At 42.5% G+C, this 72,089-nt stretch overlaps 4 protein-coding genes across 4 annotated transcripts in view; 2 read left to right on the plus strand and 2 right to left on the minus strand.

Moving 5' to 3' along the window:
- Nucleotides 1-4,792: 4,792 nt before the first annotated feature.
- lgalsla (lectin, galactoside-binding-like a) lies at nt 4,793-17,328 on the plus strand. Its single transcript, XM_060899168.1, has 5 exons — nt 4,793-5,440; nt 5,736-5,816; nt 13,157-13,245; nt 13,429-13,591; nt 15,035-17,328. The coding sequence occupies exons 1-5, from the start codon at nt 5,399-5,401 to the stop codon at nt 15,176-15,178; spliced, it is 519 nt and encodes a 172-aa protein (XP_060755151.1). The 5' UTR covers nt 4,793-5,398; the 3' UTR covers nt 15,179-17,328.
- Nucleotides 17,329-25,020: 7,692 nt separating this feature from the next.
- Nucleotides 25,021-38,243, plus strand: aftpha (aftiphilin a; the record flags this gene model as incomplete). Its single annotated transcript, XM_060898312.1, has 9 exons — nt 25,021-26,679; nt 27,443-27,597; nt 27,982-28,111; nt 30,272-30,328; nt 30,430-30,552; nt 32,684-32,744; nt 34,278-34,361; nt 34,614-34,737; nt 36,218-38,243. Coding segments are annotated over 9 exons (2,559 nt in total), but the record flags the coding sequence as incomplete, so codon positions are not given.
- Nucleotides 38,244-39,687: 1,444 nt separating this feature from the next.
- Nucleotides 39,688-51,195, minus strand: sertad2a (SERTA domain containing 2a). The gene is made up of 2 exons (XM_060899588.1): nt 51,054-51,195; nt 39,688-40,802 (listed from the first exon to the last, which is right to left on the minus strand). Exon 2 carries the CDS (start codon nt 40,789-40,791, stop codon nt 40,006-40,008), a length of 786 nt encoding a protein of 261 aa, XP_060755571.1. The 5' UTR covers nt 40,792-40,802; nt 51,054-51,195; the 3' UTR covers nt 39,688-40,005.
- Nucleotides 51,196-68,358: 17,163 nt separating this feature from the next.
- Nucleotides 68,359-72,089, minus strand: part of rab1aa (RAB1A, member RAS oncogene family a) — an 18,665-nt gene continuing 14,934 nt past the window's right edge. The window contains exon 6 of the mRNA XM_060899169.1: nt 68,359-71,047. Within this exon, the coding sequence (XP_060755152.1) occupies nt 70,850-71,047 (198 nt within the window). The 3' untranslated portion in view covers nt 68,359-70,849. The remainder of the gene's footprint in view (nt 71,048-72,089) is intronic.

Below are 72,089 nucleotides of genomic sequence, written 5' to 3' on the forward strand. Positions count from 1 at the left end.
CACCTTTGTGTGCTTGAGTCTGTTGTGCGCATGCTTGGGACCCATTTGTTATGGGAAACACCTGATACTGATTGGAGCACAATCAGCACATGCAGATATGGAAGCTGTTTTCACAGAGGCTTTGCGAAGTATTATCATCATCATCACTGTCATGTTTGTTTCTAGCCATGTTTATAACGCTGTTTAAATATTCTGCTTTCTGTTTTGCTTAAAAAAACACTTGGAAGACGCTCTGGACACTTATAGTAATGCATTTATGCCTGAGGACTACAGTCAAATTGCTAACTTTAGGACTTCAGTTGTCATGAACAGTTTTGCACTCAAGTTTCCATCAATGAACAGTTTATAACTTCAACAAAACAGACTTCATGTTAAAACTATAATGAATTTCCTGGTTACACAGTTATACTCTGAATATATAGGACACAGTTATAGAAGTGAGTTATTTATATTCATGCTATCTGTCATCACCCAAATGAGGATGGGTTCCCTTTTGAATCTGGTGCCTCTCAAGGTTTTTTCCTCATGTTGTCTGAGGGAGTTTTTCCTCACCACCGTCACCACAGGCTTGCTCATTGGGGATAAATTAGGGATAAAATTAGCTCATGTTTAATTCTCTGTAAAGCTGCTTTGCGACAATGTCTATTGTTAAAAGTGCTATAAGAATAAACTTGACTTAAATATCACACCTGCAAATAAACACTCTTCCTGCACTTGGATCCGTTTACTGCCGTCTACCTTGTAGTGTCCTGATCCCCAGATCTTTAACCCAGCCACATATAAAAAGTTGTTCTCCTCCATGCTCTTGCTGGTTTTCATCTGTGTGTCCGTGTAGAATGATGTCTGCAGCACCAGGTAGTTTGAGATGTCGGGGAACTCAATGGATGGATAATTTTCCAACTTGTAGAAGAAATCCTTCTTTGTTAGTGTGTAAGGATCTAATCCCATTGAGTGGTTTCTATATCCACTTCTTGTTTTAATAACTTGCTTGTTTGCTGAACACATCGTGGCAATAAGTTCTTGTGTTAATGGACTCCACTTTTGGATCATTAATCCCTTTTGACTGAGAATCACCTGCGTGCACGGGTTTGGTTTCTGGCACATCCATACAACACCTACAATTAAAACAGTTTGTTTTTATTGCATTTATTTAATTCCTGGGCTCCCATCTGTAACAGGGAGTGATGTCACATGCCATTAGTACACTTTACAATAGATTATTAAATTCTAATAGAATAGATGAGCCAAAATAATCGGAGATCTTTTTTAATGGGCCTCGACTCATTACAAGTATGAATAGGTGGGTCTTAAAGTAGAAAAGGTTGAGAACCCCTGCTCTATTATAGACATATACAATACTCTGCAAAAGTCTTAGGCACCTTATTCTTTCGTGCGAACTTTGTTACAGATTTTTATTTGATGATTTCTACATTACAAAAACATGTTAGATTTGCAAACATTATTTTCCAGGGGAAAAAAAAGTGACAGAAATATTTTAAGCACCAAAAGGGTCGTCAGACTAAATATTGACTCTTCTTCATTTATTACTCGTTACTGCCTTTTATAATTTTTTTTTTATGTAGAAGGTACATTCCACCGAATGGGTGCCATTTGCTTGTTGTACCACTCCCAAATTAAACTTAATTTGTTATATCTTTTCAACACTGATTATAATAACACACATATTTAACTATTCAAAATGTTAAAAGGCTACATTATTATTTTTTTTTTACAAGGTTTGGAAGTCAAAGATGGCTGCATTTTTTTCAGTCCTGTTACCAAAACTCAAAGTAACAGGACTGAGGTTTTAGCCTAGGATTAGCTCATCTCATCTCATCTCATCTCATTATCTCTAGCCGCTTTATCCTGTTCTACAGGGTCGCAGGCAAGCTGGAGCCTATCCCAGCTGACTACGGGCGAAAGGCGGGGTACACCCTGGACAAGTCGCCAGGTCATCACAGGGCTGACACATAGACACAGACAACCATTCACACTCACATTCACACCTACGGTCAATTTAGAGTCACCAGTTAACCTAACCTGCATGTCTTTGGACTGTGGGGGAAACCGGAGCACCCGGAGGAAACCCACGCGGACACGGGGAGAACATGCAAACTCCACACAGAAAGGCCCTCGCCGGCCACGGGGCTCGAACCCGGACCTTCTTGCTGTGAGGCGACAGCGCTAACCACACCACCGTGCCGCCCTAAACAAATATCATCTAAGAAATAATTTAAGTAACAGGACAGTATGTTGACATTGACCTTATCAATCAAAGTTTAAAAAAATCATCAAATATACAGAAAAGTAAATGAGAGAACTAACTTTTGGTCTTCCCATGGCCTTCAGAAGACACAACTGATGTAACTTCCTGTTGAGCTTGTGATTTATGGAATGTTCCAAATTTGTCAGATGGTGTAATATGTTTGGGTAACAGGACTGAGTGAAAACCCAGGGACACGACTAAAATGTGTATTTTAACTAAGATATTGTGGATTGCTTATGAAAAAAATATATTTAAACCATGGATAGGATATGGAGTCACACAACAGTGCAAAAGAAATATTGTTTCTGAAGGATTTTAATCATAATACTGTATTTCATAGTTAAGTATAAAGTTAGAGTGCGGGGACAGGTAACGCATGCTATTTTTCAGTGTTTTAGGTAGTTATTAATCCTTACAATTATATATATCTTAAATTTGAAATCAGATCAATGTGTAGGACATTCTGCGTAATAAGGAAATGTATTTTAAAGTACATTTTTATGTGCATTTATACATATACTTTTCTAGGGACGGAAATGGCAACTGCTCAGAAACATTTAATTTCATTATTTGTGAAGGCATGCTTTTTTTTGCTTTTTTTATTATTATATAAATCCTTTCATTTACAATATACAGTACATCAGACAATATTATCAAACATATGAACAGAACAAACAAACATGAAATGCGGATATACAACGCCAGGGGTTACTGTAAACAAAACACACAAACTATAAATGGTTCAAACGTGTAAAAAAAAATAAAAAATATATATGTATACACACACATATGTATAAATTACAAAAATACATGAAATTTGGAGCACATACTTAATGTTTTAATGACTTGCTTATTGGGAGAGGTTGATATTGTTTTTATGTAGAATTCAATTTCTTTTTTGAATGTACAAAAAGAGGGTCTGATTTTCAACACCTTACATTTATGGATATAAAATTTGGCCAGCAATATAATGAGATTAGCAAGAAAAAATTCACTGTCCAATTCTCTCTGATAATCTATAAATCCAAACAATACATTGTGCAAACATAATACAAAGGTCTCATGAATATGGTCCAAAATAAAACGACAAATGCCTTGCCATAGATTCCGAGTGTGTTCACAAGTCCAGAATAAGTGGAAGACAGTCTCTGGGTGCACGTTACAGAAAGTACAGGATACATCAATGTCTTTAATGGACCTCACTAAGAATGTTTTGACAGGATAGCAACGATGAATGATTTTAAAAGAAATTTCTTTAACTTTGTTAACCAGTAGGTATCTATTAGGAAGGGTCCATATTTTTCCCCAACATATGGCCCTTTTCCACTACCCTTTTTCAGCTCACTTCAGCTCGCTTCAGCTCACTTCAGCCCGACACGGCTCGCGTTTCGACTACCAAAAACCAGCACGACTCAGCTCGCTTCAGCCCTGCTTAGCCCCTAAAACTCGCACCGTTTTGGAGTGGGGCTGAAGCGAGCCAAACCGTGCCGAGTGAGGTTGGGGGCGTGAGCAGACACTCCCCTGTGCACTGATTGGTGAGGAGGCGTGTCCTCACATGCCCACACACGCCCCGCGAGCACGCTGGGATCTGTAAACACCGCAAATCCGGAAGAAGAATAATTACGAACTACGAGAATTTCTGAAGCCTTATGCGCCTCGCCTCATCTATACGCTCTTGCCAGTATCTGTTGGCGTTGTCGGTGACAACAAGCCACAGCACCAAGACCAGCAACACTAACGACTCCATGTCCTCCATGTTTATTGTTTACTCTCCGGGTCGTGAGACTACCGCTTAAAAGATCACTGAATCAGTGACATACAGAGCATCGTGGACGAGTTCGCGGAGCGCAAGGCTCGTCGTATGCCCTTCAAATAATGCGCGCAGTAGGCTATTGATGTTTTATTATGAGCCATGTACAGTATGTCGCCTAATGTTTGTTTGTTTCTGAGTTACATGTTCGTTTGAAGGACTTAATGTACAAAATAACATAGTTGCACCCCGTAGTGTTGAAATTGGTAAACACAGTGCATTCAGTGAGGTTTGCACCGCCCTCCTTTTATTTCTGACTCTTCCTGTCACCGTTGCAACCTCTGAGCGCTCATTCGTATGCCCTTCAAATAATGTGCGCAGTATAGGCTATTGATGTTTTATTATGAGCCATGTACAGTATCCTAATGTTTTTTGTTTCTGAGTTACATGTTCGTTTGAAGGACTTGATGTACTAAATAACATAGTTGCACCCGGTAGTGTTGAAATTGGTAAACACCGCAGTTGCGGACATTTTGTAGCCTAAAATGATGTTATGATAAGCTTTAATAAAGGGCCCGGTCATTTGCCCCGCCCCCGGCCCGGCTCTGACTTGTTCCGCCACTGTCACTGATGTCACTGTTTGCGCTGCTTAACGACATCACGTGACGTCCACCCACTTTCGCTAACTCCACCCAATGTGTCCACCCACTTCCAGCCAGCACGGTTCAGCGCGGTTGTAGTCGAAATGCAACTCCAACAGCCCCGCTCAGCCCGACTCAGCACGGCACGGCTCGGCTCAGCCGCGTTTGTAGTGGAAAAGCGGCAATAGGTTCTGAACATGTGTATTCCAGGTGGTAATTACATATGGGACAGAGACACAATCAGCTAAAAATAAGGAGCGAATTTTTTTGTTGTTTTTACGAGATGCTGGCAGAAAACATAATTTCCCTATGGGTGTGTCCACTGGATCAGGCAAAGGAGCCACAGTGGAAGGTGGAGTGGTGTAAGTGAAGGCATGCTTTCCAGCCTTTATTTACATGTGCCTCATTGTCATTGAAGCAGAAATGTCGTTACAGGAAAGGCACGATTCCAAATAGCCGCCCTTTAAATATCTAGTGCACTATATGGTGCCATTTCCCACTCTGTGTAGTGTACTAATATAGTGCATAAGTAGCCGTTTGGGATTCAACCGCTACGTCAACGCCAACATTCCTAATCCCCGCCCAAGCGCTGTCACGTGTTTCAGCTGGGAGTATATGATTGGACGGTTTTCTCAACTCGCTCGCTCGTGCTGTGGAAATGCCTTCAAACTCTTCGACAGTCACGTGATCATGCCGTGCGCGTGCTCCAGCCGCTGTCAGAGAGATTCCAGCAGTGTGTAAATGTTTCCCAAGATGGCGGACCTGAAAGCGCCGGAGGAGCTGGTGAGCGGTCTGAGGAGTGTGGCTGCACGTTTAAGCTCCTTTTTCTCCAAGGATAACTCTTTTGATCTATGAATATATGTTTGTTATTAGGTTTACAGATGTAGATTTGATTAAACCGTGTTGAAATAACTGCGTTTGATGTTATTTAATCTGAAGTTTAGTGCTACTGGAAGTAAACAGATTAAAACAGAGTACTCTCAGTCCTGTTAGAGCATCTCATCATGGTCCAGAATGTGCACAGGTAAAGAAATGACGACATAAATAACTATTATTATTTTTTGTGATCTGCTTTCAGAGGTCAGGAACCCCTAACAGGAAGCTGAACAGCTCTTTTGGAGAACCTGCATTTGGTTCCCCCAGGAAAGATGAGCTCCTGGTAATAAACTGACTTCCTGTTGTGGCTGACAGTAGTTACCTTGTGGTTAGGACGGGGAACATTTAATTTACATAGCATTTTAATATTGTAATACAAGCCTGAAGTGATTTACAAAATAGAAATATGAAAAGTGAGTTTTGTGGTGGTAAATCTTTAATAATTTAGAAAATATATGCCATCCTTGGGCGGCACGGTGGTGTAGTGGTTAGCGCTGTCGCCTCACAGCAAGAAGGTCCGGGTTCGAGCCCCGTGGCCGGCGAGGGCCTTTCTGTGTGGAGTTTGCATGTTCTCCCCATGTCCACGTGGGTTTCCTCCGGGTGCTCCGATTTCCCCCACAGTCCAAAGACATGCAGGTTAGGTTAACTGGTGACTCTAAATTGACCGTAGGTGTGAATGAAGAAGAAGAAGAAGCAGCTTTGTCATTGTACAAGAATACAACGAAATTCCGTTTGGCAGCATCTTTCTTATAGCAGTTACATGTCACAGTCACAAGAAAATATTCATTCATTCATTCATTATCTGTAGCCGCTTTATCCTTCTACAGGGTCGCAGGCAAGCTGGAGCCTATCCCAGCTGACTATGGGCGAAAGGCGGGGTACACCCTGGACAAGTCGCCAGGTCATCACAGGGCTGACACATAGACACAGACAACCATTCACACTCACATTCACACCTACGCTCAATTTAGAGTCACCAGTTAACCTAACCTGCATGTCTTTGGACTGTGGGGGAAACCGGAGCACCCGGAGGAAACCCACGCGGACACGGGGAGAACATGCAAACTCCGCACAGAAAGGCCCTCGCCGGCCCCGGGGCTCGAACCCAGGACCTTCTTGCTGTGAGGCGACAGCGCTAACCACTACACCACCGTGCCGCCCCACAAGAAAATATCTCATCTCATTATCTCTAGCCGCTTTATCCTTCTACAGGGTCGCAGGCAAGCTGGAGCCTATCCCAGCTGACTACGGGCGAAAGGCGGGGTACACCCTGGACAAGTCGCCAGGTCATCACAGGGCTGACACATAGACACAGACAACCATTCACACTCACATTCACACCTACGCTCAATTTAGAGTCACCAGTTAACCTAACCTGCATGTCTTTGGACTGTGGGGGAAACCGGAGCACCCGGAGGAAACCCACGCGGACACGGGGAGAACATGCAAACTCCACACAGAAAGGCCCTCGCCAGCCCCGGGGCTCGAACCCAGGACCTTCTTGCTGTGAGGCGACAGCGCTAACCACTACACCACCGTGCCGCCCACAAGAAAATATATTAAACATAAATAGTAAAAACAGTGGGGCGGCACGGTGGTGTAGTGGTTAGCGCTGTCGCCTCACAGCAAGAAGGTCCGGGTTCGAGCCCCGTGGCCGGCAAGGGCCTTTCTGTGCAGAGTTTGCATGTTCTCCCCGTGTCCGCGTGGGTTTCCTCCGGGTGCTCCGGTTTCCCCCACAGTCCAAAGACATGCAGGTTAGGTTAACTGGTGACTCTAAATTGACCGTAGGTGTGAATGTGAGTGTGAATGGGTGTCTGTGTCAGCCCTGTGATGACCTGGCGACTTGTCCAGGGTGTACCCCGCCTTTCGCCCGTAGTCAGCTGGGATAGGCTCCAGCTTGCCTGCGACCCTGTAGAACAGGATAAAGCGGCTAGAGATAATGAGATGAGTAAAAACAGTAAAGTGCAGATAAAATGTTATATATAAATAGTATGTATTAAAGGTGCAGTCTATATTTGAGGTCCATTGACTGGGAGGTAGTAGTGTGTGCATGCTCGTGCGTTGGGGAGGGGTCATGATTCCTGCAGCAGTCTCTTCACAGCCATGGGGAAGAAGCTGTTCTTCATACGTAGTGGATGTTCATTATGTCTGACTATTACAAATATTTTAAGTTCGTTTCTTAGACAAGTATATTTTTTAAGCTTGTTACCTCGTTAACAGTTTCGGCGAGAATCTCCCGCCTTCTTCAGAAACAGTCACCAGATGTCGAGTGGTGACGTGCCTTATCAGCTGATGTTGCGTTACGGAGGCGTGAACGTCCCGCCCAATTTGACAGGTAGTTCACGCCTCCTGCTGTCAGGTCGCTCCTCCAGGACGGCACTCCAGGTGTGCGACAGTGCATACGCTCCCTCATCCCGGTTCATCGTCCTCTGCGCCCGCTTGCGTATCTCCACTGCCTCTAAAATCCAACGCTGGAATCTATTTTCTTCAGCGCGAATGACTCTGGCCTCTTCCCAATTCATTATGTGATTTTGCCGTTTGCAGTGGTCTGAAATGGCTGATTTTAGGTTTTCTTGGTTTGCTTTTTCTTTTTCGGATCTTGTGAGTCTTCTTGTTGTTTCTTTTTCACATTCTAATTGGTGTTCTTTCCTTCGAGTATGGAAGCATCTGCCCGTTTCACCAATATAGACTTTATTACATGAACGGCAAGGGATTTCATAGATGACGTTGCATTTATTGTCCAGTTGTATTTTGTCTTTGGGGTGAACTAGCAGCTGTCGGAGGTTCTTGTATGGTTTGACCGGGGTGTTGATGTGGTATTTCCTCATGGATCGTTGGATGCGTTCTGTGACTCCTTTTATGTACGGTAGTGTGACAAAGCCCCGGTTTGTTTTTTCGGTGTTTTTTCTTGTTTGTTTATTTTCTTTTATTTGTGTCTGTAATTTCCCTTTCCGAATTGCCCACGGTGGATATTGGCAGTTTTTTAATGCCTGTTGGATGTGGTGTTCCTCCTCCTGTCTGTCTTTCTCCTCCGTGATGCTCTGTGTTCGGTCGTATAGTGTTCTGATTACTGACATTTTGTGTGCGATGGGATGTTCAGATGTCCAGAGAAGATATTGGTCAGTATGTGTAGGTTTTCTGTATGTTGCAATTCTAATGTTCCCTTCTTCTGTGTGGTGTATTTTTAAGTCCAAAAAAGCTGTTGTCTTGTCCGTTTCCTCTTCGTGTGTGAATTTTATGTTGCCTGTCTTGTCTATGGAGTTTAACTGTTAACAAGGTAACAAGCTTAAAAAAATATCCTTGTCTAAGAAACGAACTTAAAATAAAAGCTGTTCTTCAGTCTGTTGGTGAGGGCTCTCATGACTCTGAGTCTTCCAGAGGGGAGGTTGGAAAATAGAGAGTGTCCTGGGTGGGCGAGGTCATCCTGGATCTTTATGGCCCGTCGGAGGAGCCGGCTCGAGTAGATCTCCTCTAGGCATAGGAGTGGGGAGCCGATGATCCGCTGCAGTTGTTTCTTCTCGGACGCACTGCAGCTGGCATACCACACCGTACATCCGTAGGTCAGGACACTCTCTATTGTGCAGTGATAAAAGTTTTTCAGCAGAGCTGGAGGGAGTTTGTTCCTCTTCAGCGTTCTCAGGAAAAAGAGACACTGCTGGGCCTTTTTAATAATGTGGGTGGTGTTCACAGTCCAGCCCAGGTCCTCTGAGATGTGCACTCCGAGAAATTAGAAGTTTTTGAAGAAGCTCCACTTCTTCCCCATTGATGCTCAGGCCTGAGTGTAGTGTGGTCCTTGTCTTCTGGCGTGTGAGTGGTTGTTTGTCTCTTTGTGTCAGCCCTGTGATGACCTGGTGACTTGTCCAGGGTGTACCCAGCCTCTCACCCATAGTCAGCTGGGATAGGTTCCAACTTGCCTGCGACCCTGTAGAACAGGATAAGCAGCTACAGATGATGGATGGATGTGGTCCTTGTCTTCATGGAGCTCCTGTGCTTTGTGCACAGGTGCATTGTCATGCTGGAACAGGTTTAGGCTTTTTAGTTCTAGCGAAGGGAAATTGTAAGGCTACTGCATTCCATACACTGCAAAAAAATATATTGTTTGAGAAAATATCTTTAGTATGGATGAATTTATCCAATATTTCTTATTAGAACATTATTAGAACTCAAATATACGATTATTTAGCTTACTTTTAGACACTTTTACTCATTTCAAGCTTTAAAGGTCATGGGCAACGTTTTTAATTTTATGCACATTTGAAACGTTTATATGTTAAACCCTCTGTAATTTTCTTCTGGTCCCTAGAAGTATTGTTAATAAGTAATAATTAAAATAAGTTAGCGTGGATCGCAGGGAATTTCTGTTCGGCTATTTTCGTGACCACTTGGCGCGTGACGTCATTTAAGCCAAACAAACCGCTTGAGTTGAGTCCACTTCCGTTTACTTAACATTACTGTTCAGCTTGAGTACAGACGTGCGTTCAGGAATTTCCAAAGAAAAATCCCCACGCCTTATAGTTGTGCAGTGAACTGTAACAACGGGACCGGTTCAGGAAGAAGTTTTTACCTTTTTCCGAGAGAGGAGAAGAGGCAGAGAGAGTGGATTGGCTTTTTCCGGAAGAGGCGGAGCGAAAGGATTGGCTTTTTCCGGAAGAGGAGAAGAGGCGGAGCGAGAGGGTTGGCTTTTTCCGAAAGAGGAGACTAGGCAGAGAGAGTGGATTGAGCACTTGAAGCCAGAGGGTTGTTGAGGTCCGGGGTCACCACGATCAGAGTCGGCCGAGTCGCTGTCCGATTCCGAGGCCGCACGGTCAAACCAGTGAGCCGCATTCACCGATTGCTTCGCAACGGCCATAGGTTCATGCATGTATGGTTTCATCTCTCGATATTTAATTTGGAGAGTTCCTACTTCAAAATCACTATCAGACATTTTACACAACCTCTCACGACCAAAGTCCGTACACGTGTGCTCGGTTCGCAAGTAAACACAGAGCTGCTCCCGGTCTGTTTGGCTTAAATGACGTCACGACGACGGTCCCCTGGCAGTAAAAGTGCGCATAAGTGAGATGTAAACAAATCTTCGGAAATTGGGCAAAACAGTATATTTTAACCGTTTTATTCAATTTTAGGCTGCAAATTAGACACCAGGAAGATTGAGTTCGCTTTTTGGGTCGTTCTTCTAGACAATAAAGTTGATATTCTACGTTTCACCTCCGACGTTTGCCTATGACCTTTTAAATTTTCTTATTCTGATTTTATTGGCAGATAATTTTGCTAATTTTAAACATTTAATTCTACAAAGAAGCAAGATTACCTGCTGATAGAATAAGAATAAGAAAATTAAAGCTTGAAATGAGTAAAAGTGTCTAAAAGTAAGCTAAATAATCTTATATTTCAGTTTGAATCATGTTCTAATAAGAAATATTAGATAAATTCACCCATGTTAAAGATATTTTCTCTTAACAAGATATCATTTTTTGCAGTGTAGATAGGAAAGTCATGGTCTAATTGTTAGAGAAGCAGCTTTGGGACCAAAAGGTTGCTGGTTCAATTCCCTGAACCAACAGGAATGGCTATAATAATAATTTCAACTTGTATAGCGCCTTTCTCACACTCAAGATCGCTTTACAATTACAAAAAAAAAAAGTCCACCAAAGAGGTTCAGGATGTAATTCCTTGAGCAAGGCACCAAACCCCCAAATCCAGGTATGTCAGGGTCCTGTTGTACGTCCTTCTGGATAAGAGTGTTTGCTTAAATACCTGTAATATAATATACAGTTGTGAGCTTCCAGTGGCGTGGAACCAGTATGAGGAGGAACCACATCATGCAGGTGATGGTCAGAGGTGCACATACTTTTGGCCATATGGTGTACAACCCCGATTCCAAAAAAGTTGGGACAAAGTACAAATTGTAAATAAAAAAGGAATGCAATAATTTACAAATCTCAAAAACTGATATTGTATTCACAATAGAACATAGACAACATATCAAATGTCGAAAGTGAGACATTTTGAAATTTCATGCCAAATATTGGCTCATTTGAAATTTCATGACAGCAACACATCTCAAAAAAGTTGGGACAGGGGCAATAAGAGGCTGGAAAAGTTAAAGGTACAAAAAAGGAACAGCTGGAGGACCAAATTGCAACTCATTAGGTCAATTGGCAATAGGTCATTAACATGACTGGGTATAAAAAGAGCATCTTGGAGTGGCAGCAGCTCTCAGAAGTAAAGATGGGAAGAGGATCACCAATCCCCCTAATTCTGCGCTGACAAATAGTGGAGCAATATCAGAAAGGAGTTCGACAGTGTAAAATTGCAAAGAGTTTGAACATATCATCATCTACAGTGCATAATATCATCAAAAGATTCAGGGAATCTGGAAGAATCTCTGTGCGTAAGGGTCAAGGCCGGAAAACCATACTGGGTGCCCGTGATCTTCGGGCCCTTAGACGGCACTGCATCACATACAGGCATGCTTCTGTATTGGAAATCACAAAATGGGCTCAGGAATATTTCCAGAGAACATTATCTGTGAACACAATTCACTGTGCCATCCGCTGTTGCCAGCTAAAACTCTATAGTTCAAAGAAGAAGCCGTATCTAAACATGATCCAGAAGCGCAGACGTCTTCTCTGGGCCAAAGCTCATTTAAAATGGACTGTGCCAAAGTGGAAAACTGTTCTGTGGTCAGACGAATCAAAATTTGAAGTTCTTTATGGAAATCAGGGACGCCGTGTCATTCAGACTAAAGAGGAGAAGGACGACCCAAGTTGTTATCAGCGCTCAGTTCAGAAGCCTGCATCTCTGATGGTATGGGGTTGCATTAGTGCGTGTGGCATGGGCAGCTTACACATCTGGAAAGACACCATCAATGCTGAAAGGTATATCCAGGTTCTAGAGCAACATATGCTCCCATCCAGACGACGTCTCTTTCAGGGAAGACCTTGCATTTTCCAACATGACAATGCCAAACCACATACTGCATCAATTACAGCATCATGGCTGCATAGAAGAAGGGTCCGGGTACTGAACTGGCCAGCCTGCAGTCCAGATCTTTCACCCATAGAAAACATTTGGCGCATCATAAAACGGAAGATAGGACAAAAAAGACCTAAGACAGTTGAGCAACTAGAATCCTACATTAGACAAGAACGGGTTAACATTCCTATCCCTAAACTTGAGCAACTTGTCTCCTCAGTCCCCAGACGTTTACAGACTGTTGTAAAGAGAAAAGGGGATGTCTCACAGTGGTAAACATGGCCTTGTCCCAACTTTTTTGAGATGTGTTGTTGTCATGAAATTTAAAATCACCTAATTTTTCTCTTTAAATGATACATTTTCTCAGTTTAAACATTTGATATGCCATCTATGTTCTATTCTGAATAAAAAATGGAATTTTGAAACTTCCACATCATTGCATTCCGTTTTTATTTACAATTTGTACTTTGTCCCAACTTTTTTGGAATCGGGGTTGTAGAATTTACTTGTGAATGTTCTGAAGGTAGCTAGAACTTGTCTCGACAACAGTAATTCCTGCTTTAAGTACCGGAAATCTTTTGGGAATGCCTCGGAATTAAAGAATTAACATTAAACAAAGTCATGTGATGTGTTTGTGTTTTTATATAGGCAGTGCCATTTTGTGGAAGTATTCGAGGTGGGATGCGACCTGGGAAGAAAATCACCATCATGGGTATCGTGGATCCAGAACCGGATGGGTGAGAACATAAGCACCAGCACACACACACACACACACACACACACACACACACGGGTACACCTGTGTGAATTGGTACACCATGGAAAGACAAAGCTATTTGGACTTTCCTTGTTCCTTTGAATCTTTGATGATGAGCGTTCTACTGAACAAGATTGCGACTGTGTGCGATGTGATCCATCAGTTTTGACATCAGCCTGACGTGTGGGTGTGACGACGTGGCCCTGGAGATCAGCGCGAGGTTTGAGGATCGTCAGTTGCTGAGGAACGCACACGTGTCTGGCTCGTGGGGGGAGGAGGAGACGGCCATCGCCTTCTTTCCGTTCCTCGCAGGACAGCCGTTCAGGGTATACGATCAGTATTGTCACGATGTTCACTAGATACCATGTTTGATGCTTTTCCAGCATGATACCACATGATGTAGTGTACAGTGTATTCCCAAAATGCACAGTTCTTATATTTTCCCAAACTATGGCCATCCTTAAAAAAAATCCGTTTCCTGTCCACCGGGTGAGCAAAAAAATTTTCACTCGGGAGGGAGGGATTTATTTTATTTATTTATTTATTTATTTATTTTTAATATATGGATGGATAAGAAATCGCAATGCTGTGTTTGCTTTTTCTTTCAGTACTTTTTTATTATAAAAGCAGACACATTTAATACAATATGACAGTTTAATCAACTGAAACTTGTACAAAAACTTGAAGTTAGCATTTTAAATGCTGACTGCAACATTTGCAAAACTTTTATAAAGGTACTTAAAATGTCCGACACACGGACTTTTTGTAGTTCTAAATCGAGCGTTAGGCCTAGTTCGGATGAAATTACACTATTAAAATGATCACTGAATGATTTGTTTTTCTGAATCTTTACTATTTTGTTGTTCGCTAGAATACCATTTTGCGATTTCACACTTAAGCAAATGTTTGAAAACTCCGGATCTCCTTCCTTCATGGTGGCTGCCGTTCTTTTGTGCCGCACGGCGCATGCGCAGAGCTGATTCAGTTCAGAGTGCGCGCGCACTCGGCGGAGGCAGTAGTGTGTCGGGGCCGTCGGAGGGAACAGAAGCAGAGATGACGCTTATTTTGTCTCCGGTAAACCAGTCTTCTCTCGTTCAATTACGTGCTGGCATCAAAAGACACCGTTGGTTGTAAATGAAGCCAAACTGAGTGGTTGGAGTGTATTTTCATACACAAATGGAGAAATGTTGGCTGAGTGTGTAATTGTGTAGCCCCACTGCAGACCGTTGTCGTTGTTAATTCATAGCATGCTCAGCTGCGTGAATGTGTCATGCACCGAAAATAAGAGATTTACAAGCCAGGAACACCTCATGATGCAATACGCAAAAAAAGAAAAGATTTACTGCCATTTTACTTTGTATTTGAGTAAAGTGAAATAAATAAATGGTCTGTGGAAAATACATTTAACCCTGGGAGCTACGTGCACAGGAGTTTATTTTGTGCTACTTATTTGTCATGGCTGGCTAGTATGAGCCTTAGTGGAAAGCCCTGGGAATGCGTAAATGTCAAGTTCGATTTTAGATTTACGAACCCGAAAAAAATGTAGAAAAACTGGCGTTTAAAAAAAAAATTTCAACCTCACAAACGGCACTCACCCGGCTGGTGGACCGGAAACAGAACATTTTTTAATAATGGCCCATGTACAGAAGGAATCCGTGTCGACGTCACTGCTGTGTAAGTGGCATTAATGGAACAGGTATTTGTTTAAACAGAGTGTGTGACCTGTATTCTGAAGCGCGTAGCACTGCATCGTTGTGTTATTTTTCCAGATGGAGATTCATTGCGAGCACCAGAGGTTCCGCATGTTTGTGGATGGTCAGCCGCTGTTCGATTTCTATCACCGCGTCCACTCACTAATGTCCATCGACACCATCCAGATCAACGGCAGCCTGAGCATCACCAAACTGAACTGAGCTGGAGACGATCAGCCGGACTCTGTGCGTCTCTGACGCGGAGTCAAACTGCACCTCTGCTTTATAAGAACGTTTCTGCAAACAGAAATGGAGTGTAAAGAGACCGTTTTCAGTCTTAATGCCACATGAAAGGACTGGAATTTTCAGTGTCGGTTCATCGTTTGAACTTTCGAAGTTGCAGCTGTTAATATGAATCGCTTGCACATGCCAGCACGGGTAACTGTAATTAATCTAGCTTTTTATGTCTGTTTTTTAATAAATATATTTTAGAATACTTACTGCTCATGACTGATACTGATGAGAATAGGATGTGGGTGTTGGCATGGTGGAGAAAACTTTGGTTCTGGGTATTTACACTACGTTCAGACTGCAACCTGAAACGACCCATATCCGATTTGTTGTGAAATCCGATTTTTTTGTTAGGCCGTTCACATTACCAATTATATGAGACTTGTATGCGATCTCCAATATGAACGGAAAACGACCCAAAAGTGTCCCGCATGCGCAAATTGACACGTAATAAGCACATCTACGTAATACCTAAACCAAAAAAAAAGCGCACTCTTCAAATTTGCAAGTAAAGCATGGAGATGAGGCGAGACCTGGTGATGTGGTTTTTGTGGCGGCGGCGGAACTCGCACAATAATCTGATTAATGTGGGCAGCAGACTAATGAGACCAAAGGTGTCAAATTACTGGAAATTTCCAGAACAATCTTATACTCTTGTAATACAGGATGGTTTAACATCCAGGTCCCTACCAAATCCACCATTAGCTTGATCAATTCTATAAAAGTCTATTTAAATTCTGAAAACTCTACAAATGTTGTTGTTTTCCACCAAAGAGGCGGGATTAGCCAACGCAGAATAGTGACGTTTGTCTCTTGTTGATGACGTGTAGGTCGCATGAATGCGACCTGTCCGGTCAGACTGCAGTCGCATGTGAAAATAACGGATATGCATCGGAATTAGGACCACATATCCAAGCGGCCTGGGTCGCATGTGAAAAAATCGGATCTGTGTCGTTCAGATTGTCAATAACAAATCAGATACAGGTCGCATATGGGCAAAAAAATCGGATATGGGTCGTTTCAGGGTGCAGTCTGAACGTAGTCTTCATGTATCGTTCTCTGGACGACTCTTAACTCACCGCTAACATAATGTCGTAAAGCCCATGGATGTGCTTGTGGAATTTAGCATCGTCATGGCTACAATGAAACAAAAGCTCTTTCTAAAGCGAATATTTCTTTAAGCTTGACCGAAGGATTAAGATCAGTGCTGTTGTGTTGAACTACAGTACACCAGCAGGGGGCGCAGTTTGTAACATTTACAAAAGGCCAGTTGCAATGGGAGCAAAGCATTGATGGGGTTTTTTTTTTCCGCTATTTTGGCATTAGTTCACCCTATCCTCTTTGTTAAAAAAGTAAATATTCCTTGTGTATGTTTTTTTTTAAGGAAAATGGGTGGGGCTGAGCTCATTTCTGGTCCAGAAAAGTGTCAAGAAAACCCTGAAACGAAGAAACACTAGCAAATAGCACTGCATGGTAATATGTGGCAACACGCACGCGTTTTTTTTTTTTTTTTTTTTTTTCTAAAGTGCCTTTAAAGATTTACGGCTGTTTCAATGTCACAAACTGCACCTTTAAAAGAGTAATTTGTCCAGAACTAAAATCGACACCAGTTTTATTCCTTTACCCTAAATGTAGTTGATCAGCCAAGGCGTGTTTAGGACTAGAATTTTTTTTTTTTTAATTTGCACTCAAGCTATGAGGCTAATGTTGATTTAAGTATGGTCACCGGTTTATCATCATAAACAAAGTTGCACATGGCCGCTTTAAAACAGTCTGCTTAGTGTCTTAAACGTCTGTTCTGATGGGCAGGTCAGTGAATCTTAACGGTGATGAAACAGTGAGCCTGAAATCAATACTACAGGTTTATAGTAATGTGAGTAGAAGCTCAGGAACGCAGCAGAGACTGATTATAAAGTGTAACGAAGACATTCCAAATACAGAGAAGTGTATATGAGGAAAATATTGATCAAATGAAGGCATTTCATTGTAAAGCATTTTGGTTTTTTTTTTTTTCTTAAAATACTTCTGTTGTAATTTTTGTTTATTTCATAATCACTAATAAATTAAAACCTTTTCATCAATGCCGTGGTCTTATTGGTCAAATTTGAAGTGATGCTTTTCAGTCACAAGTTCTGACTCAGCTCTCACACACACACTGATAAACTCAGGTCCTGGACATAGAGGTTATTATGTCTGTTATGTCCATAGAGGTTATAGGTATTTGTCTTGTTCCCCCCCAACATCAAATCCAGTCCACGAAGACTTCAATAACTTTTCTTTGCTGAATTTCCACTGGATTTTGGAGACACTGTTGTCTTGTTCCACTTCCTGTTTTCACGTCATCCATCTTATCTTTCTGCTCCTGGCTCCTTCCGCATGTCTTTCTTAAGCAACTGATATTCACCCAGCTGTCACTTTATTAAGCTAAACACATTTGGGGGTAAACAAGTACAATACAAGAAGTTACATTATTATATATTAATAAAGATTTTCAATAATAACCTCAGATATAAGACTCAACATCAAAAAGCTAAGTATTTTAATTCAGTATACGTATGTGAATAAAAATTAAATTAAGAAAACGGCTGAACATGAGTTGATGCTGCTTGTTAATGGCAAAAAAAAAATCATAACACCAACCAAACACACAATAATGTAATTAAACAGGATAAGATAATCGCTAGAAAAATAAAGCAGTCACAATATTGTTCACTATAAGTCTGTTAGTTTAAGTGGAAAAGAATTACAGTAATTTTTAAAAATTCAATATATTATAATTTTATTACAGTTTTGTAATTTATGTAATGGGGGGGGGGGGGGGGGGTTAAAGTTATTTTCTCATTCTCACGCCTTACTGAGCCATGGCCATGACCTAATTATTTCATTCTCATTACCAAATTATCTTGTTCTCATGGCTTCATTATTTTGGTCCCACAACTTAATGATCTCATTCTCGTGCCTTAATTATCTTATTCCATGGCCTTTGTTCTCATTCTCATGCCTTCATGATATCGTTCCCAGACTTTACTTATCTCATTCCCATGCCTTAGTTACTGTATCTCATTCCCATGCCTTAGTTATCTCATTCCTGTGCCTGAGTTATTTAATTCCTGTGCCTTTATTATCTCATTCCCATGCCTTAGTTATCTCATTCCCATAGCTTAATCATCTCATTCCCATACCTTAGTTATCTCATTCCCATGCCTTAGTTGTCTCATTCCCGTGCCTTAGTTACCTCATTCCTGGACCTTAATTATCTCATTCCTGTACCGTAGTTATCTCATTCCTGTACCTTAATTATCTCATTCCCATGCCTTAGTTAACTCATTCCAGTACCTTAATTATCTCATTCCTGTGCCTTAGTTATCTCACTCCCATACTTTAGTTCTCATTCCTGTGCCTTAGTTATCTCATTCCCATGCCTTAGTTATCTCATTCCCGTGCCTTAGTTATCTCATTCCCATAATTTAGTTATTTCATTCCCGTGCCTGAGTTATCTCATTCCTGTGCCTTAGTTATCTCATTCCCGTGCCTTAGTTATCTCATTCCCATGCCTTAGTTAACTCATTCCCGTGCCTTAGTTATCTCATTACCACAATTTAGTTTTTTCATTCCTGTGCCTGAGTTATCTCATTCCCATGCCTTAGTTATCTCATTCTTGTGCCTTAGTCATCTCATTCCCATGCCTTAGTTATCTCATTCCCCTACTTTAGTGATCTCATTACCATGCATTCGTTATCTAATTCCCGTGCTTTAGTTATCTCATTCCTGTACCTTAATTCTCATTCCCATGCCTTAGTTATCTCATTCTTGTGCCTTAGAGATCTCATTCCCATACTTTAGTTACAGTATCTCATTCCCATACTTTAGTGATCTCATTCCCATGCATTCGTTATCTAATTCCCGTGCCTTAGTTATCTCATTCCCGTACCTTAATTCTCTCATTCCCATGCCTTATTTATCTCATTCCCGTGCTTGAGTTATCTCATTCCTGTACTTTATCTTATTCCCGTACCTTAGTTATCTCATTCCCGTGCCTTAGTTATCTCATTCCCGTGCCTTATCTCATTCCCATACCTTAATTATCTCATTCCCATGCCTTAGTTATCTCATTCCCATACCTAAGTTATCTCATTCCCGTGCCTTAGTTACCTCATTCCCATACCTTAATTATCTCATTCCAGTACCTTAATTATCTCATTCCTGTGCCTGAGTTATCTCATTCCCATACTTTAGTCATCTCATTCCCATACTTTAGTCATATCATTCCCATGCCTTTGTTATCTCATTCCCATGCCTTAGTTATCTCATTCCCATACCTTAATTATCTCATTCCCATGCCTTATTTACCTCTTTCCCGTGCCTTAGTTATCTCATTCCCATACCTTAATTATCTCATTCCTGTACCTTAATTATCTCATTCCCATGCCTTAGTTATCTCATTCCCATACCTTAATTATCTCATTCCCATGCCTTATTTACCTCTTTCCCATGCCTTAGTTATTTCATTCCTGTACCTAAGTTCTCATTCCCGTACCTTAATTATCTCATTCCCATGCCTTAGTTATCTCATTCCCATACCTAAGTTATCTCATTCCCGTGCCTTAGTTACCTCATTCCCATACCTTAATTATCTCATTCCCATGCCTTATTTACCTCTTTCCCATGCCTTAGTTATCTCATTCCCATACTTTAGTTATCTCATTTCCCGTGCCTTAGTAATCTCATTCCCATACTTTATCTCATTCCTGTGCCTTAGTTATCTCATTCCTGTACCTTAATTATCTCATTCCCATGCCTTAGTTATCTCATTCCCATACCTTAATTATCTCATTCCCATGCCTTAGTTCTCATTCTCATACCTTAATTATCTCATTCCTGTGCCTTAGTTCTCATTCCCATACTTTAGTCATCTAATTCCCCGTAGTTTAGTTATCTCATTCCCATACCTTAATTATCTCATTCCCATGCCTTATTTATCATCAGTCCCGTGCCTTAGTTATCTCATTCCCGTACCTTAATTATCTCATTCCCATGCCTTAGTTATCTCATTCCCATACTTTAGTTCTCTGATTCTCACTCGTACCTTACTAAGTCGTCTCTGTTAATTATCTCATTCTCTTGCGTTACCACGTTATTACTTTTTATTAAGAATGGATGCGGAAACAATCAGACATTCTGTCTGTTTCAAAAACATCTGCATTTATTTCAAAATGTCATTTAAAGAAAGTTTTAACCCCCGCGCGCTCACCTGGTCGTGGTGCGCATGCGCAGGAAGACGTGTGCTTCCCCAAACACTTCCTGGTGCGCGTTGTTTAGCAGTAAATTCGGAGCTGGGTTATCTCTGAGACTGAGCCCCGCTGCTCTCGGACTCGGCGTGTGTGTGTGAGCGGTGTGGAGCGTGCAGGCGGCCCGGACACCTCAGCGGGCTTTAGTTATTAATGTCAGCCTGATGGCTCATCCAGTGTGGGCTTCATCATTCTCGGACTGAGAGGAGCGTTAGCTTAGCCTGAGTGACGTTAGCCAAACAGCCGGCTGTGTCTCAAATCTCTAACACTTTTTTTCTGTTAAAAAAACGAGAATTTTTTTTTATCCTGAAATATGGAAGTGTGGAGGCGAGATCCGTGAGGTATGTTGATGTCTGATTTGTTTCTCATTGTAGCTAAAACTGGCTCGGAGGAGAATGAGAAGTGATGCCGAGCCTGCTAATGCTAATGGCTTTTAGTTAGCTAGCATTAGCATTATCCGGGAGGTCCATGGTAACAAAAGGAACCGTTTGGATGTCTCACTTGTGTAAACACACGTTCCAAGTAAAGACACCCAAATATTTCTGTGATTTCAACCCGTCATTCTGAGCTTTTCGCCACATGCCACTGAAGCGCTAAGCTAAGCTAATCCTGTTGAACTGGGTTGGGCCCTTTAGCAAACGCAGGCAGGTTGTTTGTCAGGTGCTGCTTTAATCCAGTTCCCCAAACAACACTGAAAGCTCAATTTTACCACAGGGCCTTTAAAAAACAAACAACAAAAAAAAAACCTTGTTTCCAAGAACTTTAACAGGCCAGGAGTAGCGTTAGTAATATTAATTTCAGGAGAAAGCTGCTAAAGGAAGCTTTGGGAAGGGGGAAAAAAAAATTGTGATGTCACATGCTAACGGTAGCTTTTAAATTTTGTGACGTCACAAATTCATTTGCAAACTAGTTGTTCATTGATCAGTTGCATATCAAAGTGAGCGCATGAAGAAGGAAGATGGTTAGTTAAAATATAAGCATTTTATCAGGACTGCAAATCACATTTTTATTTCTTAGCTCATCTTTGATTATGGTGCTATGAGTGAAACTTTTACGCCTTTACAGGATACTGAACTTTTCCATTAAGAACCCAGTGACTGAGAAGATATTTACTCGCTTTTAAGGCTTATAAAATATCAATGCTGAAGTTATGGTCCATCCCGTACCAGGACCTGATCTTCCCTGGTAATCTTCAAGTCAAGTTTATTTGTAAAGCACTTTTAACATTAAACATTGTCGCAAAGCAGCTTTACAGAATTTGATCGACTTAAAACGTGAGCTAATTTTATCCCTAATCTATCCCCAATGAGCGCGACGGTGGCAAGGAAAAACTCCCTCAGACGACATGAGGAAGAAACCTCGAGAGGAACCAGACTCAAAAGGGAACCCATCCTCATTTGGGCAACAACAGACAGCATGACTATAATATTAACAGTTTAACATGAAGTCAGTTTCGTTGATGTTATAAACTCTTCATTGATGGAAACTTGAGTGCAAAACTGTTCATGACAACTGCAGTCCTAAAGTTAGCAAGTCAATTGTAGTCCTCAGCCATAAAAGCGTTACTGTAAGAGTCCAGAGCATCTTCCAGGTGTGACCCTCAACTGTCCTCATGGGGCCGTCCTTCACAGGAGCGATGCGATAAAACTCAGACCAGACACAGGGCACCAACCAGGTACTGACCAGGGCCCTAAAGGTGCATTGGGTGGTGCTGATCTCTGGTTCTAAAGCACTTGGGGTCTCGACTGTTACATAGCCAGGGTTACAGTGAGGGGCTGGTTCTGTGGTAACCATAAGAGTTTGACTCCCTTCTCACATCTGTATGGCGGCGCTTCACCAGATACCGTTTTTATGATGGTCTTTGGTATGACCAAAGACTGGATGCTTTATAATACATTTCCAAAAAGAGAGTTTAAATGAAAAACAAATTGGTGAGAGGATGAGACAAACAGTGGTGATCAGTGATTGGTCACAAGCACAACACAGTTAGGTGTTCGACACTGATGGTGAATCGAGCGAACATGCTTTCTAAACTCTAATGGCAGCTGTGATGTGGGTCGGAGAGCCATATCGAGTTCAGGACGCTCAAAAAGTGCTGCCTGAAGGTTAGAGAAGCAGTCTTGCGCCTAAAGGGTTGCTGGTTTGATTCCCATGACCAGCAGGAAAAACGTGAAAGGAGTTGAGTGAATGAACAGCACTTTTCTGAGCAATGAACGCGTGCGCACACACCCAGAGCAGTGGGCGGCCATGCTAACAGCGCCCGGGGAGCAGTTTAGTGCCTCGCTCAAGGCTGTCCAATATTAACCTAACCGCATGTCTTTGGACTGTGGGGGAAACCGGAGCACCCAGAGGACATGGGGAGAACATGCAAACTCCACACAGAAATGCCTCCACCGGCTGCTGGACTCGAACCCAGAACCTTCTTGCTGTGAGGCGACCGTGCTAACCACTTGCACCACCGTGCCACCAGTATAATCCCCAACTGCTTCCCAGGCACTGTAGCATCACTGCCCACTGCTCTGGGCATTTGTATGTGCTCATTGCTCAAGTGTGCGTTTTTGTGTGACAAAAATAAATGTGGCGGCGGGTTTTTTTTTTTATTAAAGTCACTAAAGCGGTGTGTAAAGTCTAGCGATAAATTCTCCAAGTTGGCAACACCATGTTAGTGTTGAATTGTGGATTTTGATTGGTCGGAAGGTGTTGATTGATTTTCTATAACCGTAGCTCTGACAGTAGTTCCGGATTGCTATAGTAACAGATGTTTATGTTCCGCAAGTGAAAGTGTTTGATCAGTTGAAGTTTTCTTACAGTAAGGAGTCTCCAGTGTCGGCACTTTGCAACAGTCACAGGTAAAACTTTTTTTAAAGGTACGGACAGGTTTAAAACATTTCATGTCATGCTGTTAGAGGAAAATAATCCACCGTGGATTTGTCTGATCAAGCAGAGGTACTTTTCCCAGCCTGGAGTTAAGTTAATCATTTCTCTGTACCAACCCGTCCTTTTATATACAAGTTATTTGCTCATTTTACACCACAGCAATTTGTCAACTATTACAATTTTATATTTATTACAGAACGCAGAACACGATGTCACTTTTTATCCGTGTATAGTTATGTTTAATTGTGCGGAATGTCCGTGAAAATTCACTGCTCTCGCCGTGAACCAGCCTCTCCTTTATTTTTCCCCTCTCCTGATGCTCGTCATGTTGAGAAACCAAGCATGAACTCTTCTGTCTTGAAGATTCTGGAAAACTTAAACTGGAGACTCCTTTCTGTAAATTAAAAAATAAGCATCTCCCTGACAAAAAATCGTCTCGTTTGAACGATTACTCGTGTTTGTGCCGTATCGTTACTATAGAAATGGTAACGAGTGTTAATATAAACCCTGACTTGCAGCTGCAGTCCTGTCGGAGCTGCTGTTCTAGAAAGTTAATCAACACTGAGCACGCTGACAAAGTCCATATATCATGCCATTGATTACTGATGCATGTTTAACCTCCTAGGGCTTTGCGGTCACATGCGTGGACAGCACTTTATGGAAATTCGGAACAAGAATCCACATATGTGGACATACTTTTTCTCTAAAAGTACATCTTATCAAAAGATGATGCTTAGTTTTTATTCTAATCAGGTTCTAATAAGCCCAAATAGCAAAGAGAAATAAAAAAAATGCATGTAAAAAAACAGCTTGGGCCTTAGGAGGTTAATGCAGGAATTTTTTTTTAAATCAGTCTCGTTTTGTTAAAGCTTCAACCAGAGGTGTAAAAACTCCTTCACAGCTCAAGGTCACCCGGTTGAAGTGGCCGCTGGTTAAATAAGTACAGTGGTAGTTTCTTTGTTCCGCTCGCCTGCTTTAGAATAAATACCGGCTGTAGGCACTTCAGTTACAGTAAGAGTTCCTTGTTTTATTTGTCTTGGCTCTCTGCTTGCCTTTCCTGTGTAAAATAAGTGTCGTGCTCTTCACTTGCTCGAATTGTTCTCCGGATTGAGTGTGTGTTTTTTGTTTTTCCCCTTCCCTCTTCAGATTCTCGCTTTCACTCATCACAATTACTGTCGCTCTGAAAACAGTCTGCGCTCCGTGAAAGGTTCCGGTGATCTAATTTAAGCTCAAGAGCAAGACAGGAGTTGATAAACAGGCTCCAGAGCGCTGTAGAACACCACTCTGGTGTCAGCAGGACTTCAGGAGATCTTAATTGAACACTGCAACTGAGTGAAACGATGTTACTAAGCTACGATTAATTAGTGTCTGTGTCAGAAAACAAGATGGCGAATGAGGCCCAACCCCAGGCTACCGATGTTCTTTCGCGTTCTACAGCCCCAGAGAACGCGAGAAAAAATGAAACTGCATTTATGGTCACGTCCTACGATGATGTGACGTCTCCGTTGGTTCCTGTATATTATTTTTAAGTTGAAAGTCAGTGTTGTGTTCAGTGTGTTTCTGCACTATTAAACGTTTGTCATCATTTAATTAGTGCATCCTTTCGTAGGCACAAAGTCTCTTCTGCTTGATCGCTGTGGAGACGCCACGGAGCCAGACGTGATCCAGATGTACTCGTCCTCTCCTCCGCCCTTGGAGGACGGCGCCGACGAGGACGACGACGAGTTCAGTGACTTCACCGGCGTTCCCAACAGCGTCAGCTTCACGGAATTCGAGACGCTCACCACTTTCGATCAGCTGCAGGCGCTGAACGCCACGTCGCCGCCGGAGCTAACCTGCCGAGTTGTTGGACTTAACGGACCAGCGATGCCGAACCGCAGCCCGGGGGATGCTCCAGCTTATAGGACTGTTAGTGTGGAGGATCTGAAAAAGGTTACAGAGCATCCGCATGGGGCTTACACAAACTTTCCGGCAAATACCTGGACTGGTAATGATGCTGTTGACTGCAACAGAGGGGGTAACGAAGTTCTCACGAACGGCTTTGCAAAGTTTGGCACAGAGGGAACTCCTCCCTCACACCATAAACGCAGGGAAACGGGTCCCTCGGTGGGTCTCGGTCCCGATGTGATCCCCAGTGACGATGAGGATTTTGCGGATTTTGCTGCTTTTTCTAATGCTGAAGTTTCCAGTCACGTTGACAGTCATGTGAACTGGGAGAATTCAAACCATGATGCGAGACTGGCACAGGACAGCCAACCACTAAGTGAGGAAAATCATGGAGCTAGCATAACTGGCAAAGCAGTGGACAATGATGATGATCACATAACTGAATTTGCCTCGTTTGCAGAGGCTTCGGATCACCTTAGCAACGGAGACGGGGGTTTCCATGCAGGGACGAGTAACGGACAAAGAGATCAGGGCACTGACCATGCACATCAGGACTCAAATACTACTGATTCTGTTAGCACAGAGCAACAAATATCGCAGAATGGTGTGGCACAGGATGGTTTGGAGGTTAAGGAAACGATGGATAACAGGGTGTCCCCCGTCTCCATAGATGACCGAGGTAGCAGCAGCGAGCCGACGGAAGAGAAGGGATCCGGGAATGACACGGAAACAGAGACCGAAACGGAGACCTCTTTCGGTCGCCCACTGTCCACAGAAGCGCTCGAGGAATTCGGGGATTTCAGTACGACAGGTTCAGTACCTTCGCCTCCACTACAGGAAGAGACGGCCACTCCTGCTGATCATAGCCAGCTGGCTGAGGATGATGATGATGATGAGGACTTTGGAGATTTTGGTGACTTCGGAAATGCAAGCTCCTTTGGAGGTGCCGGCTTTGCTGACTTTGACCAGCAGGGGGCAGCGTTGCACTGTGCATCTTCAGAATCGATCGCACCTTCACAGTCTGTCGGGAAGAACAATCCGGAAATAATGTGCACTGAGAAGGTCGAATTCGGCGGCTTCGATGCGCATGGACAATCCGGCAAGACAGCACAAGAAGGCGAGGAGGGAACGGAGACCGTCGAGCTTCCGGGTAGTGACAGTTTTGCGGACTTTACATCAGCACCTGTTGATGGCGGTGTTGATGTGGGATGGCAGGCGTTTGGCGAGTCGAACGAGGAAGCGGGGGAATCGTGGGCTGCATTCGATCAGAGCCAGGCCTCAACTGTTTCAGAGGCGAAAGAAGACGATTGGCACGGAAGCCGAGCTGGTACAGCAGCCCCTACTGGCAGTGAAGAAGAGTGCAGGAAAGACAGCATAGTGGTATGTTGAGACGAATCCGATGTTATCTCCCTGTTTTTGAAGTGCATCTACACCAGCATGGTGATCAGAAATGTGCTTGCGTCCTGCAAGACACTTGACCCGGGTAGTGGGTCGCAATTTTTGCTTTCAGGAATGTGACCAGACAGGCTTATCCACTGATCAGGTTGGAAACAAGATCTTGCAAGTCTTTCTAAATTCTGCAAATTCATTTTTCTTGTGTAGATATTATATTTTCATGTAACAATTAGTGCAGACGTTTTGAGCATGAAGATTATTAGTACGAGAACAATTAATTTGTTAATACAGCACTGATATCCTGGTGCCCTATACATCATATTTGCATATTGTTTCTTCGTTAAGCCTAGGTCACAACCGGACGTACAATTTTTTTTTTTTTTTTTTGGCCGTGCGATTTTTGGCGTTTCCCAAATCGCTGCGTTTTTTTTGTTTGTGGAGAAAGACACACGTTGGCCGCAAGTTTGTCTTGCAACCTGAAAAAAACGTAAGCGCCCATAAAGTTTGTTTGACATGACAAAGAATCTGCGGCCAGTCTACGGCTCGAAAATCAGCACGTCACACATGCGCCCTCCGTGCGTTTTTTGCACGTAGACCAGCCGTAGGAGCACGTACGGCCGGTTGTGACCGAGGCTTTAGAGAACCCCCCATCCAGGCATCCAGTCTCTCTGACCCTCATCTACATGTGGTGGTTTTTTTTTTTGTTTGTTTTTTCCCTTTTTTTTTTTTTCTCTCCTTCCTTCTGCAGGTGTCACTCGTCAGCCGGTTGGAGAAGGTCTTCCTGGCCAATTTTCACGAGGTCTCCATGCCTCTTATAGATGAGGACATGCCCCCTCTTAAATCCTTCCTCGAGCCATGTGAAAGATCAGAAAAAGAAGAGAACGAGTCAGCACCAGTCAGCGGGTAAGAACACCACCCACACACGACATCATTTCCTGTAGCTGTACAGGACACGGTGTGTCACTGCTCCCAGCGGGCGCTGGTCTCTGAGGTTTTCTCACTAAGCTCAGATGTGGGTCAGCACGTTGGATTGCGGCTCGAGAGCTGAACCACATCGTTACCAGATGTTCAGTTCTACAAAAGCACCGTGTAAAAATAAAAACAGCTGTGTAGGTTGTACTTTTGTTGATCTGAGAACACGTCGTACCACCAAGTCAAATCCTTTCTGCGGCACGGCATCGCCATGGTGATGTTTATGCACAAGATAATGAATGCGTGTGTGTTTTTGCTTTGAGGTGCAATAAATGTAGTGCTGTAGTAATTTCTCTCTCTCTCTCTCTCGTGTAGAGGAGGAGTGCAGGGCGTGTGGCTGCAGCTGCAGGACATCCACAATGCGTTTGGTTTGAGGTATCAGTGGGGCGGCTCGCACAGTAACAAAACTCTGCTCTGCTCACTGGGCATCGACACGCGGAACATAGTGAGTGTGTTTTTCCTACATGATGTTCACATGTTAACACAGTCATCATGCAGCACTATGGAATCAATTTTGTGCCAAAATGTTCATACAATACTTTTGAAATATCAAACAAAAACGACAAATCAAAATACAAAAAAAAAGTCAATTTTTTTAGACTGGCAAACAAATTATTCGTGTAATCGTGCAAAATATCAGTCTATTACTCTTCAGAAACCTTTTATTTTTGTTCCGCGTCTTTCTCGGTTTTGTTTGGCGTAATTTATTTTGGTTGCAGGGATGGCAATTTTCCGCCGAACGGCGGAAATCCGCCGTTTTGAATTTCAATTTTATCATTTTTGTGGAACGTCTAAATCCGTAGAGAAAGTTTTAGGGGGGGTTAGGTACCTAACTTTTATTGCTGCTACCGAGATTAGTGTCAAATCGTATCGAAACCACATGTCTCGCGAACAACGGAAGCTTCTATATTGAGTGTAACAATGAACAAGAGGGCTCTGATTGGTCCACTCTACATCCGCTGTACATGCACTTCCGCTTCCCTACTTTCCCGGTTTGGTTTGTTTTCACGACCGGCATTTTTAAAAACACGAGCGAAGATGGAGCAGCATGAAGAGCGGTTGATTGAGGAAGTACGGACATCTATACGACTCCTGTTCTAGTCATTATAAAAAAAAAAAAAGTTCTAGTCATTATAAGTAGCCGGAGGATAAACACTCCACTAACCACACCCACCAACTACTCCTAGCGACTTCGCGCCCCCTTGCGTTGTGCCGGTGAATAACTTTAGATACTTACTTATTTTTATCATGTATTTTTCACACAATATACATGTAAAATGGCTAGAAAATAGGTAGAAGAGGCTAAAAAGGCTAAAGCTTCAGGGGGGCTCTGCCCCCCCGAACCCCCCATTCGGAGTTTCAGCTGAAATAAAATTTTCCTGTTGCCATCCCTGTGGTTGCGATTCCAGCTTTCTCGTTTGCGCTCCCTGACTTTTTGCTTGCGGTTTTGGCACAAACTTCCCGTGTGGGTGGGCTGTCCAGGAATGCATTCCCATTGGCTAACTTGTGTTTGACTGACAGCTACGCTCAGCCGTTCCCTGCTCGGATTCTGGCGGACTGTTTGACGAGTGACGGATCCATTGACGGTAAACAAGGGTCGAGTGGACTTCAGTGGCGACTATGATATTGAATTTACACTTTGTTGAATTAATTCAATATCATAGTCGCCACTGAAGTCCACTCCATCCTTATTTACCGTCAATGGATCGCTCACTCGTCAAACAGTCCGCCAGAATCCGAGTAGGGAACGGCTGAGCGGAGCTGTCAGTCAAACACAAGTTAGCCAATGGGAATGCATTCCTGGACAGCCCACCCACACGGGAAGTTTGTGCCAAAACTGCAAGCAAAAAGTCAGGGAGCGCAAACGAGAAAGCTGGAATCGCAACCAAAATAAATTACGCCAAACAAAACTGAGAAAGACGTGGAACAAAAATAAAAGGTTTCTGAAGAGTAATAGACTGATATTTTGCACGATTACACGAATAATTTGTTTGCCAGTCTAAAAAAATTTATTTGATTTGTCGTTTTTGTTTGATATATTTCAAAAGTATTGTATGAACATTTTGGCACAAAATTGATTTCCATACAGCACTGGTGTATTTAACCTCACAAACATTTCATACGTGAACTAAATGTTTGTACAAATGCACCCTGCATGCGGAAGCTGAATCAGTAATGATGCCGATATTTACTTTAACACCAGCAGAATCTTCCCCTTTCGGTGGAAATTGGGCAGAGCTACATATGGTTAAGCTTGCGTAATTCCTCCTTCTCCTTCTAACACGGGTTTTATCAAAACTCATGTCTGAGCAACTTAATGATAACATAGTGAGGGAGCACTGAGATTGTAGTCGCCATAGCGACACTGTGTAACTCTATAATTGTTTGTTCAACCTCCATGTAGCAGCCAATCCAGAATGTGCCTTTTTGTTTTTAGTTGTTTGAGCAGCATTGCAGACTGGGAGTCTTACACAGAGCTGTCAATCAAGTCTGCTCATTAGAATATTAGACCACACCCACCCAGACAGTTTGAGACTTTCGTCACATTTTTGTCTTAACTTTGTTTTTAATTAACATTCAATTTCTTTTTCTCTCTCTCACACAGCTGTTCACAGGTCAGAAGAAGCAGCCTGTTATCGTACCCATGTATGCAGCCAGTCTGGTGAGAGATGCTTCTTGAATCCAAATACTGACTTTCCTTCAGATATCTTCTGCCTTTTTTCCCTCATCTCCTCCCTTCTCTCTCGCTCTGTGTGTTTGTAGGGAATGCTGGAACCCACTAAAGAGCCGGTGAAGCCCGTCTCAGCTGCTGAGATGATCGCCTCCATAGCGCAGTCTCCATCTGTTGCCACGGAGATGAGCTCCTGCCCCACTGATGCAGCACAGGTGTGTGCTGTATTGCTTTACAGGACCGTTTTTCATCGACACCTTTTCAGCTTTGCACTGGAGCGCGGAGTCTGAGGGGCTAACAAGGAGATTTTACAATTTACAAAAAAAAAAAAATACCTCAGTTCTTCAGTGACCCGCTGATCACTGGCAGGTTATAGAAGCGGCCATCTTGTAAAACCAGAATATCCCCCCATAGCTCATTTCTCATTAGCGGGTAATATAAAACGAGGTCCGACCTAATGGCAGAGCTTCCATTCAAATGAAAACAAACATGCAACAGATGATGTACTTTGATGTGTTTTTAAATTTTATCACGAGAAGATAAATTTCTCCAAACTCACATGTAGATTATTCTTTTTATTACTATAAACTACAGTGTGCTTTAGGGATTTATAGCAAAATGTTTTGAAAACAAAAGCTACACGGTTCATGAAAACACTGAGTGGATTCGGGTCAACTCGTCAGATCCCGAAGGGTTTCGCAGTCATTTCAAAATCAACTTCACTCTTTAGAATTAAATTCCTACAACTCCATTTCTATTCATTCGGGGTTTTTTATACGTTTTCTTTCTCTTTCAACTTGTCACTTTTTTTTTTCTTGTGAAAGATTTCTTCACCTTTCTCTTGCTCTTTCACGGCTGCTTTTCTTTTCTCTCACTTCCCGGTTTTGACTTCATCTTTCTGTCCTTGGTTAACTTGTTCTGACATCTTTTTAAAGTTTGTATTAAAGTTTGTAAAAATGATTGTTGTTGCACTGTTTGAGTTGTTCTCGGTGGAAAAAACCCGAGAAATATGAAATTATCTGTAGACAAAAATAAGTTAAAGTGCCATTCCACCATTGGATGTATTCTTTGGCATAAAATACAATATATTTTATGACAACATGACTAGACAGAGAAATCTTTTAGCTTCAAAATGATATATCAAACATAATTTTTTGACAACGACAAGTATATTAATTTTGCAACCAAAGTCACCTACCCTTTTAATTTCCGCGCGGTAGTGAAACGTGATGTCATCGGCAGGTTCCCCTTCTTGTGTACGCACAGATTATCAGCAATGGCGGATAGAATGCGATTTCCACTTGTTGATTGCTGTGCCGATATTCACCATTGACCGTCTCCTTTGGGCATCACTTGCTATTTTCCTTCGCTTCTTTTCCGAAGCTGACAACCGCGTTCTATCCGCCATTGCTGATAATCTGTGCCACGTCACGCGTGACATGGTACACAAGAAGGGGAACCTGCCGATGACATCACGTTTCACTACCGCGCGGAAATTAAAAGGGTAGGTGACTTTGGTCGCAAAATTAATATACTTGTCGTTGTCAAAAAATTATGTTTGATATATCATTTTGAAGCTAAAAGATTTCTCTGTCTAGTCATGTTGTCATAAAATATATTTTATGCCAAAAAAATACATCCAATGGTGGAATGGCACTTTAAGCCTCGGTCACAACCGGCCGTACGTGCTCCTATGGCCGGTCTACATGCAAAAAACGCAAGAAACGCACGGAGGGCGCGCGTGTGAGTGACGTGCTGATTTTCGAGCCGTAGACTGGCCGCAGACCGGCCGCAGAGGTTCTTTGTCATGTCAAACTCTACGGGCGCTTACGTTTTTTTCAGGTTGCAAGACAAACTTACGGCCAACGTGCGTCTTTCTCCACGAACAAAAAAAACGCAGCGATTTGGGAAACACCAAAAATCGCACGGCCAAAAAATCGTACGTCCGGTTGTGACCTAGGCTTTATGTAGGCGCGCTCGCGCTTCTAGTTCCTGCCAAAATCAAACAGCCAATCGGAATCGCGAGGGGCACGGACGAACGCGGCTGGGATCCCTGCGTGTCCGTGAAAAATCGACTCAATGGGTTGCCATGTTTTCTTAAGTATGGAGCTCCGCTATGACTCCACCCACTTAAGTAACGTGAATACAAGTAAAATGCAGATCATCTGTGTGTTACACAGTAAAATTGATGACAGTTTGGTCCTGTTTGTGCTGAAAAGGATTTATTAAAACCACCTCCAGTGCAAAATGTCTGATTGTCCTGCTCTTGTTTGTGCTATGATGCTTATATAAGAAACATGGATTGATTTTTTTTGTTTGTTTTTCTTCCCCTCCATTCCTCTGAAGGAGTCCCTCCCACCAGTGCAGTTTGACTGGAGCAGTAGTGGCCTTACAAACCCCCTGGATGGTACGTTCCATAACATTGATGATATTTGTTGCATCGGTAGACGCCGGTTTCTGTCCTCCTCTGATGGCGTCCTGTGTGAACCTCATTCTCAGACTCTCCGGTGCTTAGAATGAGCTTGTGAAGAGGCATTTATCAGCCACAAACAAGGCCTTAGACTCAAAGTATGAGAACTGCAGGTTGAGAGAATGCTGTACAGCTTAAGTCAGCCTTCACTGTTCCTAACCTTCTAAGGCCAAGTTTACATTAGACCGTATCTGTGTCGTTTTCTTCGCGGATGCACTGTCCGTTTACATTAAAACGCCTGGAAACGCCGGGAAACGGGAATCCACCAGGGTCCACGTATTCAATCCAGATCGTGTCTGGTCCGGTGCTGTGTAAACATTGAGAATACGCGGATACGCTGTGCTGAGCTCTAGCTGGCGTCTCATTGGACAACGTCACTGTGACATCCACCTTCCTGATTCACTGGCGTTGGTCATGTGACGCGACTACTGAAAAACGGCGCGGACTTCCGCCTTGTATCACCTTTCATTAAAGAGTATAAAAGTATGAAAATACTGATGCAAATACTGCCCATTGTGTAGTTATGATGGTCTTTAGGCTTGCCATCCTTCCACTTGCAAGTGGTAAGTGACTTGCGCACAGCGGCTCAGTCCCGAATCACTGTTCGTGCGCTTCACTCGCGCGCTCTGTGAGCTGCGCACCCTCCAGAGGGCACTCGCTGTTCAGGGCGGAGTGATTTGGAGCGCAGCCGCTGAGGAGGAAGCGATGAGCCGCACTGACGCATTTCAACTTGCGTGCCGAATTAGTCATGTGATTAGCGTATCCGTGTATTGGCGTTGCCGTGTGCACGCGGATCGTGTATTGGCGTTGCCGTGTGCACGCGGATCGTGTATTGGCGTTGCCGTGTGCACGCGGATCGTGTATTGGCGTTGCCGTGTGCACGCAGATCGTGTATTGGCGTTGCCGTGTGCACGCGGGTCGTGTATTGGCGTTGCCGTGTGCACGCGGGTCGTGTATTGGCGTTGCCGTGTGCACGCGGATTTGGCGTTAATCTGATGATCCGCTGATACGGTCTAATGTAAACCCCACCTAACACGGCAAGCATTAACTATCTTTAAAGTCACCCTAAACTTATAAACAAGCCAGTGTCAGTTATGTCATAAAACGTAACAGCCAATCATGTGCTCATATGCAAATAAAGCTGGATTACCAGAGGGGGGGGTGTAGCATTAGAGTTGGGGGCGTGTCTTTAATTTGCATGTTTGTAGCATGTGGAGTCTAGAGAATGGCCATTTATTCTTGCAGATGAATAAAGTTTTGGGTGACTTTATATTCTCAGCTGTTTGTTGTTAACATTAACACTGGGTTTTGTTTTGTTTGTTTTTTTTCCCACCATAATACTAACAACGTGCATGTGTATATCTTCTCTCTGTGTCGGTCTTTGTCTCTCTCACTCTGTTGCTCTCTCTGTTTCTCTTCCACTCTGTTGCACTCTTTCGTCCCTTTCTCCCTCTCCCCTGCTCACTGAAGCGAGTGGAGGTTCATCTCTGCTGAATCTGGACTTTTTCGGCCCGGTGGACGAGTCGCCTTCCAGCTCCACCACCTCCATACCAGGTCAGCTGAGGTCAAAGGTCACAGTGTATGGTCAGGGCTCTCGTTGCATAACTACACCTCCTCTAGCTGTTTTTTCCTTCTTTAATTTTTTTCCCCCTCCTTCGTCTCATTTGTGCATGATCAGCATTAACGTTCAGCTCCGCAGTAGTGTGTGTGTGTGTGTGTGTGTGTGTGTGTGTGTGTGTGTGTGCGCGTGTGTGTTTAATAGTGTTTGTGCATGTGCTAGTGTTCACACTACATGCGTGTGTGTAGGTGTGGACCCGGAGCTGTATGAGCTGACCCAGGCGAAGCTGGACGTGAGCGGAGGCAGCAGCCGAGTGGTGGACGCGTTCGCTCGCCTCATGTCCACTGTGGAGAAAACCAACACGTCCACCAGGTCCCCCCCCCACACACACACACACACACACACACACACACACACACACACACCTGCATTAACACTGTTCAGACAGCAGGGGGCAGCACAATCTCCGACACACTCTGAGTCAAAGGCAACCAGTTTGTGGTTAAAGTTTACCTCTGACTAGGGCTGCGTGTACCATGAAAATCGATTCGGTACAGGTCCAAAATACCGGATCATGAAGTACCGGTACTGTACCGATATAAATTTACACCAAGTATCTGCTTATTTTGTGACTGAAGATGCGTAAATCCTACCACAAAGACGAAAATTTAGCACTGGAAAAGACGTAAAATGCCGCGCTGAAACTTGAAATCAAGGCCATCTTTGATTTGAGATCCTCTTGCCACAGTCTCACGAGACATTGCGAGAGCTTGGCTGATCCAGCGTTCTGATTGGTCAAAAAGACTCAAAAGCAGGTCAGCCATTTTTCCTTTACTGGCATTGGCGGCCTTTGTTGCTTTGTGTAATTTTGCCGCGTAAGTTAAAGGCCGCGGACTGCACGTAGTCTGTAGTACTCTAGTGTACTCCTTTTCCACCAAATCAGTTCCAGGGCTGGTTCGGAGCCAGTGCTGGTTCACAACTCGTTCAACTTGCGGGCCAGCTGAGAACCAGCTTGCTTTTCCATAGCTCGCGGTGCTAAGAGAAGACATGTCAGTTACGTCGCTGTATACGTCAGTTACGTCGCTACGTTTGCATAAACCTTGGCGCAAATGTCGAAGCAAAAACAACACGGAAGAAGCAGCAGCAGCAGCAACAACAACAGTAATAATAATGGATGACTTCGCGTTTGTACAGCTGCTGCTTCTCGTCGCTTAAAAATGGCGATCTTTCGCGGTCTTGTTATTGTTGTTGGTCTTAACAACTCCCCCCCCCCCGCTAACGTAAGCGGTTCTTTCCTCTGGCCCAGCAGAGAGTTGGTGCTAGCCTGGAACCGGTTTTTCTGGTCCCAGAGCCAGTTCTTTGTCAGTGGAAACAGAAAACCCGGTTCCAAACTAAGCCCCGAACCAGCCCTGGAACTGCTTTGGTGGAAAAGGGGCATAGTCACTTCTCGCTGTGAGACAACTTTATGGCTTTTTGTCCCAAGTTAACTATAGTGTGAGACTGAGAGGGTGACTGAGAAGTGAGGTAGGAAACCTAGTTATGTTCGGTTTGCTTTGAATGAAGATACTGACAAGTTGTCAACAGTTTGTTAATGTTTCTGTCATTAATGAAGAAGTTCAGAAGAATTTGTCAAATTGTACAGGTCGGGACCTGTACGTGAACCTCTGTACCGGTACCTGTACCTGATGTTACGTTTAGGTACGCAGCCCTACCTCTGACTGTTTCACAGCACTGATGCTGGAGACGTCTTCCATAAATGTTTACGTGGAGTTTTTGCTGTATAATTACCCATGAATGAGGTGTTCCTATTAATGAAGTGATGGTTTATTTTGACGTGTGTGTGTGTGTGCAGGCGGGTGCAGACACAGAAGGAGGAGAATCTGAGCGAAGAGGCTCGGCGTGTCATCTCCGCACTGCCTGATCTCTCCTTCATGCAGGCCAAAGTGCTGATGTTCCCCTCCACGCTCACCCCGCTTCCTCCCTCGTCCTGTTCCTCTTCATCTCCTGTCCCGGACTGATTCTCTCTCGCTCTCGCACCTCTCTATTCTCACTGTCTTTTTGTTTTTGGTTCACTTTCGCTCAGCTTGTTGGAGTCAGTTGGAGAGGCGGAGCAGAGCTGAGGAAGCGTTTTCATTAGGGATGCACCCATCCTGTTAAATCACTCCCCTATAAACCTAATCATGTGCCCTCAGCACTATAGTTAGTTAGCTTTCTGTCAAACCTGGCTGTTGGTTTTAATCTGTGTCACAAACAAACAAACTCCACCTACAACCCGACTCTGAAACGTCCTGAATTACAAATCCAAATTCCTTTTCATGGGATTCGGTCACGTAACATTTGCAGATCATTCTCATGTTTTTAACTCGTACTATACGTCTCGCTTTGAGGTTAGACATCAGTTTGTAGCCACAGTTTGTGTAGCTTTTTTTTTTGCCCTGCCCTATCTCGTCAGTACCCTCAAGTCATCTCCCTGACCCCACCCACTCACCTCTTTAGAATCTTCAGCAGGTCCATCTCCATCAGCTTTCCTTAGCTTGGGCCATTTATCTGACCCCGCCCCCTTCAGCTATGTGGATCCATCCACCTGGCTCCGCCTTCTTAACTATCTGGAGCTTTGCACCTGACCAGCCGTCTTCATGTTCTTGAGCGGTTCTCTGGGCACTCTGCCCTCAGCTCTGAAGCCCTTCAGTTGGCCCCGCCCCCTCCGCTCTTTAAAGCCATCCACTTGGCTCCACCCTGAATCTATTTTAATTTAGAAATGTATGTTGCAATCATGTCATGGGTGGGAGGAGGGTTTATAACTGGAGCATGAAAGTTGTAAGGTTTGAATATTTTTTTAATTTGTAAATTATTTTCTCAACATCAGATCGGTGCATCCCTAATCGTTCTAGCCGAGTTTTCTTCTTTAATAGAGATGCAGCGTGTATATAATCAGGGATAAGACTTCTTTTCCATTCTAGATTATGTTTATGGTTCAGTATGATTCCGTGTGTGTTTAAATATCATTTTGCTGAGGAAACACTGGTTAAAAAATAGACTTGAAACCATACTGCCTGCAAAATTCTGCTGGTTGATTTTTTTTTTTTTCCCTTTTAATTAAATGATTTGTTTAAAAGGTCTTAGGTTTTAATCATTTTAGTTAATATAGTTATGCGGATAATTAATGTTAGAGTTATATTTTGTAGGGGTTTAACATGTTTATTCACTGTAAAAAAGCGCTTTATTCTCATAACGGATGATTAGCAGAATGGCAACGTGGCTGCGTTCTGTTTTTATTCTTGCTGTTTTAAATCGTTAAAAGTGAAACCACTGTAATGTGACCCATGTGATGAAGGAATCGTTGTGATTTGACTTGAAGTACTTTAGCCAATAAGGGACCAATAATACACATTTACCTTCTAAATTCTTTTACTTTAGCGTCTTAAACATACTTTTCTGGCCGTGCATCATGGGACGTGTCCAAAATCAGTCTGTTTTTTTTTTTTTTTGGTCTGTTTTTTTTTAAAGCTGTTTTCCTAATTTCATTCTTGTTTTGTTTCCCCTGCTGCGTATTGTCCTGTCTGTCTGTCTGTCTGTCTGTCTGTGTCTCTCTGTGAGGAATTTTGCACATTGTAAAGCTGTAATGGAAGTACTACTAAAACCACGTAGGTGACTGTGTACAGTAAGACTGTGGAAAATGTACAAAAATGTGATTGTTATGGGGAAATTCCTATGGAAAAACAATCTTACTGGTGTGTGTGAGTGAGTGTGAGTGGAATAAAGAGCCCCGCCCCCCTCCAGGTTGGAACGAGCATGCTCGGGCTCTTTTGGACAAAAAAAATTTAAGTGTGTAAATTTTCTTTTAGTGTACACAAAGAATTAAAAATAATTTAAGAGAAGTGTGTGTGTGTCAGCCTGAGATGTGTTTAAGTGTCTAAAGTTTAAAGTAGAACTGCTCATGGGCACTTCACTGAACCTGAACCAATTAAAAAATGGCTTCAGTGAGGCTGGAGCTCATAGCAGCCACTGTTGTGTGAGAGTTTGAAATCTGATCAATCCTGTAGGAGGAGGAGCGATTTTTGTGAAATTGCATATGACCCCTGTGTAGAGGCATCCATGGCAGGTGGCGCCACCTGGTGAGCAATTCTTGTTGGAATGTCTTTAGAGTCTTCTGGGTGAATTTCCGTGAAAATGTCCCAGCAGTTTGCGAAGAGTAATGTTTAATGTGACGAGTCACCTAAAAATTTCAAACGCCCATAAAATTGTAAATATAATGGGTGGTGCCACCATCTTGACAACTTTTATGCACTCCCACCTGGAGAATGTTGTATGTGAATTTGATCGAAATCCGATCAATCCTGTAGCGAATTTTTATTTTTTTAAATCCCCTTGGCATATAATGCAGGGGGACATAGCTACAGTATCTGTCTGTAAACATTTTAGCTTCCGAAGCATACTCAAACTATTAGGATATTTTTCACAAAACCTGACAGTTATGTTAAGTGACTAGAGTTGTTGTGCCTTTTGACATTTTGGGATTTCTGTGAATATTTTTTCCCTTATTTCTATGGTAACCAATTCAACTTAGGGAAAATTTGGAGTGGGTTTTCATGTGGGGGCCGGGGGGATATGTCATCTCCTGATGACTCTTCTTGTAAATTGTAGACAGACAACGACGGCAGACAACCCTTGAACGCGTAAGCTCCTCTGGCTTGGCCTATGGCTGGATGAGCTGCTAATAAAATTGTTACTTTCTTCCCAATACAAAATTAACTCTCATTGAATTCAGTGTGAAGTAATTGACTGTGCTAAGAATGGAATAAATATCTGGTCACTCAGTGTTTAAAACATGCCCTTTATCTTCTACAGGAGCGAAGCAAAAGTTCCTCTGCCGTGTCATCAGATTTGGAGTTTGTGCAGTGGAGATGAGTCAAAGTATGTACAGTTAGCATAAGAAATAGGCGAACTAGCCAGGATTGTTTACTGGTTTGAGTGGGTGTGGTCTGTAAAGTAAGTCCTGTACATAAGACCTGATTTGACAAATCAGGAAGTAGATACTCAAACCTGTTTTTGTTTTTTTTTTGGGGGGGGGGAATTTTATTTTTAAAGTGTGTGAATCCTATTGAATTTGTAGCATAAAATATTTGCCAAGTTGACATCAGCACATTCTGGCTTTTCCGCTATGTTGGGCGTGGTGATGTGATTTCAGTCCTTGTGGAATTTGCCTTGAGGAATCATTCAGGCTTAAAGAAATCAAATTTAAGTTCAGTAGAACAACTGTGAAACGATATTACATTTGAGAGGAAAGAAACGAGCCATATATCTACAAAACCATCACCTTTATTTCATAGTCATTTCAGTAGCAAAATAGTGTGCCTTCATATTTATAAAAGTGTAAAATCTCTTAAAACAAAAATAGAGCTGAAAAAATCTCATATATTACATCCCTGTTTTAACTGCCATATAATAAATACAAGCGAAAATAAATATACAATCGTTTCCATGGCGACTGGGTTGGACCACAGCCCATAATTCACAACACTGCAGTAATTCAATTTGCCTTATGTTTTTAGCGGTGTTTAATCTGACTTATTTTGAACAATTATTTTTTTAAAATCGCAATTTAAATATACAAGTCCAATTCTTTAATAAATTCTGGTCTTACGATCCAACCAGCACCTCCATAATGTGTTCCAGTTCATTGAGGTCCGTTTTGAGTGGCTGGTTTGTCAAACTCCTCATGAGGTCATCCGTTGCCATGGAGACAACCTTTGACTGTGAACCCTGACCAGGACTCAGGTTCAAGGTGCAAGGGTTCAACTCGCACAGGAAGTTGTCAAGGTCTGAGAAGAGGAAATCGTCCAGCGAGAGGTCAGGAAGGATTGCTGGGCATGGGGAGGGGTGTATTGGTGAGGAGGTGTGGTTTAAGGTGGGCTGCACAAAGTCAAAGTGAGGCTCAAGGCAGATGGTCTGCATTGGAGTTTCTTTTTCGATTCCATTTGTACCCGGTTCAGAGAGAGAGGATGATGAGGTGTTTGGCTCATTGAGTTCTGGTAATGTTGAGGCGAACCCATCCTTGGGTGAAATGGAAGCGTCTGGAGAGAAATCTGGCTCACCGTCCTGCTCTAGAACCCATGCCGGAGTCAAACTGACTTCAAGTGCTTGATGCTGTGGAAATTTCTGGTTCTGTTCGGCCGGGGGTCTCGGACACGGCGCCCCCTGGTGGCTGATTTCCTCCTGAATGAGCCGGAGCGTGTTAGTAATGAGGACGCGGCGGCCCAGAGATGGAACATGGCACAGTTTCTGAAGCGAGAGCTGCAGAACTGTCTGCCTCTGCCATGAGTACGCCATGGAAGACTCTGCCCATACGGCTGCCATCTTGGGCTGGGTATTGGGCTCGTCCTTATCCTCTGGCTCCAGTGTTCGTTTCAGACCTGTACACGACATGGGGCAGGTATCTGTGAGAAGGGGAAGAGATAAAATAAAAATTAAAAAAAGGTTTAAATTTTCAGGAAATTAAGTTTTTGCTACGTGCATGAAGTTCACTCCAGTGGTGGAGCATCTGAATGGGCATGTACAGTGTTGTCTATTTGATAAATCAACAATTATGACATTTTAGCATACACTGGTTCTCAGTGCCAGTGACCCCTTTCCCAGTGAATACATTTATTTCATTAACATTCTTTAAAATTTGTCATTTTTTTGGAGCCTTGAAATGTTCTATGACTGAACATTCCACTGATGGAATAAGGTCTGGCTTGACTTCGGTGCCTGGACCCCTGAATATAACTGATAATGTTGGTTGTGATTTCTACAACTGTGAAAATTAAAAAAAAAGTGTATGTACAGTGGTGCTTGAAAGTTTGTGAACCCTTTTGAATTTTCTATATTTCTGCATAAATATGACCCAAAACATCAGATTTTCACACAACTCCTAAAAGTAGATAAAGAGAACCCAGTTAAACAAATGAGACAAAAATGTTATACTTGGTCATTTATTTATTGAGGAAAATTATGCAATATTACATATCTGTGAGTGGCAAAAGTATGTGAACCTTTGCTTTCAGTATCTGGTGTGACCCCCTTGTGCAGCAATAACTGCAACTAAGCATTTCCGGTAACTGTTGATCAGTCCTGCACACCGGCTTGGAGGAATTTTAGCCCGTTCCTCCGTACAGAACAGCTTCAACTCTGGGATGTTGGTGGGTTTCCTCACATGAACTGCTCGCTTCAGGTCCTTCCACAACTTTTCCATTGGATTAAGGTCAGGACTTTGACTTGGCCATTCCAAAACATTCACTTTATTCTTCTTTAACCATTCTTTGGTAGAATGACTTGTGTGCTTAGGGTCGTTGTCTTGCTGCATGACCCACCTTCTCTTGAGATTCAGTTCATGGACAGATGTCCTGACATTTTCCTGTAGAATTCGCTGGTATAATTCAGAATTCATTGTTCCATCAATGATGGCAAGTCGTCCTGGCCCAGATACAGCAAAACAGGCCCAAACCATAATACTACCACCACCATGTTTCACAGATGGGATAAGGTTCTTATGCTGCAATGCAGTGTTTTCCTTTCTCCAAATAGAACGCTTCTCATTTGAACCAAAAAGTTCTATTTTGGTCTCATCCGTCCACAAAACACTTCCAATAGCCTTCTGGCTTGTTCACGTGATCTTTAGCAAACTGCAGACGAGCAGCAATGTTCTTTTTGGAGAGCAGTGGCTTTCTCCTTGCAACCCTGCAATGCACACCATTGTTGTTCAGTGTTCTCCTAATGGTGGACTCATGAACATTAAAAAACCTTTATTTGTCACATGCACACTTCAAGTACCGTGAAACTCATCCTCTGCATTTAACCCATCTGAAGCAGTGAACACGCGCGCGCACACTCAGAGCAGTGGGCAGCCACACCAGAGCACCTAGGGAGCAGTCAGGGGTTCGGTACCTTGCTCAAGGGCACCTCAGCCCAAGGCCGCCCCACATCAACCTAACTGCATGTCTTTGGATTGTGGGGGAAACCGGAGCACCCGGAGGAAATCCACGCAGACATGGGGAGAACATGCAAACTCCACACAGAAAGGCCCTCGCCGGCCGCTGGGTTCGAAACCAGAACCTTCTTGCTGTGAGGTGACCGTGCTAACCACTACACCACCGTGCCGCCCATTAACATTAACCAATGTGAGAGAGGCCTTCAGTTGCTTAGAAATTACCCTGGTGTCCCTTGTGACCTCACAGATTATTACACGCCTTGCTCTTGGAGTGATCTTTGTTGGTCGACCACTCCTGGCGAGGGTAACAATGGTCTTGAATTTCCTCCTTTTGTACACAATCTGTCTGACTGTGGATTGGTGGAGTCCAAACTCTTTAGAGATGGTTTTGTAACCTTTTCCAGCCTGATGCGCATCAACAGCGCTTTTTCTGAGGTCCTCAGAAATCTTTCTTCGTGCCATGATACACTTCCACAAACGTGTTGTGAAGATCAGACTTTGATAGATCCCTGTTCTTTAAATAAAACAGGGTGCCCACTCACACCTGATTGTCATCCCATTGATTGAAACACCTGACTCTAATTTCACCTTCAAATTAACTGCTAATCCTAGAGGTTCACATACTTTTGCCACTCACAGATATGTAATATTGGATCATTTTCCTCAATAAATAAATGACCAAGTATAATATTTTTGTCTCGTTTGTTTAACTGGGTTCTCTTTATCTACTTTTAGGACTTGTGTGAAAATCTGATGATGTTTTAGGTCATATTTATGCAGAAATATAGAAAATTCTAAAGGGTTCACAAACTTTCAAGCACCACTCTGTGTGTGTGTGTGTGTGTGTGTGTGTATACACACACACACTCCACCTACTGTTTTCTGCAGTTCTCTAATCAGCCAAGCCAGTGCATACAAGCACACACATACAAATCAAGAGCTTCAGTTAATGTTCACAATGTTCAAACATCAGAATGGGAAAAATTGTGATCTCACAGTGAAGTGTGCCTTTCTTTCACTGTGGTATGGGTGTTGGTTTGAGCCAGATGGACTGGTTTGAGTATTTCAGAAACTGCTGATCTCCTGGGGTTTTCACACGCAACAGTCTCTCGAGTTTACACAGAATGGTGCAGAAAAAAAAAACATCGAGTGAGTGAATGAAAGTTCTGTGGGTGGAAATAAACGCCTTGTTGATAAGAGAGGGTCAGAGGGAAATGGACGGATTCGTGATTTGAGCTTTTTTGCCAGGAAGGATATAGTAACTCATGTAATCATTCTTTACAACCGTGGTGAGCAGAAAAGCATCTCAGCATGCAACAGCAGAACAGAAGAACACACTGGGTTCCACTCCTGCAGCCAAGAACAGGGATCTTAGGATCAACAACAAGTTCCTATTAAAGTGGCCGGGGAGTGTGTGTGTGTAGGCTACAGTGTTGGTGGAAAAGTAAGTATGGACTCTACTCAACTCATTTAACATTATCGTGGTGAGTGTAGAAGATTTGTTTTGAGATGCTTATTAAATCATTTGAATCATTAAATCAAGTGTTTCTGTTGCTTGGTAAAACTTCTTTATCGAGCCTCTATGCTCAGACCTGAGAGCACTCACTCAGACAGCATCCTTTAATTAAAGCGAGACGGCCTTTCGATTTCATAAAACTGGTGAAATTTAGTTCCCTCTGAAATGCGGTCATTGTGATATGTATATTTCTGTAATAGGCAGCACAGTGGTGTAGTGGTTAGCGCTGTCGCCTCACAGCAAGAAGGTCCGGGTTCGAGCCCCGTGGCTGGCGAGGGCCTTTCTGTGTGGAGTTTGCATGTTCTCCCCGTGTCCGCGTGGGTTTCCTCCGGGTGCTCCGGTTTCCCCCACAGTCCAAAGACATGCAGGTTAGGTTAACTGGTGACTCTAAATTGACCGTAGGTGTGAATGTGAGTGTGAATGGTTGTCTGTGTCTATGTGTCAGCCCTGTGATGACCTGGCGACTTGTCCAGGGTGTACCCCGCCTTTCGCCCGTAGTCAGCTGGGATAGGCTCCAGCTTGCCTGCGACCCTGTAGAACAGGATAAAGCGGCTAGAGATAATGAGATGAGATGAGATCTCTCAAAATATCAGGCCATTCTGTGGCTGGGAAGTTATTTAATTTGAGGGGATTAAAGCAAATAATGTGCATGAAATCGCTCGCTTCGCGCAGTCAAGCAGACAGAGGAAGTCCGTGTGCGCATGCGCAGGTTTACCTTCTTCTTCTTTTGGGTTTTACGGCAGCTGGCATCCACAGTGTTGCATTACTGCCATCTACAGGTTTCCCTTTGAGCGTGCACTGACAGTTCCATCATTCTGTCGCTAAATGAACAGCTGATCACACCGAGGTGCTCGCTGAGCGCCAATATTTATTAGTTTGGTCCTGTGTTTCCTTTCCTTCGTATATAACATAACGTCTTTTCTTCTCGCTTTCTTTCCGTTACTGTAGTCGGTCTTTCACGCTTCATTCGCACACTCACGTCCTCCATTTTTCTCTCCTGTTTCAAATTTGTTTCCCACAGTGCTTTGCGTGAACGGGGAAAGCCCACCATGTGATGCATGACGTAGTATCTTGAACTGGGTCATGGTGAAGCAGGAAAAAATAGCGGAGAGTTTAGGGACACGTGGAGATAAATTCATTAATTGTTCTCATCTCATTATCTCTAGCCGCTTTATCCTGTTCTACAGGGTCGCAGGCAAGCTGGAGCCTATCCCAGCTGACTACGGGCGAAAGGCGGGGTACACCCTGGACAAGTCGCCAGGTCATCACAGGGCTGACACATAGACACAGACAACCATTCACACTCACATTCACACCTACGCTCAATTTAGAGTCACCAGTTAACCTAACCTGCATGTCTTTGGACTGTGGGGGAAACCGGAGCACCCGGAGGAAACCCACGCGGACATGGGGAGAACATGCAAACTCCACACAGAAAAGCCCTCGCCAGCCACGGGGCTCGAACCCGGACCTTCTTGCTGTGAGGCGACAGCGCTAACCACTACACCACTGTGCCGCCCCATTAATTGTTCTATTTAAAAAAAAAAAAACTAAAAATTGGAAGTCTGTGATTTAAATTCAGTAGCTTTCGGTCAACTGAACAAAAATAACTGGGTGTCAGGGGGAAATTCTTTTTATGACCATTTGAACTAGATAGAACTTGACGCCAACGGCGTCGATGGGGATGCCTCGGCCCGGTAAACTACACGCCTTATTAAGTTGTGATTTGGGGATGGACATTTGACCTCACAGTAATCTTGACCTGGTGAAATTACTTGTATCAGCCTTGGAAATATTGTGTTCACAAGGTTTTTGGACAGATATTTGACCTCACAGTGACCTTGACCTTAGACCTTTTGATCTCAAAATCTAATCAGTTCATGTTTGTCCCAAAGTGCACAAATGGTGAAAGTTTGGTGAAATTCCTTTCATTAGCCTTTGAGTTATCGTGTTCACAAGGTTTCGGGATGCACACATGGACGGACGGACAGACGGACAACCCGAAAACATAATGCCTCCTGTACCTTAAGGTGGCGGAGGCATAAAAATCTGAAAGGCAGTCTAGCTTTAATTGCAAAACAGCTGATTCAGCCCATGTTTACATTAGACCGTATCAGCGGATCATCAGATTAACGTTTTTAAAACGATTTGCGTGCACACAGCAACACCAATACACGGATACGCTCGGCTCCGCAGGCATCCTGCGCTCCAAATCACTCCGCCCTGAACAGCGAGTGCCCTCTGGAGGGTGCACACTCCGGCCCTGCGCAGCTCACAGAGCGCGCGAGTGAAGTGCACAAGCAGTGATTCGGGACTGAGCCGCTGTGTGTGTGATCCCAGCGCATATCACTTACCACTTGCAAGTGGAAGGATGTCAAGCCTAAAGACAATCATAACTACACAATGGGCAGTATTTGCATCAGTATTTGCAGTATTTTCATACTTTTATACTCTTTAATGAAAGGTGATGCAAGGTGGAAGTCCGTGCCGTTTTTCAGCAGTCGTGTCACATGACCAACGCCAGCGAATCAGGAAGGTGGATGTCACAGTGACGTTGTCCGATGACGACGCCAGCTAGAGCTCAGCACAGCGTATCCACGTATTCTCAATGTTTACACAGCACCGGAGCTGACACGATCTGGATTGAATACGTGGACCCTGGCGGATTCCCGTTTCCCGGCGTTTCCAGGTGGTTTAATGTAAACGGACAGTGCATCCGCGAAGAAAACGAGACAGATACGGTCTAATGTAAACGTAGCCTCAGTTAAAGGCCGACGAAGGCAGCAATATTTTACGAGAGCTCACTAATGAGGTATAGTACTGTACCATTCTGACAAACAACTTGTCAGTCCAGACTCAATAATAATAAAGTTGCTCATCCAGTTACTTCTTGTCACAGAAACAAAAAAAAAAAAGGAAGGAAGGCTGAGGTTTGTGGGTTCTTAAAAAATAAGTCAATAAACCATCAACAAAAGTTAATCTGAGAAAAATGAACCATAGGATGAATGCGTGTGACAGTTAGTCGAATTAATGGAACTGAATTCCAGATTTTTATTTTAGTCGTGTGTTATGAGTCTCTTCCACCCTCAACAATGCCACTGTGGGATTTGATCCATGCACTGGAGACCCACCGTTATGTGTTTGGACATCACTGGAACACAGACTCGTTGGCGTGTATGGTGTCACATGACCGTGTGTCATACAGGCTGTGTGTCACTCAGCAAAAAAACATTTTAAAAAAGCCCTCGAGTTGTTTCACTATGAGCACTGAACCTGTCTGAGTGACTTCCTGGAAGTGTTGCTTTATGGGAACTGAACACTTTACAAGAAAACGAGAATCACACCTTAAAAAATGACACTGGTTTTTTGCGTCTGAGGTTTAAGTGCTGAGTGATGATGAGGTGGGTTTTTTTTTGTTTTTGCTTGTGAATGAAAAGGTAAAGCTAAAAGGAAATAAAGTGAGCTGAATTTTCAAAATCTGTAACTTAAAAGTACAACCAACAAAGAAACCAAACCGTTAAAGCTATACTTAGTCCAAGTCTTATCGGTTCTGAAAATATCTTTAAAGCCGTTAGTTCACCATTAAAAGTCCTAAAATGTCAGCGGTGTTATGGACGTGCAGTGAGGGCGGTAAAACATGATGATAAGAATCACGAGCCAGTCAACTTTTGACTCATTTACACCCACGGACGACCTTTTACAACTAAATCAAGTAGTGTTTGGTTACTGAGTGAAAACTCAGTTTTTATACTGTGCAAAAGTCTTAGACCCTCACAAACTTGATCGATTTCTATTTTATGATTTCTACATTATCAAGTCACATTACCAAAACATTTTAGAGTTCCAAACATTTGTTTGTTTTTTCCAGCACAAAATTAAATGTTACAGAAGAAAAAGTTTCTCTCTGAGCAGCATATTCCATAAGAGCGCACTTTTCAGATAAAAAAAGAAAACGTAACGAAGGCTGCTGGGTTTCGGTGCAAAATGAAGAAGCGAGTGCGACAGTCAAAGTGTCCAGAAGAACTGCGGCTGGTTCTGGAAGATGCTCAGGAAAACCTACAGATCATTTCCACATAAAACTGACCTCACTGGACCTCATCTCATCTCATTATCTGTAGCCGCTTTATCCTGTTCTACAGGGTCGCAGGCGAGCTGGAGCCTATCCCAGCTGACTACGGGCGAAAGGCGGGGTACACCCTGGACAAGTCGCCAGGTCATCACAGGGCTGACACATAGACACAGACAACCATTCACACTCACATTCACACCTACGCTCAATTTAGAGTCACCAGTTAACCTAACCTGCATGTCTTTGGACTGTGGGGGAAACCGGAGCACCCGGAGGAAACCCACGCGGACACGGGGAGAACATGCAAACTCCACACAGAAAGGCCCTCGCCGGCCACGGGGCTCGAACCCACCCGGACCTTCTTGCTGTGAGGCGACAGCGCTAACCACTACACCACCGTGCCACCCACTTTTGTATGTATGTGTGTGTACCGTATACCGTATATAGTTTTCATACTAGACATTTGGATGTTTCTTATGCAGTTTCATCATTTTATTAAGAATGTTTCCAAGTCACATGTTCAGTTTTACTGTTATTTATGATCATGTCTGTGATAAACCAAAAACTTTTTCGAACCTAGCTATTGAAATTGTTATTCCGCTGCGTGAAGTTGCATGTACAGGGTGTGTGAGGGTTAGATTTCATGTTTCAAGGGCTTGTTTTCGGGCTCCTTTTGATTAGCCGACAGGCTTTTTTAAAAAATACAGACCAAGCAATTGGGATTCTGGGTAAAAAAAAAAAAAAAAAAAAAAAAGAGTCGTACCTCGCAGGTGACAAGCTTAAGAACCCAAGTCACTCACTAGTTTTTGTTTCGTTGTACAGATTAAGCTCAGCAGCACAAAGTAAAACTTTATAGCCAGTTTGTAAACAACCATCACTGTGTTTGCGATGTCTCATGACTGTCAGGTTGTGTCCCAGGCAGAGTAAAACGTGACTGAAGTGACTGTCATTTTAGTAAAATGAAACTGAGAGTACGTTCTGGGAGTGTGTCTGCCTCGATATTTAAAGGTGTAGGTGTGTGTGTTTTCCAGCGTAAACACACCTATACCCTCTTAGTTTCATTTCTTCTCACTTGCCCATCAACATTCTTATGTATTTCTTCCTGAACCCTAACTTAACTGAGTGCACAGGCCCAGAATTTTAAAATGTGCTCCTGAAACACAAACACTGAACCCCAATCCCACCCTTCAGAACTCCCAGAACCATTATCTGGGTCACATTTTAAAACACATACTACTGTTGCTTAGACAACAGGCCACACTCCTTGACAGCAACACCGTCTGGACCCCAGCGAGGCGGACCGAAGTTACTTTTGTAAACACTGGGTCATTACTTTGTGGTATATTATCTATTATTTCACTACTTCTCTGGTTCATGGACGCAAATGAACCCGATTCAGGTAAGACATTATTTCAAGATAACCAATGTAAACATCCATCCATCCATTATCTGTAGCCGCTTTATCCTGTTCTACAGGGTCGCAGGCAAGCTGGAGCCTATCCCAGCTGACTACGGGCGAAAGGCGGGGTACACCCACCCTGGACAAGTTGCCAGGTTATTGCAGGGGCCGATGTAAACAAACAAACAAAAACTAGACACAGACTGTGACTAAAGTCACATTAATTTGTGCTAGCTGTTACAAACTGGGACGTCTGGTTACCGTACCCTATAGATCCGAAATGGTGAGAGATAGAGAATGACGCTTAATGAGGAAAAGTTGTGCCCTGCTGCCCTGAACAAAATAATAATAATAAAAAACTTATTGAAAAAAATCATGAAAATTGACAGTGTTATAATTGATTGAAAAAAAATCCCATTTTTCATGGATCTGGATCAGCGATCCAGATCAGCACCAAAAGCCATAGCCCAGAGGTATTCTTCATGTGCAATTTAGTGATGGTTGAAAACTGAGGGAGAAATAGCATCCTAAAAAACGTTAGGAGAATAATAATAAGAACACAGAAAGATCCTGCGTGAGAGTAACAATTTGCGCTGGTAGTGCAAATTAATTATCACTATAAACAAACTTTTACGATATTTCAGTGTCTCATCTCATTATCTCTAGCCGCTTTATCCTGTTCTACAGGGTCGCAGGCAAGCTGGAGCCTATCCCAGCTGACTACGGGCGAAAGGTGGGGTACACCTTTCACAGGGTTGACACATAGACACAGACAACCATTCACACTCACGGTCAATTTAGAGTCACCAGTTAACCTAACCTGCATGTCTTTGGACTGTGGGGGAAACCGGAGCACCCGGAGGAAACCCACGCGGACACGGGGAGAACATGCAAACTCCACACAGAAAGGCCCTCGCCGGCCACGGGGCTCGAACCCGCCTGGACCTTCTTGCTGTGAGGCGACAGCGATAACCACTACACCACCGTGCCGCGATATTTCAGTATAAAATTCAAACAGAACGCAGATCAAATCAGAATTTCATCATCTGGTTTGGAAGTTGCGATATCTTGAAAAGCCCCATGAGGCTGTAAACGTTGCTGATATAATATTTAGTCGCAGGAGTAACTTTAAAGTGAGAGCGCATTCAAAATGATACACGGTTTAAAAACACACAGGATGTTAGAGGGAATTGTTGTAAAGGGGTGAACTCTGGATGCCAGTTCCTGAGCCCTGCTGGTTGGGCAGTGCACTGGGCTTCAGGGTCTCTCTGTCCATCAGTGGCGCTGTGCTGCAGTTCTGAACTCTGACCACTAGAGGCGCTGCTCTTCCTGATTAATGATCACCGACGGACAGCTGAAACACGCAAAAACTTCCAGCGCGAGACTCATTTACAACATCTGGATTAAATATATTATAGATATGATGTAAAAAAAATTAAATAAATATATATGTATATACATTAATGATGAAATAAAAGTCCTCGGTTAGATTTGGTGTACAGACCTGTAGACATTTATCCAGAGTCCTAGTTCTCGTTTTGCTGTAAAGGTTATTCCCCCCACTATACAAACCCAGTGCTGATTAACTTCATCTTTAAAACGGAAGTGTTTTTAAACATGTATTTGGACTAAATGTGGATAAACACCGTCTGGTTCACCGACTCTACACGGAGCTGGTGAGGTTCGATACTTCACTAACATTTATAAACACACACACACACACACACACACTCACCGCTGGACACACTGATCCTCCGGACACTTTAATCCCACCGCGGCGGAGTCATGGCCGAGTTCACTGAGTTAGAGGAGAGAGAGAGAGAGAGGGAGAGAGGGAGGTGTTCTCACTCCATCAGCGCTGATGGGAATGGAACTGATCTCAGAGCGGCCAACAAACACCGACTGGGTTCTGCTTGTGCGCGAGCGCCTCCTCTCACACGACACCCACACAGTGACGTCACACTCAGTGACTGACTCGGAGGTGAGCGCGCTCACAGGCACGTTCCCCGCGAGCACGCGCCTCTCTCAGTGTGAGCGCTCAGCCCACAGCACTGCAGGAACAATGGCCTTAAAGTTCCTGGAATTAAAAAAAAAAAAAAAGACCTAGAGCCCAAATCACTTGACTGACAATGGCTTTAATGTTCCCAAAATGTGGAAATTCTAGAGCCCGAATAACTTCACAAACAGTGGCTTAAAAATTTCAGAAATGTGAACATTCTGGAACCCAAATCACATAGCTAGCAATGGCTTCAATGTTCCACGAGTGAAATTCCTAGAGCCCAAATCACTTAACTAGCAACTGCTTTACTGTTCCAGAAACAGCAACGTTCTAGAGCCCAAATCACTTGACTGACAATGGCTTTAATGTTCTCAAAATCTGAAAATTCTACACCCCAAATCACTCAACTAGCAATGACTTTAATGTTCCCAATATGTGAAAGTTCTAGAGCCCAAATCACTTGACTGACAATGGCTTTAATGTTCCCGAAATGTGGAAATTCTAGAGCCCGAATAACTTCACAAACAGTGGCTTTAAAATTTCAGAAATGTGAACATTCTGGAACCCAAATCACATAGCTAGCAATGGCTTCAATGTTCCACGAGTGAAATTCCTAGAGCCCAAATCACTTGACTAGCAACTGCTTTACTGTTCCAGAAACAGCAACGTTCTAGAGCCCAAATCACTTGACTGACAATGGCTTTAATGTTCCTGAAATGTGGAAATTCTAGAGCCCGGATAACTTCACAAACAGTGGCTTTAAAATTTCAGAAATGTGAACATTCTGGAACCCAAATCATATAGCTAGCAATGGCTTCAATGTTCCACAAGTGAAATTCCTAGAGCCCAAATCACTTGACTGACAATGGCTTTAATGTTCCCAAAATGTGGAAATTCTAGAGCCCGAATAACTTCACAAACAGTGGCTTAAAAATTTCAGAAATGTGAACATTCTGGAACCCAAATCACATAGCTAGCAATGGCTTCAATGTTCCACGAGTGAAATTCCTAGAGCCCAAATCACTTAACTAGCAACTGCTTTACTGTTCCAGAAACAGCAACGTTCTAGAGCCCAAATCACTTGACTGACAATGGCTTTAATGTTCTCAAAATCTGAAAATTCTACACCCCAAATCACTCAACTAGCAATGACTTTAATGTTCCCAATATGTGACAGTTCTAGAGCCCAAATCACTTGACTGACAATGGCTTTGATGTTCCCGAAATGTGGAAATTCTAGAGCCCGAATAACTTCACAAACAGTGGCTTTAAAATTTCAGAAATGTGAACATTCTAGAACCCAAATCACGTAGCTAGCAATGGCTTCAATGTTCCACAAGTGAAATTCCTAGAGCCCAAATCACTTGACTGACAATGGCCTTAAAGTTCCTGGAATTTAAAAAAAAAAAAAGACCTAGAGCCCAAATCACTTGACTGACAATGGCTTTAATGTTCCCGAAATGTGCAAATTCTAGAGCCCGAATAACTTCACAAACAGTGGCTTAAAAATTTCAGAAATGTGAACATTCTGGAACCCAAATCACATAGCTAGCAATGGCTTCAATGTTCCACGAGTGAAATTCCTAGAGCCCAAATCACTTAACTAGCAACTGCTTTACTGTTCCAGAAACAGCAACGTTCTAGAGCCCAAATCACTTGACTGACAATGGCTTTAATGTTCTCAAAATCTGAAAATTCTACACCCCAAATCACTCAACTAGCAATGACTTTAATGTTCCCAATATGTGACAGTTCTAGAGCCCAAATCACTTGACTGACAATGGCTTTGATGTTCCCGAAATGTGGAAATTCTAGAGCCCGAATAACTTCACAAACAGTGGCTTTAAAATTTCAGAAATGTGAACATTCTAGAACCCAAATCACGTAGCTAGCAATGGCTTCAATGTTCCACAAGTGAAATTCCTAGAGCCCAAATCACTTGACTGACAATGGCTTTAATGTTCCCGAAATGTGCAAATTCTAGAGCCCGAATAACTTCACAAACAGTGGCTTAAAAATTTCAGAAATGTGAACATTCTGGAACCCAAATCACATGGCTAGCAATGGCTTCAATGTTCCACGAGTGAAATTCCTAGAGCCCAAATCACTTAACTAGCAACTGCTTTACTGTTCCAGAAACAGCAACGTTCTAGAGCCCAAATCACTTGACTGACAATGGCTTTAATGTTCTCAAAATCTGAAAATTCTACACCCCAAATCACTCAACTAGCAATGACTTTAATGTTCCCAATATGTGACAGTTCTAGAGCCCAAATCACTTGACTGACAATGGCTTTGATGTTCCCGAAATGTGGAAATTCTAGAGCCCGAATAACTTCACAAACAGTGGCTTTAAAATTTCAGAAATGTGAACATTCTAGAACCCAAATCACGTAGCTAGCAATGGCTTCAATGTTCCACAAGTGAAATTCCTAGAGCCCAAATCACTTGACTGACAATGGCTTTAATGTTCCCGAAATGTGCAAATTCTAGAGCCCGAATAACTTCACAAACAGTGGCTTAAAAATTTCAGAAATGTGAACATTCTGGAACCCAAATCACATGGCTAGCAATGGCTTCAATGTTCCACGAGTGAAATTCCTAGAGCCCAAATCACTTAACTAGCAACTGCTTTACTGTTCCAGAAACAGCAACGTTCTAGAGCCCAAATCACTTGACTGACAATGGCTTTAATGTTCTCAAAATCTGAAAATTCTAGACCCCAAATCACTCAACTAGCAATGACTTTAATGTTCCCAATATGTGAAAGTTCTAGAGCCCAAATCACTTGACTGACAATGGCTTTAATGTTCCCGAAATGTGCAAATTCTAGAGCCCGAATAACTTCACAAACAGTGGCTTAAAAATTTCAGAAATGTGAACATTCTGGAACCCAAATCACATGGCTAGCAATGGCTTCAATGTTCCACGAGTGAAATTCCTAGAGCCCAAATCACTTAACTAGCAACTGCTTTACTGTTCCAGAAACAGCAACGTTCTAGAGCCCAAATCACTTGACTGACAATGGCTTTAATGTTCTCAAAATCTGAAAATTCTACACCCCAAATCACTCAACTAGCAATGACTTTAATGTTCCCAATATGTGAAAGTTCTAGAGCCCAAATCACTTGACTGACAATGGCTTTGATGTTCCCGAAATGTGGAAATTCTAGAGCCCGAATAACTTCACAAACAGTGGCTTTAAAATTTCAGAAATGTGAACATTCTAGAACCCAAATCACGTAGCTAGCAATGGCTTCAATGTTCCACAAGTGAAATTCCTAGAGCCCAAATCACTTGACTGACAATGGCTTTAATGTTCCCGAAATGTGCAAATTCTAGAGCCCGAATAACTTCACAAACAGTGGCTCAAAAATTTCAGAAATGTGAACATTCTGGAACCCAAATCACATGGCTAGCAATGGCTTCAATGTTCCACGAGTGAAATTCCTAGAGCCCAAATCACTTAACTAGCAACTGCTTTACTGTTCCAGAAACAGCAACGTTCTAGAGCCCAAATCACTTGACTGACAATGGCTTTAATGTTCTCAAAATCTGAAAATTCTACACCCCAAATCACTCAACTAGCAATGACTTTAATGTTCCCAATATGTGACAGTTCTAGAGCCCAAATCACTTGACTGACAATGGCTTTGATGTTCCCGAAATGTGGAAATTCTAGAGCCCGAATAACTTCACAAACAGTGGCTTTAAAATTTCAGAAATGTGAACATTCTAGAACCCAAATCACGTAGCTAGCAATGGCTTCAATGTTCCACAAGTGAAATTCCTAGAGCCCAAATCACTTGACTGACAATGGCTTTAATGTTCCCGAAATGTGCAAATTCTAGAGCCCGAATAACTTCACAAACAGTGGCTTAAAAATTTCAGAAATGTGAACATTCTGGAACCCAAATCACATGGCTAGCAATGGCTTCAATGTTCCACGAGTGAAATTCCTAGAGCCCAAATCACTTAACTAGCAACTGCTTTACTGTTCCAGAAACAGCAACGTTCTAGAGCCCAAATCACTTGACTGACAATGGCTTTAATGTTCTCAAAATCTGAAAATTCTAGACCCCAAATCACTCAACTAGCAATGACTTTAATGTTCCCAATATGTGACAGTTCTAGAGCCCAAATCACTTGACTGACAATGGCTTTAATGTTCCCGAAATGTGGAAATTCTAGAGCCCGAATAACTTCACAAACAGTGGCTTTAAAATTTCAGAAATGTGAACATTCTGGAACCCAAATCACATAGTTAGCAATGGCTTCAATGTTCCACGAGTGAAATTCCTAGAGCCCAAATCACTTAACTAGCAACTGCTTTACTGTTCCAGAAACAGCAACGTTCTAGAGCCCAAATCACTTGACTGACAATGGCTTTAATGTTCTCAAAATCTGAAAATTCTACACCCCAAATCACTCAACTAGCAATGACTTTAATGCTCCCAATATGTGAAAGTTCTAGAGCCCAAATCACTTGACTTACAATGGCTTTAATGTTCCCGAAATGTGGAAATTCTAGAGCCCGAATAACTTCACAAACAGTGGCTTTAAAATTTCAGAAATGTGAACATTCTGGAACCCAAATCACATGGCTAGCAATGGCTTCAATGTTCCACGAGTGAAATTCCTAGAGCCCAAATCACTTAACTAGCAACTGCTTTACTGTTCCAGAAACAGCAACGTTCTAGAGCCCAAATCACTTGACTGACAATGGCTTTAATGTTCTCAAAATCTGAAAATTCTACACCCCAAATCACTCAACTAGCAATGACTTTAATGCTCCCAATATGTGAAAGTTCTAGAGCCCAAATCACTTGACTGACAATGGCTTTAATGTTCCCAATATGTGAAAGTTCTAGAGCCCAAATCACTTGACTGACAATGGCTTTGATGTTCCCGAAATGTGGAAATTCTAGAGCCCGAATAACTTCACAAACAGTGGCTTTAAAATTTCAGAAATGTGAACATTCTAGAACCCAAATCACGTAGCTAGCAATGGCTTCAATGTTCCACAAGTGAAATTCCTAGAGCCCAAATCACTTGACTGACAATGGCTTTAATGTTCCCGAAATGTGCAAATTCTAGAGCCCGAATAACTTCACAAACAGTGGCTTTAAAATTTCAGAAATGTGAACATTCTGGAACCCAAATCACATAGCTAGCAATGGCTTCAATGTTCCACGAGTGAAATTCCTAGAGCCCAAATCACTTGACTAGCAACTGCTTTACTGTTCCAGAAACAGCAACGTTCTAGAGCCCAAATCACTTGACTGACAATGGCTTTAATGTTCCTGAAATGTGGAAATTCTAGAGCCCGGATAACTTCACAAACAGTGGCTTTAAAATTTCAGAAATGTGAACATTCTGGAACCCAAATCATATAGCTAGCAATGGCTTCAATGTTCCACAAGTGAAATTCCTAGAGCCCAAATCACTTGACTGACAATGGCTTTAATGTTCCCAAAATGTGGAAATTCTAGAGCCCGAATAACTTCACAAACAGTGGCTTAAAAATTTCAGAAATGTGAACATTCTGGAACCCAAATCACATGGCTAGCAATGGCTTCAATGTTCCACGAGTGAAATTCCTAGAGCCCAAATCACTTAACTAGCAACTGCTTTACTGTTCCAGAAACAGCAACGTTCTAGAGCCCAAATCACTTGACTGACAATGGCTTTAATGTTCTCAAAATCTGAAAATTCTACACCCCAAATCACTCAACTAGCAATGACTTTAATGTTCCCAATATGTGACAGTTCTAGAGCCCAAATCACTTGACTGACAATGGCTTTGATGTTCCCGAAATGTGGAAATTCTAGAGCCCGAATAACTTCACAAACAGTGGCTTTAAAATTTCAGAAATGTGAACATTCTAGAACCCAAATCACGTAGCTAGCAATGGCTTCAATGTTCCACAAGTGAAATTCCTAGAGCCCAAATCACTTGACTGACAATGGCCTTAAAGTTCCTGGAATTTAAAAAAAAAAAAAGACCTAGAGCCCAAATCACTTGACTGACAATGGCTTTAATGTTCCCGAAATGTGCAAATTCTAGAGCCCGAATAACTTCACAAACAGTGGCTTAAAAATTTCAGAAATGTGAACATTCTGGAACCCAAATCACATAGCTAGCAATGGCTTCAATGTTCCACGAGTGAAATTCCTAGAGCCCAAATCACTTAACTAGCAACTGCTTTACTGTTCCAGAAACAGCAACGTTCTAGAGCCCAAATCACTTGACTGACAATGGCTTTAATGTTCTCAAAATCTGAAAATTCTACACCCCAAATCACTCAACTAGCAATGACTTTAATGTTCCCAATATGTGACAGTTCTAGAGCCCAAATCACTTGACTGACAATGGCTTTGATGTTCCCGAAATGTGGAAATTCTAGAGCCCGAATAACTTCACAAACAGTGGCTTTAAAATTTCAGAAATGTGAACATTCTAGAACCCAAATCACGTAGCTAGCAATGGCTTCAATGTTCCACAAGTGAAATTCCTAGAGCCCAAATCACTTGACTGACAATGGCTTTAATGTTCCCGAAATGTGCAAATTCTAGAGCCCGAATAACTTCACAAACAGTGGCTTAAAAATTTCAGAAATGTGAACATTCTGGAACCCAAATCACATGGCTAGCAATGGCTTCAATGTTCCACGAGTGAAATTCCTAGAGCCCAAATCACTTAACTAGCAACTGCTTTACTGTTCCAGAAACAGCAACGTTCTAGAGCCCAAATCACTTGACTGACAATGGCTTTAATGTTCTCAAAATCTGAAAATTCTACACCCCAAATCACTCAACTAGCAATGACTTTAATGTTCCCAATATGTGACAGTTCTAGAGCCCAAATCACTTGACTGACAATGGCTTTGATGTTCCCGAAATGTGGAAATTCTAGAGCCCGAATAACTTCACAAACAGTGGCTTTAAAATTTCAGAAATGTGAACATTCTAGAACCCAAATCACGTAGCTAGCAATGGCTTCAATGTTCCACAAGTGAAATTCCTAGAGCCCAAATCACTTGACTGACAATGGCTTTAATGTTCCCGAAATGTGCAAATTCTAGAGCCCGAATAACTTCACAAACAGTGGCTTAAAAATTTCAGAAATGTGAACATTCTGGAACCCAAATCACATGGCTAGCAATGGCTTCAATGTTCCACGAGTGAAATTCCTAGAGCCCAAATCACTTAACTAGCAACTGCTTTACTGTTCCAGAAACAGCAACGTTCTAGAGCCCAAATCACTTGACTGACAATGGCTTTAATGATCTCAAAATCTGAAAATTCTAGACCCCAAATCACTCAACTAGCAATGACTTTAATGTTCCCAATATGTGACAGTTCTAGAGCCCAAATCACTTGACTGACAATGGCTTTAATGTTCCCGAAATGTGGAAATTCTAGAGCCCGAATAACTTCACAAACAGTGGCTTTAAAATTTCAGAAATGTGAACATTCTGGAACCCAAATCACATAGTTAGCAATGGCTTCAATGTTCCACGAGTGAAATTCCTAGAGCCCAAATCACTTAACTAGCAACTGCTTTACTGTTCCAGAAACAGCAACGTTCTAGAGCCCAAATCACTTGACTGACAATGGCTTTAATGTTCTCAAAATCTGAAAATTCTACACCCCAAATCACTCAACTAGCAATGACTTTAATGCTCCCAATATGTGAAAGTTCTAGAGCCCAAATCACTTGACTTACAATGGCTTTAATGTTCCCGAAATGTGGAAATTCTAGAGCCCGAATAACTTCACAAACAGTGGCTTTAAAATTTCAGAAATGTGAACATTCTGGAACCCAAATCACATGGCTAGCAATGGCTTCAATGTTCCACGAGTGAAATTCCTAGAGCCCAAATCACTTAACTAGCAACTGCTTTACTGTTCCAGAAACAGCAACGTTCTAGAGCCCAAATCACTTGACTGACAATGGCTTTAATGTTCTCAAAATCTGAAAATTCTACACCCCAAATCACTCAACTAGCAATGACTTTAATGCTCCCAATATGTGAAAGTTCTAGAGCCCAAATCACTTGACTGACAATGGCTTTAATGTTCCCAATATGTGAAAGTTCTAGAGCCCAAATCACTTGACTGACAATGGCTTTGATGTTCCCGAAATGTGGAAATTCTAGAGCCCGAATAACTTCACAAACAGTGGCTTTAAAATTTCAGAAATGTGAACATTCTAGAACCCAAATCACGTAGCTAGCAATGGCTTCAATGTTCCACAAGTGAAATTCCTAGAGCCCAAATCACTTGACTGACAATGGCTTTAATGTTCCCGAAATGTGCAAATTCTAGAGCCCGAATAACTTCACAAACAGTGGCTCAAAAATTTCAGAAATGTGAACATTCTGGAACCCAAATCACATGGCTAGCAATGGCTTCAATGTTCCACGAGTGAAATTCCTAGAGCCCAAATCACTTAACTAGCAACTGCTTTACTGTTCCAGAAACAGCAACGTTCTAGAGCCCAAATCACTTGACTGACAATGGCTTTAATGTTCTCAAAATCTGAAAATTCTACACCCCAAATCACTCAACTAGCAATGACTTTAATGTTCCCAATATGTGACAGTTCTAGAGCCCAAATCACTTGACTGACAATGGCTTTGATGTTCCCGAAATGTGGAAATTCTAGAGCCCGAATAACTTCACAAACAGTGGCTTTAAAATTTCAGAAATGTGAACATTCTAGAACCCAAATCACGTAGCTAGCAATGGCTTCAATGTTCCACAAGTGAAATTCCTAGAGCCCAAATCACTTGACTGACAATGGCTTTAATGTTCCAGAAATGTGCAAATTCTAGAGCCCGAATAACTTCACAAACAGTGGCTCAAAAATTTCAGAAATGTGAACATTCTGGAACCCAAATCACATGGCTAGCAATGGCTTCAATGTTCCACGAGTGAAATTCCTAGAGCCCAAATCACTTAACTAGCAACTGCTTTACTGTTCCAGAAACAGCAACGTTCTAGAGCCCAAATCACTTGACTGACAATGGCTTTAATGTTCTCAAAATCTGAAAATTCTACACCCCAAATCACTCAACTAGCAATGACTTTAATGCTCCCAATATGTGAAAGTTCTTGAGCCCAAATCACTTGACTGACAATGGCTTTAATGTTCCCGAAATGTGGAAATTCTAGAGCCCGAATAACTTCACAAACAGTGGCTTTAAAATTTCAGAAATGTGAACATTCTGGAACCCAAATCACATGGCTAGCAATGGCTTCAATGTTCCACGAGTGAAATTCCTAGAGCCCAAATCACTTAACTAGCAACTGCTTTACTGTTCCAGAAACAGCAACGTTCTAGAGCCCAAATCACTTGACTGACAATGGCTTTAATGTTCTCAAAATCTGAAAATTCTAGACCCCAAATCACTCAACTAGCAATGACTTTAATGCTCCCAATATGTGAAAGTTCTAGAGCCCAAATCACTTGACTGACAATGGCTTTAATGTTCCCGAAATGTGGAAATTCTAGAGCCCGAATAACTTCACAAACAGCGGCTTTAAAATTTCAGAAATGTGAACATTCTAGAACCCAAATCACATAGCTAGCAATGGCTTCAATGTTCCACAAGTGAAATTCCTAGAGCCCAAATCACTTGACTGGCAATGGCTTTAATGTTCCCGAAATGTGCAAATTCTAGAGCCCGAATAACTTCACAAACAGTGGCTTAAAAATTTCAGAAATGTGAACATTCTGGAACCCAAATCACATAGCTAGCAATGGCTTCAATGTTCCACGAGTGAAATTCCTAGAGCCCAAATCACTTAACTAGCAACTGCTTTACTGTTCCAGAAACAGCAACGTTCTAGAGCCCAAATCACTTGACTGACAATGGCTTTAATGTTCCCGAAATGTGAAAATTCTACACCCCAAATCACTCGACTAGCAATGACTTTAATGTTCCCAATATGTGAAAGTTCTAGAGCCCAAATCATTTGACTAACAATGGCTTTAATGTTCCCAAAACGTGAAAATTCTCGACCCCAAATAATTTCACAAACAATGGCTTTAAAATTCCTCATTATCTGTAGCTGCTTTATCCTGTTCTACAGGGTCGCAGGCAAGCTGGAGCCTATCCCAGCTGACTACGGGCGAAAGGCGGGGTACACCCTGGACAAGTCGCCAGATCATCACAGGGCTGACACATAGACACGGACAACCATTCACACTCACATTCACACTTACGGTCAATTTAGAGTCACCAGTTAACCTAACCTGCATGTCTTTGGACTGTGGGGGAAACCGGAGCACCCGGAGGAAACCCACGCAGACACGGGGAGAACATGCAAACTCCGCACAGAAAGGCCCTCGCCGGCCATGGGGCTCGAACCTGGACCTCCTTGCTGTGAGGTGCCGCCCCTTTGTTCTCAAAATGTAGAAATTCTAGACCCCAAATCACTTGACGTTCTCAAAATGTGGAAATTCTAGAGCCCAAATCACTTGACTAACAACGGCTTTAATGTTCCCGAAACGTGAAAATTCTAGAGCCCAAATAACTTAACAAACAATGGCTTTAAAATTTCAGAAATGTGAACATTCTAGAACCCAAATCACATGACTAGCAATGGCTTCAATATTCCAGAAGAGTGAGATTTCTAGAGCCCAAATCACTTGACTAGCAATTGCTTTACTGTTCCAGAAACGACAAAGTTCTAGAACCCAAATCACTTGACTAGCAATGACTTTAATGTTCCCAATATGTGAAAGTTCTAGAGCCCAAATCACTTGACTAACAATGACTTTAATGTTCCCAAAACATGAAAATTCTAGACCCCAATTAACTTCGCAAACGATGGCTTTAAAATTCCTGAAATGTGAAAATTCTATAGCCCAAATCACATGACTAGCAATGGCTTCAGTTTTCCAGAAATGTGAAAGTCCTAGACCACTTGAATAGCAATTGCTTTGATGTTAAAGATAAAAATTCTAGAACCAAAATCACTCATATAGCAATGGCTTTACTTTTCCAGAAAGGTCAAAACTCTAGAGCTCAAATCACTTGACTAACAATGGCTTTAATATTCCTGAAACGTGAAAATTCTAGACCCCAAATCACTTGATACTGGCTTTAAAGTTCTAGAAAGTGAAAGCTCTTTAATCCAAAGCACTTAGCTAGCAATTGCTTTAGTGTTAGAGAAAGGTCAAAATTCTAGAACCCAAATCACTTGATACTAACTTTAATGTTCCAGAAATGTGAACATTCAAGAGCCCAAATCACTTGGCTAACAATGGATTTAAACTTCCTAGAATTAAAAAAAATTCTAGAACTCATAACACTATACTGACAATGGTTTTAAAGTCCTTTCAAATTTCAGAATTCAGAAACTCTAGAACCCATAAGCCATTGTTACTCATTATTATGGGTTCTAGGATTTTCAAATTTTCAAAAGAATGACAGTGTAGCTCCATGCAGTTCAAGTGATGGGTCATTTAAACTTATAATAACTAAGTAATAAAATACTTACTAATAAATATCTGTTGTATTATTCTATTTTTATTTATTGCATTGCCTGTTTGCACCGTGGGTCAGAGAGGACTGAAATTTCATCTGTGCTGTATGTCGAGCATGTATAGCATATTTGACAATAAAGTTGACTTGACTTGACTTGACCGAATAAAAAACATAATAAAAGCGAAGAAATTTACCTTGAACTTGATCTTGATGCCTGTAAACATTTTCTTCATTTTCTTTTGTGTGAAGAAATCCTCCACATGAAAAGGGTGAGTGTTTTCTACCGATATTTGTGTGTACTGTATTTAATCCAATCGTGGTCTTTTAAAAATCCTTGTGTCCTTCATTAGAATGCCAGTCACCATCTGTGAGCACCGTATGACACGAGCTTTTTAAATCTCTCTCTCTCTCCCTTTCACTCTCTCATGCCTGAGCATGACATCATGTGCTCCAGATGGTGGGATGAACAAAGAAAAAGAGGAGACATTACTGATGAGTGACCAACACGCAACTCATCTGGAGCGAGTGCAGAAGTGGAGGACAGATTTACAGCATGACAGTGAATGGAATATTCACCTTCCACTGATTCATCGTTCATATTCACTGTTATTCTCACTGACGTCACCTGAAAATCCTCACACGCTTAAATAAGTATTACAACATAATGAAGCATGTGTGGAAGTAGTGTAGAACCTAAGAGCGTTCAGTCAGATGCAGAATTATTGGCACTCTTGGTAAAGATGAATAAGGGGGAAAAGTGTCTGTGGTTAATTCGCTTAATCTCATATGGAAGATATGAGAGAAATCTAGTCTGTAATTGAAGATAATTTATAAGAATATAAAACACATCAAAAAATGTATATTTTCTAATAAAAAAAAGCATAATTATTGCTACCCCTGCATTTACGACTTAGTGTAACCTCCTCTTACGATCATAACCATCATGCTTGAGGTACACTTTATGGTCAGAGTTTGTGTACACCTGACCATCCCATTCCAAATATATTCCCCTTTTCCTGTTACAATAATCTCTTCTCTTCTCTTCTCTTCTCTTCTCTTCTCTTCAGGCTTTCCACTAAATTTTGGGGCGTGGCTGTACAGATTTGTGTTCATTCAGTTCAGCTACAAGAGCATTCGTGAGATCAGACCCTGATGTTCAGATGTTGAGGTTTAGGAGGCTCCAGTTCCAGTTCATCCCAAAGGTGTTCAGTGGGGTTGAGTTGAGTTCAGTTAGGGTTCTGTGCAGGACACTCGGGCTCTTTACTCCAACCTTCACACACCATGTCTTCATGGAACTCCTGTGCTTTGTGTACAGAAGCATCACCATGCTAGAACAGGTTTGAAGGGAAAGTGTAAACCTACAGAATACAAAGATATTATATACAATTGTGTGGTTCAGACTTTGTGGTGAAAGTCTGGAGAAGAACCATGTATGTGTATGATGGTTTGTTGGCCAAACACTTTTGGCCATGTGGTGTAGGAGAATACTGAGCAAATTATCTGAGACCACCTGCTTAGAACCTCTCCAAATCCTTGGTCCGCTCTTGTAGACTTTCCTTTTCAATCTTTCCAGTAGGGCTTAGGTCAGAAGGCTGTGATATCCATGGGATGGTCACAATCTTGATTCTGTGGTCACTGAGTCCTGCTGAGAGTCCACTTAGCAGAGGTGGCAGATCTTCATTTAAAAATTCTTGCTACTTCATGGAGTCCATGATGCTACTTATTCCAATCAGGTTCCAAGACTGTTTTGAAAGGAAAAAATATCGCGCATCATCCTCCACTGTACTCCACTGATTATTTCTTTTCTGTACAATTACTCTTCTTTATACACTGAACCTTTCGTGTTGCCAGAACACTCTATTTTTTGTCCCCTCTGACTGTAAAACCCTGTTCTATTCAAAGTTATAGTCTGTCCGTCCTTGGCATAGCTCAAAGTTGAGTGTCCTTTCCAAGATCAAGGCCTTTTACTGAGAATTTGTTTAAAGTGGTGATCAGGTCGCAACACTGATCCACACTGCTTGGCCTGGGAGGATCTTGTTCCATGGTAACACAGAGAGTGGAGATGATGGGGTCCTCTGCAGGTTGCATCTCACAACCTATGGACAATTTAGAGTAGAACATGGAAGAAACCCATGCGGACATGGGGAGAACGTGCAAATTCCACACAGAAAAGCCCCCATCAGCCACTGGGCTTGAACCCAGAACCTTCCTGCTGTGAGGTGACAGAGCTACCCACTACACCACCCCTCAAAGTTATAGTAGCATCTAGCAAACTCTGAGCTTTTACTCTTGGTGTCTTGATGAAAGAAAACTTTTTATTTTGGCAAACATTAGAAATAGATTGCTGGCCTGATGAAGGTGGAGTATAATTGGAGATTCAGAGACTTGTTGATCCCAAAATGCTGCCATCATCTGCAAACCTGGCAGCACGGTGGTGTAGTGGTTATCACTGTTGCCTCACAGCAAGAAGGTTCCGGGTTTGAACCTCATGACCGACAGGGGCCTTTCTGTTTGGAGTTTGTATGTTCTCCCCATGTCTGCGTGGATTTCCCCCACAGTCCAAAAACATGGTTGGGTTAACTGGCTACTCTAAATTGCTCATATGTGTGAATGGTTGGGTGGGAACTGTTCTACGTCCTTGACGTCCACCCTGGGTAGCTCTCCTGAGTTAGCTAACAATTCTGCAGCAAAACAGTCAACTATGGTTGACATATGAGAAGAAGAACTGCAAATCTCCAACCATGATCTTGGGAGAAAGTTCTGCCTCTCTAAACATCCTCACGCTGCATGGAAGCAAAATACATATCTTCTAGACAGGTTCATTACCGTCACAGTGAAGACGTCACTTTTCTGACCTTCTTAAGTGCGCTGCCCTTACATAAAAACATTGACCTATTGAGCACCGTCAAACCCTTTCAGAAGGAATTTTGTGTTTTTCCAGACAGTTCCAGTTGTTTGGAGAGTGGATTTGGGAATTTTAATATCATCACCTGATTTCAGATTATCTTCTAATTACTGATTACCTTACTGATGGACATATCCTGGACCTTGTCTCACTTTCATTCCGCGGTGAAACAGTAATATGCATTTTGTCCAGGGTGCCAGTGATTCTGAGGCAGTGGAGTGATGTACTCTGGTAGCAATAGTTGCGTTTGAGTCTACACTGTATGTGTTGTAATAAACCTTGTGATCTTTTACCACAAGGTTCAGATGTTATAAATCCTGAGCCTTCATACTGTGACAGTACAGGATATAGAGACAGCGTTCTTCCAAACACTAGACATTAAACCCAGTGTTACCTCCAGGAGACTGAATGTACCGAAGCATCCTCTGTAAAGAACATCATCAGGCAAATATTTTGTGTCTAAGAGAATTTCTGCAGCTGATTCCTGCCTTTTGACTCTTTTGTGCATCTCACCCATCCCCCAGTTCCTCCATCTTTTCACTTCTATTCCGTTCTCGCTCACCAGAAGCCCTGAAACAGCTGTCACACATGACCCATGTCCTTCACCCCACCACATCACCTCACCCAGAAGCTAAAAACAACTAAAGCCAGCAAATTATATGCACTTGTGTGTAAATGTGCACACTTCTGCATTGTTCTTGACCCTGACCTTATGCCAGAGCCTGCACTAAACACCTGCTTGTGTGTGTGTGTGTGTGAGAGAGAGAGAGAGCGCACATCCCAGCCCCCAGAGAAATAAGGCAGCTCACAAAGATTAGTACCCCAAATTAAAACTCAAATCCCATTTCGCTATTTATTTTACCACATACTTGCCCAAAGATCTTTCCATAATAATAATGACGGTCAACAAGGGCAGCACGGTGGTGTAGTGGTTAGCACTGTCGCCTCACAGCAAGAAGGTCCGGGTTCGAGCCCCGTGGCCGGCGAGAGCCTTTCTGTGCAGGGTTTGCATGTTCTCCCTGTGTCCGCATGGGTTTCCCCCACAGTCCAAAGACATGCAGGTTAGGTTAACTGGTGACTCTAAATTGAGCGTAGGTGTGAATGTGAGTGTGAATGGTTGTCTGTGTCTATGTGTCAGCCCTGTGATGACCTGGCGACTTGTCCAGGGTGTACCCCGCCTTTCGCCCGTAGTCAGCTGGGATAGGCTCTAGCTCGCCTGCGACCCTGTAGAACAGGATAAAGCGGCTACAGATAATGGATGGATGGACTGTCAACAATGGCGTAGCTCACTCCGGCCCCGTCTAGTCCAGAAGGAATGATTTAAAGTGGGCCACCTTGCACAATAAATGTTGCAAGCTATATACACTATATATCAAGAAGCGATTTTTGTTGAACTGCTCATAAAGGCTTAATTAGTCAATAACTTCATTAATAACTGTAACAAAGCAAATCCGGGTAGAAGTAATATGCACCCTAGATACCCCTACCTTCATGCCAGAAAGAATCAAAATTGGTGAAGAATTGAGAGAAGCAGCGATTTTTGTGGAAACTGCTCATTAGGAATTGATTAATTACTCCATAATCATTATTAAATGCAATTATGCAAATTTGGATAGAAGCTATATGCACCCCAGGCAGACCTACCTTCCTGCCAAAAAGAATAAAAATCAGTGGAGAATTGAGAGAGAAGCAGCGATTTTCACGAAATGTGGACGACGCCAGAGGAACAACATATGATGGCATAAACTCATCACCTGTTGGCCAGATGAGCTGCTAATAAATAATAAGCCATTTCATTTTCCACTGAAATTAACCATTTTTAAAAGAAAGAAAGAAAGAAAGGCATATTATGGTCATTGTTGGTTAAAAATAAATAATAAATATGGAAAAAAAAAAAAAAAGAGCTGAGGTGTGCACGCGCGCCCGCATGCAATATTCAAAGAAGAAAATTAAAAGTTGTACATTTATGAGGAAAAAAAAAAAAACAAACCACAAAACCCTGGCTATTCTCTGAGATTATAAAGTCATAAATTTGCTGGGGGGGGGGGACCTCAGAAATTCCAAGAAAAGAAAAAAGTCCAAGATTAAGGTCACAAATTTACAAGAAAAAAAACAAAACAAATAAAGCACGAAGAGGTTAGCGCTGTCGCCTCACAGCAAGAAGGTCCGGGTTCGAGCCCCGTGGCCAGCGAGGGCCTTTCTGTGTGGAGTTTGCATGTTCTCCCCGTGTCCGCGTGGGTTTCCTCCGGGTGCTCCGGTTTCCCCCACAGTCCAAAGACATGCAGGTTAGGTTAACTGGTGACTCTAAATTGAGCGTAGGTGTGAATGTGAGTGTGAATGGTTGTCTGTGTCTATGTGTCAGCCCTGTGATGACCTGGCGACTTGTCCAGGGTGTACCCCGCCTTTCGCCCGTAGTCAGCTGGGATAGGCTCCAGCTTGCCTGCGACCCTGTAGAACAGGATAAAGTGGCTACAGATAATGAGATGAGCACGAAGAGATTTAACTACATTTCCCAGAAGGCATTGCATCATCAAATGACTTTAAAAAAAACCACCATAATCAAGTATAGGAGTTATTTCCTGTTTCAGTAGGGTTTATGATCACTCATACCTGATGAAAGCAGGCAAACACAGGCTCCGTTAAAACAATTTTTATTAAACCTTTGCATCATGTTTAATTGAAAACTTTTGACAAAAACAACAAAAAAAAAGATTAAATCACAACCCAGAACCCCACCCCCAAAAATAACGGAAGCGTTTCCATTTACCTCCATACATTTCTTCATTTCGCTCTCAATAGCATGTGAAAATGTAAGAACAGATTCTTATAGATACACAAACATCTATCCAGAGTACCAGTCAAAAGTTTGTACACCCCTACTCCAAGTTTTTGTTCCGATATTTTGACCATTTTCTACAGTGAATCATCAAAACTATGAAATAACATCTGGAGCATGTATGGAATTATGTAGTAAACAAAAAAAAGTTACAAAAAACAAAAACAAGTGTTTGATACTTTTAGATTCTTCAGCGTATCCAGCGTTTCCCTTGATGACGCTTTCCACACTATTGGCATTATCTTAACCAGCTTCATGAGGGAGTCACCTGGAACGCTTTTCAATTAACAGCTGTGCCTCGTCAAAAGGTATTTATTTGACGAGCTTCTTGCTTTGTTAAGGAGTTTGAGATCAAACAGTAAATAACGATACAGTAAACACCACAACTGTAGTAATCCATACATACATCAAGAACTGAACAACTAAAGTAAAGAGAAACGACATCCATCATTACTTTAAGACATGAAGTGACTTAATTCATAAAAATTAAAGAAAAAACACTGGGTTGAATTAGGAGGTGGTGTCCCCAAACTTACGTCTGCTACTAGACAGTTGATGTGGAGGCCCAGTCACTGTGTGTGAAATGAGTTCATAAAGGAACACTGCAAAATTCCACCCCATTATCAAGTCAAAGGTGCCACGAAAAGGGACTTTAACGTACCTTTAAACCCTTTAATAACCATGCTTTATGGATCTTCAGAAAAACCTGCACGTGTGCACGCAGTAAGTGAAGTGAATCAGCGAGGAATTAAATTAGCGAGTAATGTTTTGTGATGCAGCTGCTTTGTTTTGCTGACAACCACTTGTAACATGGTCTCTTAGGCTTTAAAGGTTACAGATCTGTGCATTAAACATGGCGCTGCAACACATCCAAGGCTCCCAAACGTAATCTTAACAACATGCTCGGTCCTGTAGCCTACGGTGGCACGATCTACAAGCTGCGTTTCAGTATTCTTTAAAAAAAAAAAAAAAAAAAAACCACACACCTTTGTCGGCTTCAAACGAGAAAAGCATGCAACAGCTCTCGCACACATTTCAACCTCCCTTGCCAACCAGTTGGTGTTCAGCTAACGAGTTACTGAATTAGAGCAACTGGAAATGAAAATTATAGCATTTAATACTTTTGCAACACACCCTGATCAAGTTTTTAGGAAAAATCTAGTGACATCAAAACAAGTTGTCCTGGGGAAAAAAAAAAAAAAAAAAAAAAAAAAAGATAATTTGGCGTGTTAACCAAATCATAACGGTTTCTGCCCTCAGGTCTGCTCTGTGAGGCAACAGTGCCAACTACTGCACCACCATACCACCTTCTGATTGGCTGCTGGTCATCAAACTACATCTAAAATATGAGGAAATCCAATAAATGCACTGCTTAGGGTTAGTGTCCAACTGATTTACTCTACAGGCTACAGAATACCCAGAATGCACTTTGCTGTTTATAGGAGGTGAGAAAGTGAAAGTGCTTTAAAAAAAAAAAAGTTAACACAGCTAGTGAAGAGAAACCAATAATAATAATAAATGAACAAACAAACAATGTAGGTTAAACAAAAAACATGGGCACTTGTGAAAATTTCCACACTCGCCCATCTCCGTTTAGTGTTCTAGGGTGACTGCAAAATAACTTCACCACTGACTATCTTTCTAGCTCTTTTCACACTCCAGATAATCACACAGGCCTTCATGGGTTGGTGTTTTAAAAGACAAACCAAATCTCAGGGAGAAATGAAGTGAATCATCAACAAGAACTACGAGATGAGAAACACGATGGGGAAAGTGTGATATAAACACAACAGTCGGTTTGGTACAGACCCACACCCAGGCCTCATCACATTACGTGACATCCTGAGCCTGGCTCTGAGAACAGGGGTGGGGGGGTGGGGAGTCGATCAGGTAAGGCACACCTGGTGTCTGTCGTTTCCTTCTTTAGGTTTGTAATGGAGCTACAGGCTAATGGGACACCAAAATATGTCCTGGCTGATCAACTACAAACAATATTGAACTCCATGATGGAGACGAGTATCAGGACTTAAAATTTAATACACGAAGGACGTGTATCTGCAGCCTGCTTTCTGACTCCGGGGATCAAAAATGCTTTGGAAGTTTCAGAAACGTGCAGCTTGGTGCATGAGGAAAATGTTGATCATCCGTTAAATCACTACGTGTTCACTCTTTCACTGACTTACACTACGTGTTCTCCACTGTGCATCTGTTCTGGTGTATATACGGTGGTGATGGTGGTGGTAACATCACTCTTCCTTTGTGCGCTGTGTGTTCAGGAGGAGTTCACGACTCAGCAGCAGCCTCCGCTTGACGCCTTCACCGGCTGGCTGTGGAACTTGACGTTTGATTTCTCGGCCCCGCCCGTGCCGGCACCTGGTCCCATCTTCTTCTTAATCTCCGCTGCCATGGTCATGAAGGCCTGCTCGACATTGGTGGCGCTCTTTGCGCTCGTCTCTAGAAACGGGATTCCCAGAGAGTCCGCAAACTCCTGAGACACACACAGACAATTCGAACAGCACGTTATGCATGATGGTTCTCGGATCTATCATGTTCTTGTACCACAATGGTGTTGATTGATCTAAAAAAAAAAAAAAAAGCACAGCAGCTCTGACAGTACAGGAATGATACTGCACATCACATGGTTATTAGGGCTGTAACAATATGCGTATCGAAATCGAAATACGCAGAGCCACGATCCGTATCGCGATACAAGAAGGCAGAATCGCGGTACACCCTTTCAAACTTCTCCTCAGCCCAAAAACAGAGGCGCTTCCAAACTTCAATTTATGAATACTTTACTTTTTATTTAAATTACTTTTATTTTTATATCTATTAGTAAGTTGTTTTTTCGCAGACCTGCAACAATCTTCTGCGAGTCACGCAACGTCCACACTCGCCACTGGCAGAGCATTCATTTCTTTTAAGTGCTCGCCATTCTGGTTGCGAGGCGGGGAGCGAATCTGTAAACAAGCAGCTCATTGGCTGGCTAGGTGTGCCACAAGCCAATCACAATCAATTGACCGGAAAGGCATGCAGTGTTGCCAGATTGGGCGGGTTTAGGTGCTTTTTGGCTGGTTCTGAACATATTTTGGGGTGGAAAACGTTAGCAATATCTGGCAACACTGAAGGCGTGTCTGCTTGGGCGGAAGCCTTCTGCGGCAGTTACATTTTGACACGCGAGCAACGTTTCACTATAAAAATTCCGTAATTTCCATCTGTTTTCCGCGATCACAGAAAATCATTGGCCCTATGAGAGTGAGACAGTGAGAGAGCCACACCCCCCCCCCCAAAAAAAATCTTAACGGATTTACACGATTTGGAAAAATGACTTTCAGAACCGAAAAAAACAGAGCTTCCGGCTCAACAGTATTATTTTGAGAAATAAAACACAGTCTTTGGATATACATTTGTTCATTTTTGCATACATATTACTCATTCTCTGCAGTGGTCTGAATTATTTGTTATTAAATAGTTAAATGTAAGTAAGTAAATGTTAAGTCAAATTTACTACTTTAAAAACACATTTAAAA

This window comes from Neoarius graeffei, chromosome 18, assembly GCF_027579695.1.
Source record: "Neoarius graeffei isolate fNeoGra1 chromosome 18, fNeoGra1.pri, whole genome shotgun sequence".
NCBI lineage: Eukaryota > Metazoa > Chordata > Actinopteri > Siluriformes > Ariidae > Neoarius > Neoarius graeffei.

Excerpts from the sequence above, each read along its gene's own strand:
- lgalsla (XM_060899168.1), top strand. The coding sequence starts at position 5,399 with ATGTTTCCCAAGATGGCGGACCTGAAAGCGCCGGAGGAGCTG. Across the intron at positions 5,817-13,156 it reads CCAGGAAAGATGAGCTCCTG|GCAGTGCCATTTTGTGGAAG; the intron begins GTAATAAACTGA and ends GTTTTTATATAG. Across the intron at positions 13,246-13,428 it reads GTGGATCCAGAACCGGATGG|TTTTGACATCAGCCTGACGT; the intron begins GTGAGAACATAA and ends GTGATCCATCAG.
- sertad2a (XM_060899588.1), bottom strand. The coding sequence starts at position 40,791 with ATGTCGTGTACAGGTCTGAAACGAACACTGGAGCCAGAGGATAAGGAC.